The 54906-nt window shown below is 44.2% G+C and overlaps 1 protein-coding gene across 1 annotated transcript; it reads left to right on the top strand.

The window, feature by feature from the left end:
- Positions 1-2207: 2207 nt before the first annotated feature.
- On the top strand, positions 2208-46257 carry LOC306764748 (fibrinogen C domain-containing protein 1-like; the record flags this gene model as incomplete). The annotated part of the gene is made up of 8 exons (XM_079251982.1): positions 2208-2285; positions 2633-2748; positions 4663-5023; positions 5129-5261; positions 24838-24974; positions 25372-25468; positions 26308-26487; positions 45998-46257. 8 exons carry the CDS (start codon positions 2208-2210, stop codon positions 46255-46257), a joined length of 1362 nt encoding a protein of 453 aa, XP_079108108.1.
- Positions 46258-54906: the final 8649 nt, after the last annotated feature.

The raw sequence follows: 54906 nt of genomic DNA, 5'->3' as shown, positions 1-54906 counted from the left end.
CAAACGCCACTGACATGCTGAGCTTTCTACAAAGTGTTTGACTTTATCCGCTGAGCTTCAGCTTTTTACTTCCTTTTAGTCATTTACACCTATTTATACGTTTTATTCATGTTTTTATTCACCCATGCAAAACGGTGAGCTGTCCTCTATTCTATTCTATTCTATTCTATTCTATTCTATTCTATTCTATTCTAGTATAGTCTAGTATATTATAGTCTAGTATGGTCTAGTTTATTCTACTCTGTTCTATTTTTCTATTCTATTCTAGTATAGTCTAGTATATTATAGTCTAGTATGGTCTAGTTTATTCTACTCTGTTCTATTTTTCTATTCTATTCTATTCTATTCTAGTATAGTCTAGTATATTATAGTCTAGTATGGTCTAGTTTATTCTACTCTGTTCTATTTTTCTATTCTATTCTATTCTATTCTAGTATAGTCTAGTATATTATAGTCTAGTATGGTCTAGTTTATTCTACTCTGTTCTATTTTTCTATTCTATTCTATTCTATTCTACTCTATTCTATTCTAGTATAGTCTAGTATATTATAGTCTAGTATATTATAGTCTAGTATGGTCTAGTTTATTCTACTCTGTTCAATTTTTCTATTCTATTCTATTCTAGTCTATTCTAGTCTATTCTATTCTATTCTATTCTAGTATAGTCTAGTATATTATAGTCTAGTATGGTCTAGTTTATTCTACTCTGTTCTATTTTTCTATTCTATTCTATTCTATTCTAGTATAGTATAGTCTAGTATATTATAGTCTAGTATGGTCTAGTTTATTCTACTCTGTTCTATTTTTCTATTCTATTCTATTCTATTCTAGTATAGTCTAGTATATTATAGTCTAGTATGGTCTAGTTTATTCTACTCTGTTCTATTTTTCTGTTCTATTCTATTCTAGAATAGTATAGTATAGTATAGTATAGTATAGTATAGTATAGTATAGTATAGTATAGTATAGTATGGTCTAGTTTATTCTATGTTATTCTATTCTATTTTATTCTATTCTAGTCTAGTCTAGTATATTATAGTATAGTATGGTCTATTCTATTCTAGTCTAGTCTAATCTAGTATAGTATAGTATAGTTTAGTATAGTATAGTATAGTTTAGTATAGTATAGTATAGTATAGTATGGTCTAGTTTATTCTATTCTATTCTATTCTATTCTATTCTACTCTAGTATAGTATAGTATAGTATAGTATAGAATAGTTTATTCTATTTTATTCTAGTCTATTCTAGTCTAGTCTAGTATAGTATGGTCGAGTTTATTCTACTCTGTTCTATTTTTCGATTCTATTCTATTCTATTCTATTCTAGTTTAGTCTAGTCTAGTCTAGTCTAGTCTAGTATAGTGTAGTATTTACTAGTTTATTCTACTCTGTTCTATTTTTCTATTCTATTCTATTCTATTATAGTATAGTATGGTCTATTTTATCCTATTCTATTCTAGTATAGTATAGTATGGTATGGTCTAGTCTAGCCTAGTATAGTATAGTATAGTATAGTATAGTACAGTATAGTATAGTATAGTATAGTATAGTATAGTATAGTATAGTATAGTACAGTATAGTATAGTATAGTATAGTATAGTATGGTCTATTCTATTCTATTCTAGTATAGTATAGTATAGTATAGTATAGTATAGTATAGTATAGTATAGTACAGTATAGTATAGTATAGTATAGTATGGTCTATTCTATTCTATTCTATTCTAGTATAGTATAGTATAGTATAGTATAGTATAGTATAGTATAGTATAGTACAGTATAGTATAGTATAGTATAGTATGGTCTATTCTATTCTATTCTAGTATAGTATAGTATAGTATAGTATAGTATAGTATAGTATAGTATAGTATGGTCTATTCTATTCTATTCTAGTATAGTATAGTATAGTATAGTATGGTCTAGTTTATTCTACTCTGTTCTATTTTTCTATTCTATTCTATTCTATGTGAAAGTTATTCCTGATGTAGATATGATAGGATTTAGAGGTAAAATCAGTCAGGAAAGTCAGAGACCGGTGAAATAAAAACTGGACCGTCTAAATGCTGCAGAGTTGTTTGATGGCTGAAGTTGTGAGGGAGTGACAGCAACGTTCAGGAAGCAGGAGGTCTGGTCAGCAGAGATTTCCGGGAGGCCGGAGATGTTTCAGGGCACAGGGAGCAGAACTGACCAGCTGTTTTTTGTGTTTCAGGATGATGCTGAATGATCAGTGGACCATCATGAACAACAGCAGCTCAGAGCTGGACAGCAAGCAGACCAGCAAGTCCAAGGTAACACAGACATCCACCAGCCTGTCAGATCAGTGCAGATCTCCGAGGAGTTAATTCCCGCTAATCTGGAGTTTAACTATTAGATCAAAGTGTGTCTAATCTGCAGCAGATGTCCCCCTGACCTATCTGCTGAGGATCTACAGATTAAATCAGACAGCAACATACAGACTGGTTGTAATGGTGGATGTCACATCTCTTTTAGCGTCTTGTTCTGGGAACACATGCCAACAGACACTTCACTGGTTTCACTGCCTGAATAACGGACACCTCTGTTTGACGGCTTCCCTTGCAGCAGGGGGAAGCCACATGTCCTCCAGTTCCTCACCATCTGTGTGTGTGTGTTTCAGAGGTGCTGCACCTTCCTCCTATGGTTCGTCATCACTCTCGTCGTCATAGCAGGCACCATCACAGCAACAGTCACCATCCTCTACCTGAACCACTATCCTCTGCCCTTCTTCAGCAGGTAGCACACCTCCACTTCCAGCGCCACAGTAAACATGCATGTTTGTTCTCACAGAGTGGGAGGGGCACACAGACGACGCCTTCACTCTGTTCAGGGACGTTTGTGGATTTTAGTTTCCACTCTGTCTATTTTTGGTTGATGTAATGTTGTGTGTTCATGCTGGAGCTGAGAGGATGGAAACCAGGAGGAGTTTGAGACGAACAAGCAGCTGCACAGAGCTGTGTGTGTGTGTGTGTGTGTGTGTGAGCGAGTTCTGTAGGACAACATGCAGAAAGACACTAACAGTAACACCAGCAAAAACTGGAGCTATTGGTGATTAACCCTGCAGGACAAACTGGGGCGGGGGGGGGGGGGGTAATAATAAGTAGGTATTGATCAAGCGGCAGCCTCCGGCGGTAAAAACTGAAGCCCATGTAGAAGTGCATAAAGCTGCAGTTCCCCCTTCATCCACTAGGGGCTGCAAAACAGAGCGAATCCCCATAGACTCCCATGTTAAAAAGACCAACTTCACAGCAGAAATAAACATGTTTACAGCAGGAATAAACACGTTTACAGCAGAAATAAACACATTTACAGCAGGAATAAACACGTTTACGGCAGAAATAAACACGTTTACAGCAGGAATAAACACGTTTACGGCAGAAATAAACATGTTTACAGCAGAAATAAACACGTTTACAGCAGGAATAAACACGTTTACGGCAGAAATAAACATGTTTACAGCAGAAATAAACATGTTTGCAGCAGGAATAAACATGTTTACAGCAGGAATAAACACGTTTACGGCAGAAATAAACATGTTTACAGCAGAAATAAACACGTTTACAGCAGGAATAAACACGTTTACGGCAGAAATAAACATGTTTACAACAGAAATAAACACGTTTACAGCAGGAATAAACACGTTTACGGCAGAAATAAACATGTTTACAGCAGAAATAAACACGTTTACAGCAGGAATAAACACGTTTACAGCAGGAATAAATACGTTTACAGCAGGAATAAACATGTTTACAGCAGAAATAAACATGTTTACAGCAGAAATAAACATGTTTACAGCAGAAATAAACACATTTACAGCAGGAATAAACACGTTTACAGCAGGAATAAACACGTTTACAGCAGAAATAAACATGTTTACAGCCTGGTTCAAAAATCCATTTTCGGTTTATAGGTCAGGTTTACCGTCATGACAACTTCATGACAGAAGTTTTTTTCTAACTCGCCTGTTTAAAAGTAATTTAATCTCAAAATTTGGCATATTTAGGGGCGTGTCCTTTTGATTGATCGGTACCTGATCTCCCGCTTCAAGTTAGAAGAAAGTAGAACAACCGCGGATTTTAGCCGGTTAACAACGTGACTTAGCTTTAGCCCACTTACCACCTTTAGCTGGTTAGCTCCTGTTATCTCCGGGTTAGCTTTTAGCTACAGAAAGCTCGGAGTTCGCTCGATGTCAATCATCCATCATCACAGCCCCCCTCTCAGCTCCACCTCTTTGCCCATATTTGTGAGACGACATGCATGCTCCTGCCAAGATGGTGATGGTAGGAACCGTCACGGAGGCTCCGCCCATCTTTTTATACAGTCTATGGTATTGATACATAAAATATGTAATGATAAATAATTTAAGTTCTTTTCTTTAATATAGAAAAGTTTTACTAAAGAATTATTGAACATATCAATAATGTGACTGATCAGTTATGAATTTCTATCATGCGGATGCATGAAGTGTCTGCCTGCCTTTCTGTCTGTCTGTCTGTCTGTCTGTCTGTCTGTCTGCAACATTGGACTCCAGCTACGCAGCCTGGGACTTGAGTGTTTTGCTATTTGGACGAATGCAGATTTTTTACAATATGTAACATGAGATCTTGTTTGCTTATAGCTGCATACTAATCTAGGTTGTCATGGTAACAGGACTGGTGTCTCCTCACCTACCATTTCAACCAATCCTAAGGATTCTGGCGCCCTGGTGACAATTTCGCAAGTAGTTGATGGGCAACCAATCAGCATCTTCCTGGAACCAAACTGCCCAGACTTCAGTGAGCACTTCGTGCGTTGGGAGGCACTTCAGAGCTCGCTAATGCGAGCTCTGTCCAATAACAATGGAGATGACTGGCAGGAAAGGGGAATGGTCCAGAAGATGGGCGACGAACTAAAAGTCTTGTCAGGCCACACACACAACCTGAGGCTAGAAGCTGATTTGCTAAAAAGAGGTCAAGGTACATTGGACCAACAGATAGACCGACTGCAGACTGAACAGAACCGAGTCATCCAGGTATGAGGAACCCATGAATCTGATTTTTTTAAAAAAACAAAAAATAAAAACACCACACTTGTTTAAGAATGATGTCGACAAATCGGTGCTTTATTTTCTGGGCAGGCATTAAACGACAATCATTCAGGTGTGCTGAAATTGGCTGAAGGCTTCCGTGACTCTTTGCTCAGCCTTCAGAGGGAAGTGGAGAGCCTGAAGGGGCTGAAAGCCGAGATCAGCCACCAGAGCACAAACACAGGTAACACACAGGTAACACACAGATAACAAACAGGTAACACACAGATAACAAACAGGTAACACACAGCTAATGCACAGGTAACACACAGGAAACACAGGAAATGCACAGGTAATGCACAGGTAACACACAGGTGACACACAAGTAACACATGTAACACACAGGTAACAAACAGATGAGACACAGGTAACGCAAAGGTAACACAGGTAACACACAGGAAACACAGGAAATGCACAGGTAATGCACAAGTAACACACAGGTGACACACAAGTAACACATGTAACACACAGGTAACAAACAGATGAGACACAGGTAACGCAAAGGTATTACAGGTAACACACATGTAACCCACAGATGACGCACAGGCAACAAAAGTGACACACAAGTAACACACAGGTAACACAAAGGAAACACACAGGTAATGCACAGGTAACACACCGGCAACGCGCAGGTAACGCACATGTATCACACAGACGACACATGTAACAAGTAACACATGTGACACACAAGTAACACAGGTGACACACATGTAATACACAGGTAACACACAGATAACACTGGTAACACAGATGACACGGGTAACACAGATGACACGGTTAACACAGATGACACAGGTAACACAGATGACACAGGTAACACACAGGTCACACACAGGCAACACAGGTGACACACATGTAATACACAGGTAACACACAGATAACACTGGTAACACAGATGACACGGGTAACACAGATGACACGGGTAACACACAGGTAACATACAGGTGACACACAGGTAACACAGGTGACACACAGGAAACAGTGGTAACACACAGGTAACACACAGGTGACACACAAGTAACACACAGGTAACACACAGGTAATATACAGGTGACACACAGGTAACACACACTTAACACACAGGGAACACACAGGTGACACACAGGTAACATACAGGTAACACACAGATAACAAACAGGTAACATACATGTAACATACAGGTGACACACAAGTGACACACAGGTAACATACAGGTGACACACAGATAACAAAAAGGTAACATACATGTAACAAACAGGTGACACACAGGTGACACACAGATAACAAACAGGTAACATACATGTAACATACAGGTGACACACAGGTGACATACAGGTGACACACAGGTGAAACACAGATAACATACAGGTAACATACATGTAACAAACAGGTGACACACAGGTGACACACAGATAACAAACAGGTAACATACATGTAACAAACAGGTGACACACAGGTGACACACAGATAACAAACAGGTAACATACATGTAACATACATGTAACACACAGGTAACACACAGGTAATATACAGGTGACACACAGGTAACACACACTTAACACACAGGGAACACACAGGTGACACACAGGTAACATACAGGTAACACACAGATAACAAACAGGTAACATACATGTAACATACAGGTGACGCACAAGTGACACACAGGTAACATACAGGTGACACACAGATAACAAACAGGTAACATACATGTAACAAACAGGTGACACACAGATAACAAACAGGTAACATACATGTAACATACAGGTGACACACAGGTGACATACAGGTGACACACAGGTGAAACACAGATAACATACAGGTAACATACATGTAACAAACAGGTGACACACAGGTGACACACAGATAACAAACAGGTAACATACATGTAACAAACAGGTGACACACAGGTGACACACAGATAACAAACAGGTAACATACATGTAACATACAGGTGACACACAGGTGACACACAGATAACAAACAGGTGACATACAGGTAACATAAAGGTGACACACATGTAACACACAGGTAACAAACAGGTAACATACAGGTGACGCACAGGTAACATACAGGTGACACACAGGTGAAACACAGATAACATACAGGTAACATACATGTAACATACAGGTGACACACAGGTGACATACAGGTGACACACAGGTGACACACAGGTGAAACACAGATAACATACAGGTAACATACATGTAACAAACAGGTGAAACACAGGTGACACACAGATAACAAACAGGTAACATACATGTAACAAACAGGTGACACACAGGTGACACACAGATAACAAACAGGTAACATACATGTAACATACAGGTGACACACAGGTGACATACAGGTGACACACAGGTGAAACACAGATAACATACAGGTAACACACAGGTAATATACAGGTGACACACAGGTAACACACACTTAACACACAGGGAACACACAGGTGACACACAGGTAACATAAAGGTGACACACAGGTAACACACAGGTAACAAACAGGTAACATACAGGTGACACACAGGTAACATACAGGTGACACACAAGTAACACACAGGTAACACACAGGTAATATACAGGTGACACACAGGTAACACACACTTAACACACAGGGAACACACAGGTGACACACAGGTAACATACAGGTAACACACAGATAACAAACAGGTAACATACATGTAACATACAGGTGACACACAAGTGACACACAGGTAACATACAGGTGACACACAGATAACAAACAGGTAACATACATGTAACAAACAGGTGACACACAGGTGACACACAGATAACAAACAGGTAACATACATGTAACATACAGGTGACACACAGGTGACATACAGGTGACACACAGGTGAAACACAGATAACATACAGGTAACATACAGGTGACACACAGGTGACATACAGGTGACACACAGGTGAAACACAGATAACATACAGGTAACATACATGTAACAAACAGGTGACACACAGGTGACACACAGATAACAAACAGGTAACATACATGTAACAAACAGGTGACATACAGGTAACATAAAGGTGACACACAGGTAACACACAGGTAACAAACAGGTAACATACAGGTGACGCACAGGTAACATACAGGTGACACACAGGTGAAACACAGATAACAAACAGGTAACATACATGTAACATACAGGTGACACACAGGTGACACACAGATAACAAACAGGTGACATACAGGTAACATAAAGGTGACACACTGGTAACACACAGGTAACAAATAGGTAACATACAGGTGACGCACAGGTAACATACAGGTGACACACAGGTGAAACACAGATAACATACAGGTAACATACATGTAACAAACAGGTGACATACAGGTAACATAAAGGTGACACACAGGTAACACACAGGTAACAAACAGGTGACATACAGGTAACATAAAGGTGACACACAGGTAACACACAGGTAACAAACAGGTAACATACAGGTGACGCACAGGTAACATACAGGTGACACACAGGTGAAACACAGATAACATACAGGTAACATAAATGTAACATACAGGTGACACACAGGTGACATACAGGTGACACACAGGTGACACACAGGTGAAACACAGATAACATACAGGTAACATACATGTAACATACAGGTGACACACAGGTGACACAAAGATAACAAACAGGTGACATACAGGTAACATAAAGGTGACACACAGGTAACACACAGGTAACAAACAGGTAACATACAGGTGACGCACAGGTAACATACAGGTGACACACAGGTGAAACACAGATAACATACAGGTAACATACATGTAACATACAGGTGAAACACAGGTGACATACAGGTGACACACAGGTGACACACAGGTGAAACACAGATAACATACAGGTAACATACATGTAACAAACAGGTGACACACAGGTGTCACACAGATAAACAGGTAACATACATGTAACAAACAGGTGACACACAGGTGACACACAGATAACAAACAGGTAACATACATGTAACATACAGGTGACACACAGGTGACATACAGGTGACACACAGGTGAAACACAGATAACATACAGGTAACACACAGGTAATATACAGGTGACACACAGGTAACACACACTTAACACACAGGGAACACACAGTTGACACACAGGTAACATAAAGGTGACACACAGGTAACACACAGGTAACAAACAGGTAACATACAGGTGACACACAGGTAACATACAGGTGACACACAAGTAACACACAGGTAACACACAGGTAATATACAGGTGACACACAGGTAACACACACTTAACACACAGGGAACACACAGGTGACACACAGGTAACATACAGGTAACACACAGATAACAAACAGGTAACATACATGTAACATACAGGTGACACACAAGTGACACACAGGTAACATACAGGTGACACACAGATAACAAACAGGTAACATACATGTAACATACAGGTGACACACAGGTGACATACAGGTGACACACAGGTGAAACACAGATAACATACAGGTAACATACAGGTGACACACAGGTGACATACAGGTGACACACAGGTGAAACACAGATAACATACAGGTAACATACATGTAACAAACAGGTGACACACAGGTGACACACAGATAACAAACAGGTAACATACATGTAACAAACAGGTGACATACAGGTAACATAAAGGTGACACACAGGTAACACACAGGTAACAAACAGGTAACATACAGGTGACGCACAGGTAACATACAGGTGACACACAGGTGAAACACAGATAACAAACAGGTAACATACATGTAACATACAGGTGACACACAGGTGACACACAGATAACAAACAGGTGACATACAGGTAACATAAAGGTGACACACTGGTAACACACAGGTAACAAATAGGTAACATACAGGTGACGCACAGGTAACATACAGGTGACACACAGGTGAAACACAGATAACATACAGGTAACATACATGTAACAAACAGGTGACATACAGGTAACATAAAGGTGACACACAGGTAACACACAGGTAACAAACAGGTAACATACAGGTGACACACAGGTAACATACAGGTGACACACAGGTGACACACAGATAACAAACAGGTAACATACATGTAACAAACAGGTGACACACAGGTGACACACAGATAACAAACAGGTAACATACATGTAACATACAGGTGACACACAGGTGACATACAGGTGACACACAGGTGAAACACAGATAACATACAGGTAACATACAGGTGACACACAGGTGACATACAGGTGACACACAGGTGAAACACAGATAACATACAGGTAACATACATGTAACAAACAGGTGACACACAGGTGACACACAGATAACAAACAGGTAACATACATGTAACAAACAGGTGACATACAGGTAACATAAAGGTGACGCACAGGTAACATACAGGTGACACACAGGTGAAACACAGATAACAAACAGGTAACATACATGTAACATACAGGTGACACACAGGTGACACACAGATAACAAACAGGTGACATACAGGTAACATAAAGGTGACACACTGGTAACACACAGGTAACAAATAGGTAACATACAGGTGACGCACAGGTAACATACAGGTGACACACAGGTGAAACACAGATAACATACAGGTAACATACAGGTGACACACAGGTAACATACAGGTGACACACAGGTGAAACACAGATAACATACAGGTAACATACATGTAACATACAGGTGACACACAGGTGACATACAGGTGACACACAGGTGACACACAGGTGAAACACAGATAACATACAGGTAACATACATGTAACAAACAGGTGACACACAGATAACAAACAGGTAACATACATGTAACAAACAGGTGACACACAGGTGACACACAGATAACAAACAGGTAACATACATATAACATACAGGTGACACACAGGTGACATACAGGTGACACACAGGTGAAACACAGATAACATACAGGTAACACACAGGTAATATACAGGTGACACACAGGTAACACACACTTAACACACAGGGAACACACAGGTGACACACAGGTAACATAAAGGTGACACACAGGTAACACACAGGTAACAAACAGGTAACATACAGGTTACACACAGGTAACATACAGGTGACACACAAGTAACACACAGGTAACACACAGGTAATATACAGGTGACACACATGTAACACACACTTAACACACAGGGAACACACAGGTGACACACAGTTAACATACAGGTAACACACAGATAACAAACAGGTAACATACATGTAACATACAGGTGACACACAAGTGACACACAGGTAACATACAGGTGACACACAGATAACAAACAGGTAACATACATGTAACAAACAGGTGACACACAGGTGACACACAGATAACAAACAGGTAACATACATGTAACATACAGGTGACACACAGGTGACATACAGGTGACACACAGGTGAAACACAGATAACATACAGGTAACATACATGTAACAAACAGGTGACACACAGATAACAAACAGGTAACATACATGTAACAAACAGGTGACACACAGGTGACACACAGATAACAAACAGGTAACATACATGTAACAAACAGGTGACACACAGGTGACACACAGATAACAAACAGGTAACATACATGTAACATACAGGTGACACACAGGTGACATACAGGTGACACACAGGTGAAACACAGATAACATACAGGTAACATACAGGTGACACACAGGTGACATACAGGTGACACACAGGTGAAACACAGATAACATACAGGTAACATACATGTAACAAACAGGTGACACACAGGTGACACACAGATAACAAACAGGTAACATACATGTAATAAACAGGTGACATACAGGTAACATAAAGGTGACACACAGGTAACACACAGGTAACAAACAGGTAACATACAGGTGACGCACAGGTAACATACAGGTGACACACAGGTGAAACACAGATAACAAACAGGTAACATACATGTAACATACAGGTGACACACAGGTGACACACAGATAACAAACAGGTGACATACAGGTAACATAAAGGTGACACACTGGTAACACACAGGTAACAAATAGGTAACATACAGGTGACGCACAGGTAACATACAGGTGACACACAGGTGAAACACAGATAACATACAGGTAACATACATGTAACAAACAGGTGACATACAGGTAACATAAAGGTGACACACAGGTAACACACAGGTAACAAACAGGTAACATACAGGTGACGCACAGGTAACATACAGGTGACACACAGGTGAAACACAGATAACATACAGGTAACATACATGTAACATACAGGTGACACACAGGTGACATACAGGTGACACACAGGTGACACACAGGTGAAACACAGATAACATACAGGTAACATACATGTAACAAACAGGTGACACACAGATAACAAACAGGTAACATACATGTAACAAACAGGTGACACACAGGTGACACACAGATAACAAACAGGTAACATACATATAACATACAGGTGACACACAGGTGACATACAGGTGACACACAGGTGAAACACAGATAACATACAGGTAACACACAGGTAATATACAGGTGACACACAGGTAACACACACTTAACACACAGGCAACACACAGGTGACACACAGGTAACATAAAGGTGACACACAGGTAACACACAGGTAACAAACAGGTAACATACAGGTTACACATAGGTAACATACAGGTGACACACAAGTAACACACAGGTAACATACATGTAACATACAGGTGACACACAGGTGACATACAGGTGACACACAGGTGACACACAGGTGAAACACAGATAACATACAGGTAACATACATGTAACAAACAGGTGACACACAGGTGACACACAGATAACAAACAGGTAACATACATGTAACAAACAGGTGACACACAGGTGACACACAGATAACAAACAGGTAACATACATGTAACATACAGGTGACACACAAGTGACACACAGGTAACATACAGGTGACACACAGATAACAAACAGGTAACATACATGTAACAAACAGGTGACACACAGGTGACACACAGATAACAAACAGGTAACATACATGTAACATACAGGTGACACACAGGTGACATACAGGTGACACACAGGTGAAACACAGATAACATACAGGTAACATACATGTAACAAACAGGTGACACACAGATAACAAACAGGTAACATACATGTAACAAACAGGTGACACACAGGTGACACACAGATAACAAACAGGTAACATACATGTAACAAACAGGTGACACACAGGTGACACACAGATAACAGACAGGTAACATACATGTAACATACAGGTGACACACAGGTGACATACAGGTGACACACAGGTGAAACACAGATAACATACAGGTAACATACAGGTGACACACAGGTGACATACAGGTGACACACAGGTGAAACACAGATAACATACAGGTAACATACATGTAACAAACTGGTGACACACAGGTGACACACAGATAACAAACAGGTAACATACATGTAATAAACAGGTGACATACAGGTAACATAAAGGTGACACACAGGTAACACACAGGTAACAAACAGGTAACATACAGGTGACGCACAGGTAACATACAGGTGACACACAGGTGAAACACAGATAACAAACAGGTAACATACATGTAACATACAGGTGACACACAGGTGACACACAGATAACAAACAGGTGACATACAGGTAACAAAGGTGACACACTGGTAACACACAGGTAACAAATAGGTAACATACAGGTGACGCACAGGTAACATACAGGTGACACACAGGTGAAACACAGATAACATACAGGTAACATACATGTAACAAACAGGTGACATACAGGTAACATAAAGGTGACACACAGGTAACACACAGGTAACAAACAGGTAACATACAGGTGACGCACAGGTAACATACAGGTGACACACAGGTGAAACACAGATAACATACAGGTAACATACATGTAACATACAGGTGACACACAGGTGACATACAGGTGACACACAGGTGACACACAGGTGAAACACAGATAACATACAGGTAACATACATGTAACAAACAGGTGACACACAGATAACAAACAGGTAACATACATGTAACAAACAGGTGACACACAGGTGACACACAGATAACAAACAGGTAACATACATATAACATACAGGTGACACACAGGTGACATACAGGTGACACACAGGTGAAACACAGATAACATACAGGTAACACACAGGTAATATACAGGTGACACACAGGTAACACACACTTAACACACAGGCAACACACAGGTGACACACAGGTAACATAAAGGTGACACACAGGTAACACACAGGTAACAAACAGGTAACATACAGGTTACACATAGGTAACATACAGGTGACACACAAGTAACACACAGGTAACATACATGTAACATACAGGTGACACACAGGTGACATACAGGTGACACACAGGTGACACACAGGTGAAACACAGATAACATACAGGTAACATACATGTAACAAACAGGTGACACACAGGTGACACACAGATAACAAACAGGTAACATACATGTAACAAACAGGTGACACACAGGTGACACACAGATAACAAACAGGTAACATACATATAACATACAGGTGACACACAGGTGACATACAGGTGACACACAGGTGAAACACAGATAACATACAGGTAACACACAGGTAATATACAGGTGACACACAGGTAACACACACTTAACACACAGGGAACACACAGGTGACACACAGGTAACATAAAGGTGACACACAGGTAACACACAGGTAACAAACAGGTAACATACAGGTTACACACAGGTAACATACAGGTGACACACAAGTAACACACAGGTAACACACAGGTAATATACAGGTGACACACAGGTAACACACAGGTAACACACAGATAACAAACAGGTAACATACATGTAACATACAGGTGACACACAAGTGACACACAGGTAACATACAGGTGACACACAGATAACAAACAGGTAACATACATGTAACAAACAGGTGACACACAGGTGACACACAGATAACAAACAGGTAACATACATGTAACATACAGGTGACACACAGGTGACATACAGGTGACACACAGGTGAAACACAGATAACATACAGGTAACATACATGTAACAAACAGGTGACACACAGATAACAAACAGGTAACATACATGTAACAAACAGGTGACACACAGGTGACACACAGATAACAAACAGGTAACATACATGTAACAAACAGGTGACACACAGGTGACACACAGATAACAAACAGGTAACATACATGTAACATACAGGTGACACACAGGTGACATACAGGTGACACACAGGTGAAACACAGATAACATACAGGTAACATACAGGTGACACACAGGTGACATACAGGTGACACACAGGTGAAACACAGATAACATACAGGTAACATACATGTAACAAACAGGTGACACACAGGTGACACACAGATAACAAACAGGTAACATACATGTAATAAACAGGTGACATACAGGTAACATAAAGGTGACACACAGGTAACACACAGGTAACAAACAGGTAACATACAGGTGACGCACAGGTAACATACAGGTGACACACAGGTGAAACACAGATAACAAACAGGTAACATACATGTAACATACAGGTGACACACAGGTGACACACAGATAACAAACAGGTGACATACAGGTAACATAAAGGTGACACACTGGTAACACACAGGTAACAAATAGGTAACATACAGGTGACGCACAGGTAACATACAGGTGACACACAGGTGAAACACAGATAACATACAGGTAACATACATGTAACAAACAGGTGACATACAGGTAACATAAAGGTGACACACAGGTAACACACAGGTAACAAACAGGTGACACACAGATAACAAACAGGTAACATACATATAACATACAGGTGACACACAGGTGACATACAGGTGACACACAGGTGAAACACAGATAACATACAGGTAACACACAGGTAATATACAGGTGACACACAGGTAACACACACTTAACACACAGGCAACACACAGGTGACACACAGGTAACATAAAGGTGACACACAGGTAACACACAGGTAACAAACAGGTAACATACAGGTTACACATAGGTAACATACAGGTGACACACAAGTAACACACAGGTAACATACATGTAACATACAGGTGACACACAAGTGACACACAGGTAACATACAGGTGACACACAGATAACAAACAGGTAACATACATGTAACAAACAGGTGACACACAGGTGACACACAGATAACAAACAGGTAACATACATGTAACATACAGGTGACACACAGGTGACATACAGGTGACACACAGGTGAAACACAGATAACATACAGGTAACATACATGTAACAAACAGGTGACACACAGATAACAAACAGGTAACATACATGTAACAAACAGGTGACACACAGGTGACACACAGATAACAAACAGGTAACATACATGTAACATACAGGTGACACACAGGTGACATACAGGTGACACACAGGTGAAACACAGATAACATACAGGTAACATACAGGTGACACACAGGTGACATACAGGTGACACACAGGTGACACACAGATAACAAACAGGTAACATACATGTAACAAACAGGTGACATACAGGTAACATAAAGGTGACACACAGGTAACACACAGGTAACAAACAGGTAACATACAGGTGACGCACAGGTAACATACAGGTGACACACAGGTGAAACACAGATAACAAACAGGTAACATACATGTAACATACAGGTGACACACAGGTGACACACAGATAACAAACAGGTGACATACAGGTAACATAAAGGTGACACACAGGTAACACACAGGTAATAAACAGGTAACATACAGGTGACGCACAGGTAACATACAGGTGACACACAGGTGAAACACAGATAACATACAGGTAACATACATGTAACATACAGGTGACACACAGGTGACATACAGGTGACACACAGGTGACACACAGGTGAAACACAGATAACATACAGGTAACATACATGTAACAAACAGGTGACACACAGGTGACACACAGATAACAAACAGGTAACATACATGTAACAAACAGGTGACATACAGGTAACATAAAGGTGACACACAGGTAACACACAGGTAACAAACAGGTAACATACAGGTGACGCACAGGTAACATACAGGTGACACACATGTAATACACAGGTAACACACAGATAACACTGGTAACACAGATGACACGGGTAACACAGATGACACGGTTAACACAGATGACACAGGTAATACAGATGACACAGGTAACACACAGGTCACACACAGGCAACACAGGTGACACACATGTAATACACAGGTAACACACAGATAACACTGGTAACACAGATGACACGGGTAACACAGATGACACGGGTAACACACAGGTAACATACAGGTGACACACAGGTAACACAGGTGACACACAGGAAACAGTGGTAACACACAGGTAACACACAGGTGACACACAAGTAACACACAGGTAACACACAGGTAATATACAGGTGACACACAGGTAACACACACTTAACACACAGGGAACACACAGGTGACACACAGGTAACATACAGGAAACACACAGATAACAAACAGGTAACATACATGTAAAAAACAGGTGACACACAGATAACAAACAGGTAACATACATGTAACATACAGGTGACACACAGATAACAAACAGGTAACATACATGTAACAAACAGGTGACACACAGGTGACACACAGATAACAAACAGGTAACATACATGTAACATACAGGTGACACACAGGTGACATACAGGTGACACACAGGTGAAACACAGATAACATACAGGTAACATACATGTAACAAACAGGTGACACACAGGTGACACACAGATAACAAACAGGTAACATACATGTAACATACAGGTGACACACAGGTGACATACAGGTGACACACAGGTGAAACACAGATAACATACAGGTAACATACAGGTGACACACAGGTGACATACAGGTGACACACAGGTGAAACACAGATAACATACAGGTAACATACAGGTGACACACAGGTGAAACCCAGATAACATACAGGTAACATACATGTAACAAACAGGTGACACACAGGTGACACACAGATAACATACAGGTAACATACATGTAACAAACAGGTGACATACAGGTAACATAAAGGTGACACACAGGTAACACACAGGTAACAAACAGGTAACATACAGGTGACGCACAGGTAACATACAGGTGACACACAGGTGAAACACAGATAACAAACAGGTAACATACATGTAACATACAGGTGACACACAGGTGACACACAGATAACAAACAGGTAACATAAAGGTGACACACAGGTAACACACAGGTAACAAACAGGTAACATACAGGTGACGCACAGGTAACATACAGGTGACACACAAGTAACACACAGGTAACACACAGGTAATATACAGGTGACACACAGGTAACACACACTTAACACACAGGGAACACACAGGTGACACACAGGTAACATACAGGTAACACACAGATAACAAACAGGTAACATACATGTAACATAAAGGTGACACACAAGTGACACACAGGTAACATACAGGTGACACACAGATAACAAACAGGTAACATACATGTAACAAACAGGTGACACACAGATAACAAACAGGTAACATACATGTAACATACAGGTGACACACAGGTGACATACAGGTGACACACAGGTGAAACACAGATAACATACAGGTAACATACATGTAACAAACAGGTGACACACAGGTGACACACAGATAACAAACAGGTAACATACATGTAACAAACAGGTGACACACAGGTGACACACAGATAACAAACAGGTAACATACATGTAACATACAGGTGACACACAGGTGACATACAGGTGACACACAGGTGAAACACAGATAACATACAGGTGACACACAGGTGACATACAGGTGACACACAGGTGAAACACAGATAACATACAGGTAACATACATGTAACAAACAGGTGACACACAGGTGACACACAGATAACAAACAGGTAACATACATGTAACAAACAGGTGACACACAGGTGACACACAGATAACAAACAGGTAACATACATGTAACATACAGGTGACACACAGGTGACATACAGGTGACACACAGGTGAAACACAGATAACATACAGGTAACATACAGGTGACACACAGGTGACATACAGGTGACACACGGGTGAAACACAGATAACATACAGGTAACATACAGGTGACACACAGGTGAAACACAGATAACATACAGGTAACATACATGTAACAAACAGGTGACACACAGGTGACACACAGATAACATACAGGTAACATACATGTAACAAACAGGTGACATACAGGTAACATAAAGGTGACACACAGGTAACACACAGGTAACAAACAGGTAACATACAGGTGACGCACAGGTAACATACAGGTGACACACAGGTGAAACACAGATAACAAACAGGTAACATACATGTAACATACAGGTGACACACAGGTGACACACAGATAACAAACAGGTGACATACAGGTAACATAAAGGTGACACACAGGTAACACACAGGTAACAAACAGGTAACATACAGGTGACGCACAGGTAACATACAGGTGACACACAGGTGAAACACAGATAACATACAGGTAACATACATGTAACAAACAGGTGACATACAGGTAACATACAGGTAACACACAGATAACAAACAGGTAACATACATGTAACATACAGGTGACACACAAGTGACACACAGGTAACATACAGGTGACACACAGATAACAAACAGGTAACATACATGTAACAAACAGGTGACACACAGGTGACACACAGATAACAAACAGGTAACATACATGTAACATACAGGTGACACACAGGTGACATACAGGTGACACACAGGTGAAACACAGATAACATACAGGTAACATACATGTAACAAACAGGTGACACACAGGTGACACACAGATAACAAACAGGTAACATACATGTAACATACAGGTGACACACAGGTGACATACAGGTGACACACAGGTTAAACACAGATAACATACAGGTGACACACAGGTGACATACAGGTGACACACAGGTGAAACACAGATAACATACAGGTAACATACATGTAACAAACAGGTGACACACAGGTGAAACACAGATAACAAACAGGTAACATACATGTAACAAACAGGTGACACACAGGTGACACACAGATAACAAACAGGTAACATACATGTAACATACAGGTGACACACAGGTGACATACAGGTGACACACAGGTGAAACACAGATAACATACAGGTAACATACAGGTGACACACAGGTGACATACAGGTGACACACAGGTGAAACACAGATAACATACAGGTAACATACAGGTGACACACAGGTGAAACACAGATAACATACAGGTAACATACATGTAACAAACAGGTGACACACAGGTGACACACAGATAACATACAGGTAACATACATGTAACAAACAGGTGACATACAGGTAACATAAAGGTGACACACAGGTAACACACAGGTAACAAACAGGTAACATACAGGTGACGCACAGGTAACATACAGGTGACACACAGGTGAAACACAGATAACAAACATGTAACATACATGTAACATACAGGTGACACACAGGTGACACACAGATAACAAACAGGTGACATACAGGTAACATAAAGGTGACACACAGGTAACACACAGGTAACAAACAGGTAACATACAGGTGACGCACAGGTAACATACAGGTGACACGCAGGTGAAACACAGATAACATACAGGTAACATACATGTAACATACAGGTGACACACAGGTGACACACAGATAACATACAGGTAACATACATGTAACAAACAGGTGACACACAGGTGACACACAGATAACAAACAGGTAACATACATGTAACAAACAGGTGACACACAGATAACAAACAGGTAACATACATGTAACATACAGGTGACACACAGGTGACATACAGGTGACACACAGGTGAAACACAGATAACATACAGGTAACATACATGTAACAAACACGTGACACACAGATAACAAACAGGTAACATACATGTAACAAACAGGTGACACACAGGTGACACACAGATAACAAACAGGTAACATACATGTAACATACAGGTAACACACAGGTGACACACAAGTAACACACAGGTAACACACAGGTAATATACAGGTGACACACAGGTAACACACACTTAACACACAGGGAACACACAGGTGACACACAGGTAACATACAGGTAACACACAGATAACAGACAGGTAACATACATGTAACATACAGGTGACACACAAGTGACACACAGGTAACATACAGGTGACACACAGATAAACAGGTAACATACATGTAACAAACAGGTGACACACAGGTGACACACAGATAACAAACAGGTAACATACATGTAACATACAGGTGACACACAGGTGACATACAGGTGACACACAGGTGAAACACAGATAACATACAGGTAACATACATGTAACAAACAGGTGACACACAGGTGACACACAGATAACAAACAGGTAACATACATGTAACAAACAGGTGACACACAGGTGACACACAGATAACAAACAGGTAACATACATGTAACATACAGGTGACACACAGGTGACATACAGGTGACACACAGGTGAAACACAGATAACATACAGGTAACATACAGGTGACACACAGGTGACATACAGGTGACACACAGGTGAAACACAGATAACATACAGGTAACATACAGGTGACACACAGGTGAAACACAGATAACATACAGGTAACATACATGTAACAAACAGGTAACATACAGGTAACATACATGTAACAAACAGGTGACACACAGATAACAAACAGGTAACATACATGTAACAAACAGGTGACATACAGGTAACATAAAGGTGACACACAGGTAACACACAGGTAACAAACAGGTAACATACAGGTGATGCACAGGTAACATACAGGTGACACACAGGTGAAACACAGATAACAAACAGGTAACATACATGTAACATACAGGTGACACACAGGTGACATACAGGTGACACACAGGTGACACACAGGTGAAACACAGATAACATACAGGTAACATACATGTAACAAACACGTGACACACAGGTGACACACAGATAACAAACAGGTAACATACATGTAACAAACAGGTGACACACAGGTGACACACAGATAACAAACAGGTAACATACATGTAACATACAGGTAACACACAGGTGACACACAAGTAACACACAGGTAACACACAGGTAATATACAGGTGACACACAGGTAACACACACTTAACACACAGGGAACACACAGGTGACACACAGGTAACATACAGGTAAAACACAGATAACAAACAGGTAACATACATGTAACATACAGGTGACACACAAGTGACACACAGGTAACATACAGGTGACACACAGATAAACAGGTAACATACATGTAACAAACAGGTGACACACAGGTGACACACAGATAACAAACAGGTAACATACATGTAACATACAGGTGACACACAGGTGACATACAGGTGACACACAGGTGAAACACAGATAACATACAGGTAACATACATGTAACAAACAGGTGACACACAGGTGACACACAGATAACAAACAGGTAACATACATGTAACAAACAGGTGACACACAGGTGACACACAGATAACAAACAGGTAACATACATGTAACATACAGGTGACACACAGGTGACATACAGGTGACACACAGGTGAAACACAGATAACATACAGGTAACATACAGGTGACACACAGGTGACATACAGGTGACACACAGGTGAAACACAGATAACATACAGGTAACATACAGGTGACACACAGGTGAAACACAGATAACATACAGGTAACATACATGTAACAAACAGGTAACATACAGGTAACATACATGTAACAAACAGGTGACACACAGGTGACACACAGATAACAAACAGGTAACATACATGTAACAAACAGGTGACATACAGGTAACATAAAGGTGACACACAGGTAACACACAGGTAACAAACAGGTAACATACAGGTGATGCACAGGTAACATACAGGTGACACACAGGTGAAACACAGATAACAAACAGGTAACATACATGTAACATACAGGTGACACACAGGTGACATACAGGTGACACACAGGTGACACACAGGTGAAACACAGATAACATACAGGTAACATACATGTAACAAACAGGTGACACACAGGTGACACACAGATAACAAACAGGTAACATACATGTAACAAACAGGTGACATACAGGTAACATAAAGGTGACACACAGGTAACACACAGGTAACAAACAGGTAACATACAGGTGACGCACAGGTAACATACAGGTGACACACAGGTGAAACACAGATAACAAACAGGTAACATACATGTAACATACAGGTGACACACAGGTGACATACAGGTGACACACAGGTGACACACAGGTGAAACACAGATAACATACAGGTAACATACATGTAACAAACAGGTGACATACAGGTAACATAAAGGTGACACACAGGTAACACACAGGTAACAAACAGGTAACATACAGGTGACGCACAGGTAACATACAGGTGACAGGTGAAACACAGATAACATACAGGTAACATACATGTAACATACAGGTGACACACAGGTGACATACAGGTGACACACAGGTGACACACAGGTGAAACACAGATAACATACAGGTAACATACATGTAACAAACAGGTGACACACAGGTGACACACAGATAACAAACAGGTAACATACATGTAACAAACAGGTGACATACAGGTAACATAAAGGTGACACACAGGTAACACACAGGTAACATAAAGGTGACACACAGGTAACACACAGGTAACAAACAGGTAACATACAGGTGACGCACAGGTAACATACAGGTGACACACAGGTGAAACACAGATAACATACAGGTAACATACATGTAACATACAGGTGACACACAGGTGACATACAGGTGACACACAGGTGACACACAGGTGAAACACAGATAACATACAGGTAACATACATGTAACAAACAGGTGACACACAGGTGACACACAGATAACAAACAGGTAACATACATGTAACAAACAGGTGACATACAGGTAACATAAAGGTGACACACAGGTAACAAACAGGTAACATACAGGTGACGCACAGGTAACATACAGGTGACACACAGGTGAAACACAGATAACATACAGGTAACATACATGTAACATACAGGTGACACACAGGTGACATACAGGTGACACACAGGTGAAACACAGATAACATACAGGTAACATACATGTAACATACAGGTGACACACAGGTGACATACAGGTGACACACAGGTGAAACACAGATAACATACAGGTAACATACATGTAACATACAGGTGACACACAGGTGACATACAGGTGACACACAGGTGAAACACAGATAACATACAGGTAACATACATGTAACACAGTGGAAATATGCAGGGTACACATGCACAGGTGAGGAATAAAAAGGTTTAAAATGAACGACAGGTTATTTCCAACCAAATTTATGTTATTTCTCCCTTCAAAATATTTAATTTACATTTACACATCACGTTTTCTAACAGAATCCATTTTTATATCAATTAATTGAACATAATTTGTAATAACTTTAGAATGTTTAAAATGTGAAATCATAAAACACTTTGCTTTTTGTATGAACTCTTGAATTTAAATTTATATATTGAGCAATTTATATTTTTATTTCACAATAATGACTTAATCAAAGAGCGTCCTGGTCCTCCACGTACCTGCCTCCCCAGGCAGTTGAGGAACACCTGGATATGACGATACCCCCCCCCCCCTCCCTGTGTCCCACAGCTGCCCGGCCCAGACACTGCGCTGACGTCCTGGACTCAGGTGTCTCCCAGGACGGCGTTTATTCTGTGTTCCCGACTCACAACCCCGACGGCTTCATGGTTTACTGCGACATGAGCACTGATGGAGGAGGCTGGACGGTACACACACTCACACACTCTTTTCGGTGTGCATCAGCTGGATGTCAGAGGAGCCTGCTAACAGTTTCCAGCCTGAGCCGTCAGACGGCTGCTCGTCAACCAGCAGAGGAAGCCCTGCGTCTACCTCTTCACAAACGTCTGGTCTTTCTCTGGAGACGCTACGGTTTGTGCACTCAGGATGGTTCAACAGGCGGCCAGCTGGAGGACAGGCTGGAAATATCACCACCCGACGGTTTAGAACGGGCGAAACGATGGGATGTTTTCTGTCCGTTCCACAGGCGTGTGTGTTTAAACAACTGTCTCTGCAGTTGGAGGCTCCTGGAAACATGCCTTACCTTGAAATGATCCAAACAACATCTCTACAAGTCAAAAAGGTGTGACTGTGTGTGTGTTGCAGGTAATCCAGAGGAGGGAGGACGGCTCGGTGAATTTCTTCAGGGGCTGGGAGGCCTACAGGGATGGTTTTGGTACGACGACAGGGGAGCACTGGCTAGGTGTGTCTTTGGGAAGAGCATGAAGCCCAGCAGCGTGTTTCATGTCTGTTACACACAGTCTCATCAATTTGTTTCATTAACTCATATTTTCATTCATTGCATTTCACATCATCTGTTTATTAAAGTTCAATCTGACTTCCTACCTTGTGCTTTATTTTACACCTATTTTAGTTTTTGTGGTAAAGACCCTTTGACTGAAACTGGTGTGTTGACTCTCTGACACATCCGCCACACTCGTCAGTTCAGCATATCTCCATCTTTATTTTATGGAAAATAGCCCAGTTTTTTGGTTTTTAATTATTAAAATCTCTTTCAGTGTTTTTGAGCAGGGCTGAAGCTGTATCAGTGTTTTAAATAAAAATGAAAGAAAAATAATTACAATTTTTAAAGCAGTTTGTTAAAAGTAGACCGATTTTCAGTGAATGACGACAGAGGGTAGTAAGTTAAACTCCTCAGGGATAAATCCACACAAGCAATGTGCAAACCGTTGAACACTGTAGCATTGAGTCGTCCTCTAGAGATGAACTCCATTAGTTACTGGACAGCTTGAAACGATCTACATTGTTGATTAATGATGTTTTTGCATTGAAACAACTCTGATATTTCTATCTTTGCTGTAAGGACATTTCTCTCTTGCATGTTTTAAAACGTTTTAAATGGGCTACTGGTGAGAAACCTGGAAATGTAGACGGTATTTTTCTTTCCTTTTATTCACTTAAGCACTTTTTTATTCTTAACACAAATATCTGTTAAGTGCTCTCAGTAAAACCATGTATTCACCTTTTCTATGGCTCGCTACTTGAATTAAATACCTTTGTGTCTGCTTGTGTGTCTCCCAGGTCTGCAGAGGGTCTACTCCCTCACCAGGTCAGGTGGTTTCGAGTTACGCATCGACATGGCTGACTTCGACAATGCCACAGCTTTTGCTTGTTACTCAGACTTTTCTGTGGGAAGAGACTCGGTGAACGCTGAAGAAGATGGATACCCACTGATTGTGGATGGCTACTCTGGGAATGCAGGTACGACAAAGGTTCAGCTGGTACTGATGACAGAGCCTGAGGCCTGTTCCATCCTCCACGAGAGGCCAGAACTTTTTTCTTCTTCTCAAGGCCCCGAGAAGAAAAGGTGTAATTTTTCAGACAGATTTTCCGAGAAGTATCGCGTGATTGGCTGGACATTTGAGGTGGGCGTGGTTAACACAAACAAGCAGGAAGTGGAAAGATTTTGCTGATGGAAGAAAAGTGAATCATTTTGATAAACAGCTGATTGGGGGGGTGAGAAAGTTTGGCCATTCTCAAAAATCTTAGCATTTAGGCTGAACATCTACTCAAAATGACGCCAACTCGGTGTTTTCTTTGTTTGAACCCTTTTACTTTTATCAGTAATGTCACCTACTTCTATATTTATATGTTTCATGGCGCACGCACAAGATTAAACATCGGACACAACATTATGCATGATTCACACATACACACAGTTCAGTATGAGGAAAGCACACATAGAGACACTTAACGCGCAGATCCAGGTACCGCACACAGCTGACAGGCGCACAAGCAGCGGGTTACACACAGACACACGCTGTGGTAATATGCACATAACCTCCATCTCTGCTGGTTTATGGATACACTGAGGTTTGTAATATGCAGATAGTCTTCGTTTTTGTTGGTTTATGGATGCACTGAGGTTTGTCTCTTGGAATGTGCGTGGAGCTGGTACAAGAGAGAAGAGGTTAAAAACTCTTAATCAGATGCGTGAAATGAAGGCAGACATCGTTCTCCTGCAGGAGACTCATTTATCTAATTCAACAATAAATCTTTCAACGGACCAGTTTCCACATGTTTACTCAGCTTGCTATAATTCCAGACAAAGAGGAGTAGCCACTCTTATTAATAAAAGTTTAAAATTTGACATTGATCAAACAATCACAGATCCAGAAGGCAGATTTTTAATAGTTACATTATCTATTCAAAATGTTAAGTTAACTATTGCAAATGTTTATGGCCCAAATGTTGATGACTCCTCCTTTTTTCACTCCCTCTTTACTTCGCTCTATGATCACTTAGATAACACAATCATTGTAGCAGGGGACTTAAATGTTATTCTAGACAAATACAGTTCATCAGGGAAGCATCGAGGTTGGAAATCAGCTGAAACGGTTAAACAGTACATGAAGGATTTTGGTCTTTGCGATGCATGGCGTTCTCATCACCCGACACTGAGAGAATACACTTTCTTCTTTTCAGTTCACCATACCTATTCTAGACTAGAGTACTTCCTAATCAGCACTTCACTCATGAGTGACATATCAGAGATAAAGATCCATCCCATAATCATCAGTGATCATGCACCTGTATCATTAACCCTTAGAAGTAAAAACTGTAAGCCAGCCACTAGAAACTGGAGGTTTAATACATCATTACTTACAGATTCTGAGTTTATCAGTTACTTTAAAAGAGAATGGTCCTCATATCTAGAAAACAATAACAGACCAGAAACTTCAGCGTGTGTTCTGTGGGAAGCAGGAAAAGCAGTAATGAGAGGGAAAATAATATCCTTCTCTTCCCATAAGAAAAAGAAGGAAACTTTGAGAACATCAGAATTAGAACTCAGAATTAAATCACTAGAGGAAGCTTACCATGTCTCCCCAGAAGAACACACACTGAATGGTATTAGAAAAGCCAAATTAGAACTTAATGAAATAATAGATAAAAGAACACAATTCATGGTGCAAAGACTTCGATTGGACAATTTTGAACATGGTAACAAATCTGGAAAGTTCCTGGCTAACCAACTAAAGGCAAATAAGGAGAAAACAACAATTTCCTCTATAAAAGATTCAGAAGGAAATATCAGCCATGATCCTGACATGATGAACAATACTTTCAAAGAATTTTACAAAGCATTATATTCATCACAAATAAATCCAACAGATGAGAATATTAACCAATTTCTTAGCAGCATCAATCTTCCTAAAATAAATCAGGAAAACAAAATGGCTCTAGATTCACCTATTTCAGTTCATGAGCTCCATGAAGCTCTCCACCGTATGCCAAATAATAAAGCACCGGGTCCAGATGGTTATCCAGCTGAATTCTACAAAGAATTCTGGACCACACTGGCTCCAACCTTTTACAGCATGGTATTAGAAATAAAGGAAAAGCAAAAAATACCCTCCAATATGAACTTGGCGAATATTTCAGTCCTATTAAAACCAGGAAAGGACCCTACACTCCCATCCAGTTATCGTCCAATTTCATTAATAAACGTAGATCTCCAAATAATCAGCAAAGCTCTAGCCAGAAGGATAGAGAAAATAACCCCTTCCATTATTCACGCTGATCAAACAGGCTTTATAAAAGGTAGACATTCCTACACTAACATGCGCAGATTAATTAACATAATAGATTATTCAACTCTACACAATCTGAAGTCCACAGTTATTTCTTCAGATGCAGAAAAAGCATTTGACCGTGTAAACTGGAAACTTTTATTTGCAACTTTAAAAGAATTTGGGTTTGGGTCATCATTTATATTATACATATACAAATATTATACAACAACCCGAATGCATGTGTGAAGACTAATGACAAAACTTCTCCAAACTTCTGCTTACAGAGAGGCACCAGACAGGGCTGCCCACTTTCTCCATCACTCTTTGCCATTTTTATTGAACCTCTGGCAGCTGCCATAAGACAAAACCCAGAAATCAAAGGAATTCAAGCTAAACATATTGAACATAAAATTAGTCTTTACGCAGATGACATTTTACTTTTCCTTAACAACTCACAAACAACACTTTCTCAAACAATCACACTAATTAATAAATTCTCTTCAATATCAGACTATTCTATTAACTGGTTAAAGACTACAGCAATGCCCATTAACTGTGACTTTAAAAACATATCTAACACCACTATACAGTCAGGAAATATTAGTTATTTAGGTATAATAATCTCTCCCAGACTAACCGAACTAATAAAGTTAAATCATGATCAGCTAATAAAAACAGTAGAGGATGACCTCTCAAGGTGGAACCGCTTGCCCATATCACTTATGGGGAGGGTTTCCACTGTTAAAATGATGGTTTTACCAAAAGTTAATTACCTTTTCTCAATGGTTCCCATCAGACCATCCTCCACTTGGTTTAAATCACTAGACTCCCACATATCCAGATTTCTCTGGAAAAACAAGCCATCCCGCATTAGTCTAAAAACTTTACAACAGACCAAAGACAGAGGTGGGTTGGACCTGCCAAATTTTAATCAATATTTCTTATGTAATAGGCTGCAGTGCATCTCCAAGTGGCTTAATCCAAGTTCTTTGGATGAGCCATGACTGGATGTTGAGCAAGCATTGTGTGAGGATTTAGTCATCTCTGATTTACCATTCATCAGCTCAACTGTCAAGTCATATAAGTGTTTTAAAAGCATTAACATCAGCTCCAGTTTAACGGCTTGGTGGGAATTCCTGAAAGTAACCAAGTCTGCGCTTATTCCATGTAAGCTCACACCCATCTGGAACAATCCTGACTTCCTGCAAAACAGAAAGATGATAAACTTCCCTCGGTGGAAGAATAAAGGAGTAAAGCAGTTAGAACATATAGTAGAAAATGGAAACTTTCTGCCATTTGATGCGATTTCTTCACGGTATGAATTCAGCAGCACCAAATTCTTAGAATACCACCAACTTAAATCTATCATAAGTAAGAAATACACCACTGATCAACTAAACTTACAGTTACCTATCAGGGTTGCAGAATTCCTAAATCTTAAGGCCCCGAAGCTACTATCCAAAATATACAGATTACTATTGAAGCTAGAAGATTCCATCTCTCTCCCAACTTCTAAATGGGAAGCAGACTTATCCAGCAACTTCAATCAAAATGAATGGTCACAAATCTGCTTAAACACATTCAAAATGACTAAGAATTCAAGCATGCAATTAATACAATTCAAAATTCTACACAGAACTCATTATACGGGACACAGGATGTTCAAGATGGGTCTGTTACACTCACATATCTGTTCACACTGTACTGACAACATGATTGACAGCTACTACCATGCCTTATGGTCTTGTCCACCTGTCCAGAGATTCTGGCTCCAGGTATGTAAAGATCTGTCAGACTGGTTTAAATGTAATATCCCTGCAAACCCCAAACTGGGCCTCTTGAGTCACTTAGGTGAAAATAACAGGGTTTAATTTAGCAAAAGCAATCCTCAGCAGCCTGTGCATTGCAAAGAAAACTATCCTTGTGAACTGGAAAAGCAAACAGAATCTGTGTATCCAGCAGTTTAGAAATCTGTTATTAGATTACATCAGCATGGAAATGATGTCTGCCTCCTCAAAGGATCAGTCAGCTGGATTTCACTCTCTCTGGTCTCCTGTGATCAGCTCCATCACTTAGTGTAGGGGGGGGGGGGGTGTGACCTCATCCTGCTCGGGGCTAGGGAGTGGCTGGGTGGCTCAGGTGGCTGTGGGTCTGGGGTGGACCCCTGGACGGGGATCTTGGCTGCTTCATTACTGGGGGGGCTAGGTTTCCAGACCTGGCGGGAGGCCTTGGGTTGATCAATGGTTGGAGTTGCCTTTTGGCGGTGGGGCGAGGTCGCTGGCGGGGGCTGGATCGGTGGGTATTGGCTCCGTGACGGGTGGCCGTGCCGCTGTGGGGTGGGCGGGGTGCGGGTCCTGGGCTCCGGTGCCCGGGGCTGTCCCCTGCTTCTCGGGGATGGGGGTCGGCCCTGCCGTGGGGGGGTTGGGCTGACCTGGACCTGCCGCTGCAGTGGGGGTGGGTCCGTGCCCTGGTGCCCGGCAGAGGGACCCGGGCCCAAGATAGTTGAGGATGGGGGGGGTGCCTGTGTATATATGGGGTGTGTATGGAGGAGTGTAGTGGTACATGAATGTATGGGGGGTAGGGGTGCGTGTATGTGGGAGTGTGTTGAGGCATGTATGTGTGGGGGTGTATGTATGAGGGAGTGCGGGGGTGTATATGCGGGGTGTGTATAGAGGATTGTAGCGGTACATGAAGGTATAGGGGGTGAGGGGTGTGTGTATGCGGGAGTGTGTGAGGGGTGTTGGGGTGGAGGTTTAGGGGACTGTGATAGTACATGAGTGTGTGGGGTGTAGGAGGTGTGTGGTGGTTTATATGTGGGGGGTTTATGGGGAGTGTAGTGGAGCATGAGTTTGTGGGGGGTAGGGTTGTGTGTAAGGGGGAGTGTGTTAGGGCATGTAGGTGTGGGGGTGGAGGTTTTGGGGCGTGTGATAGTACATGATTGTGTGGGGGGTTGGGGTTGTGAATGAGGGAGTGGGTGGTGTGTGTGTGTGTGTGTGTGTGTGTGTGTGTGTGTGTGTGTGTGTGTGTGTGTGTGTATGGGAAGGGGTAAGGGCTTGTGTGTGGATAATCTGGTGTTAAATGCATGGGAGATAGGGGTGTGTATATAGAGGAGTATTGAGATGCATGTGTATGGGGGGTAGTGGCCCGTGTGTAGGGGGGAGTGGGGGGGTGCATGTGTATGTAGGTGTATAGGGGGGTGAAGGGTCATGATTAGGAAGGGGGGAGGACTTCAGTGAGAGAAGTGGGGAGTTGTGGTGGTTTGTTCTAGGGTAGGTAGAATGAGAAGGGGTGTTGTGATGGGCAGGGGGGGGGGTGGGATGTAGGGTTTTGGAGGTGGACTAAACTTTTGGCCGTGTATCTGTTAGAATGGGTGTGTATGTGTATAGATGTATGTGTGGGTCTGTAGGTGTGTGTGTGTGTGTGTGTAGATGTGTATACCAGGCTGATGGTGAGGGGGTGTGAATGTGTTGGTGTGTAAAGGAGGAGGGAATGCAACGTGTCTCTGGGTGGGGGCGTCTCCTAGGGGTGTGGGGGCGGTGGGCCCTTGGTCTGTCTCTCCTTCTCCCGCCCCTCCTCTTCTTTGCCCCCCCCCCCACTTTTGCATGTGGTTCGTTGGTGCCTTCTGGGGCCGGTGGCGGCTCCTTTGTTGGTGTTGCTGAGGGCCCAGGTTGTTGGGGCAGCTGCCCTTGGCCTGTCCTGGCCTTCGGGGGCCCCGGGAATGGGGGACATGCCTCGTGCCGCAGGTGGCTCATCTTCTTGAGGGAGGCGCGCTTCCCTCGGGACCTAAATCCCCGGACCCCCCTCCTTCCCTTCTTCCACCACACACAGGCAGGGCGTTGGGAGGTGGACACGTTGATCTGGATGGTGAGAGAGGCCATCAAGGTGGTCTCCATCGCTGCACCCAGCATCGGTTCACCTCCCAGTTTTAATTACACTTAGTCAACATAACACAAAACACACACTGACAACACATGGACATGTTTTGGGGGGCGGGCCATGCAGTGTGCGGTGGGCGGGGCTGCTTTGGTGGTCCCGCTCCCAACATGATGTGGTTACTTCTTCCCAATTTTAATTGCAAACAACACACACTTCACAATCATTCATAAGCTGGGAGGGAGGGGGTGACAATGGGGTCCTGCCACGCCCCTATTTCTGGGGCTGTGCCGGGGGGGTTTGGGCGGGGGAGTGGTGCTGTTCAGGGGGCCTGGGTCTGGGCTGGCCTGGCGGGGGTGGGACTGCTGCTGGCCCTGGGTGGTGCTGGATCGGCTGCATGTGTGGAGTGGTGGGGGGGCGTTGACAGGGGTGGGGGGTAGTTGTGGGGCCCTGATCGGGGCCCTCCTATCCCCTGCTCCCCCGGGGGTGTCTCACAGGGGACACGTTGGGAAAGAAAGGTGAGGGCGTGCAGGAGCCAATGGATGAAGTGGTGACTGAATGTTAGGGTAGAGGGGGGGGGGGGGGGGGGGGGGGATCAGGGTGAAAGAATTTAGGAAAGTGGATGGCCGCTGGGATAGGAGGAGGGGGGGGTGTATGCAGATGGGTGGGGGTGCGTATGTGGGGTTATGTTGGTGGTACAGGGAAGTGATGGGGTGGGTGTACAATGAGGACTGTGAATGTGGATAGAGGGGTGTAGGGAGGTGTGTGTGTGTGTAGAGTGGGGTATGCGTGTATGGAAGAATGGATGATTATAGAGGGAGCAGGGATGTGTGTGTGAGGGGGTGTGTGTGTATAAAGAACGGGGGTAGGAGAGTGTGAGTTTGAGCGTGTGTAAGAGAATGGGTGGATAGGGTGTGTTTAAGGAGGAAGTGTGGATGCGTGTGGGTGTGGGTGGGGGTGTGTGTGTGTGTGTGTGTGTGTGTGCGTGGGTGCGTATGTGTGTGTTTGTGTCCGTGGGTGCGTGTGTGTGTGTGTGTGTGTGTGTGTGTGTGTGTGTGTGTGTGTGTGTGTGTGCGTGCGTGTGTGTGTGTGTGCACATGTGTGTGCGTGTGTGTGTGTGTGTGTGGGTGCGTGGAGGGTCTTGGTGCTCGGGGAGCGCTGCTGGTGCACTGGGGTGCGGCCTGGCTGCCGCTCGGTGGCGGTCTGGGGATCCCGGCCCTCCGTCGGTGTGGGCTGGGCCCTCTGCCTGCGGGGGTGGGGGGTTGCTTCTGGGCTCTTGGGGCCGTGGGGCCCGCGCTCTGTCTGCCCTGGGGGGCCGGTGCCCGGCGGGGCCGGTCCTCGCTGGTCCGGGCCTGCTGGGGCCTGTTCCCCCTGACTGCGGGGGACTCTGGCTGGGACCCCCCTCTGCCGCCTCCTGGGTCGGTGCATGGCTGGCTCCGGGGTGGGGCGGTTGGGGTCTGTGCCTGGGGGTGGCTGCCGATGGCCCTGGTCTCGGGGGTCCTCCTGGCGTGCCTCTTGCCTTTGTGTGGGAGGGGTCACACTGGCATGATCACCTTTTCCGGAACACGTTCCACTCTGCATGTTCTGCATGTGACGCAGTCACCGAGTCGTCTGCAGGTTTATTCACTAACAGCAGCTGGTTTTCTCATTTCTGTTTGTTTCTCATTTATATTTAACTTTTTACATTCATAGTTTAGTTACTATGATCTAAAGTTGGCTTGTATGTGTATGTATATGTGTTAATACTGGCAAGTGCGTATATGTTTGTACGTATGTATGTGTGTGTATGTGTGTGCATAGAGGTGTGTGTGTATATGTATGTATGTGTATATGTATATGTGTACATATGTATATATTTGTGTATATATATATATATATTATGTGTGTATACGTGTGTGTATATGTATGTGTATGTATGCGTGTGTATGTGTGTGTATATGTATGTGTGTGCCTGTATGTGTGTATGTATACATCTGTAGGTTGTTTTCTTTCTTTTTGTTTTTGGGTTATTTTTTAGTTGTTGTTTTTTTCTCTCCCTTTTCTCTCCCTTTATCTCTTTCCCTTTTCTTATGAGGTGTTTCTTCTCCTTTCTCTTTCTGTCTTTAGTCTGTCCTCTCTGGTCCAGCAGTACAAACTCTACAATTCAAACAACAATACAAAATAAACATAGAAATAAAATAAAAATTCAGAAAGTCAAGGGGATCATTATATCTATAAAGCTTCCCTTGGCAGAGAAAATTTGCTCAGCAGAACATCCAGACCATCATTCTGCTGCCTAAATGCTGGACAAGACAAAAAAAAAAAAAAAAAAAAAAAAAAATTCCATGCATAGATATTGTCTGAGGATGACCTGCAGATCATGTGTATGAAGTTGGATCTGACAAGTCAAGCAAGAGCGTCTGCGTGGGCATAAGGCTACTTTGAGACGCAACAGAAGTACAGGGTTGCCAGTGGCAACAGGACTGCAGCGTCCCAGACACCGCATACTGGTGCATGCTGATGATGCAGCTTGCACATAGAAATTATCTGATTTTTCTGTCTGATCCGCATCTGCGCTGGAGGCCTCTAGTCCAATCAAAGGGCTGGATTTAAACTCGTACAAAACACTAAACATCTCAAAAAGTATAAAAGTTAGAAATGCCAAAAGTCTTAGGATCCTTCTCCTGAATGTGCTAAAGCATGAAGCATGGCACAAATGGTTAAGGAGGAGTTAAGTGCCTACATTTGGCAAAAAAATAAAGACAACTAGAAAAGCACTCTTTCTTGCACAATGGAATAACTGTAATGGTGCATTGGGATTTGAACCCACGAACATCTGAATAACAGCCCATTTCTTTAACCACTACACCGCGTTTTATACACAGTGCTCTACTGACCTTTGGCAGAATCATCAAAACTTTTTATCATTGGAATTGGAATGTTTTTTCTTTTACACTTCCTGCAGTGTGGAATCAGTAAAAGAGCTCAAGATTTAATGCAGAAAACTATTTAGAACTGCTTGTGTAATCAGTTAGAGACTTTATTCTTCAACGTGAGCAATGTTGTTTCATTTGAAGCATTTTAACAACAAAACTCTCATATTTTATTGTCATTTCTGAAGTTTTTTCTTACAAATGTCTGTTTACAGTTCTTACATATGTCACAGTTTAAGATCATTCAGATCTTTTCCCAATTGATAAAAATATAAATGCTTTTTCCAAGAATGTAGTGAGCAAGTCAGTGTGCATTAAGGGCAGGCAGCTGTAGCTCAGGAGGAAGAGCAGTTGTCCTTCAACTGGAAAGTTAAGGGATCGATTCCAGGGATCTACTGGAAAAAAATAAAAATGCAAGACACTGAACCCCAAGCTGCCTATCGGGGTGTGAGTGTGTTGGAGGAGTGTGTGCATGTATGGGTGAATGTGTAGTGTAAAGCACTGTCAGTGGTCTGCATGACTGGAAAAGTGCTATAGAAGTACAAGTCATTCAGCACATGCTACAATTTTTTATTTTATTTTAAATCTTTGTCATTTTTCAGATATTGTGATTGGATGAAAGTCCTTCAAACCCAATCCAGATTCAGCTCGGTGATTGGCCAGTTTTCGCACAATGAGCTGAAAACAGCTTCAACGGGGCTCGGAGCTCTGCACCAGTTTGCAGTGTCTGGTTCATCTTGGTCCCGGTCTCCATTGTCTTTTCTTGCAAAATCTTCGAAATGTTACTCCTCCTACACCGTTTGTCTCACTTCAACCATTCAAGCATCAAACTCTTCAGCCCATTCAGGAGATATGTTCTACCACTTTTGGTCTTTGTGACATTTAAACTTTTTAAGTTATTCAAGTTTTTGTCAATGTATTGAAATCTGTTCCTGTGATTGGACGAAATGGAATTTAGCTCAGCGATTGGTCCATTTTCTGCACCAGTACACAGGTACACATACAAGGCACGGGTTCAAATGCAGCATTTAACAAACAGCTCCATTGTTCATAGTTGGCTGTTGCTTGTGTGATGGCGTTCTGCAGGCTGTTCAATGTAAGCTATTGGTCTCAGCTGTGCACTTCAAGGAGCAAAGGAATTTTTTTGCAAGTTTCATAGTTAAATATCAAGGATTTGTTCTGACAATGCTCCCTGCAACATTTCAAGACTTAGTTTTTCACTTTGAACAGTAAAGTCTGTCACATCTTTACTGGAGTGTAGTTCAACCTTGCACATTTTTTTGCAATCCTGCTAATTCCACCCTGCTGGACATGAAAAAACAAAGGCAGTCTCGTCCCAAAGAAATGTGAACACTTTTTCTGAGCTGTGAGAAAGCATGCTGGTGGTAGTGACTAAGTCAGTGGGCTTCAATGCAGCAGTTTGAGGGTTCAAACTCTGGTGATAGCCAGCTAGTAAAACTGTCAGTTGTGTTTTTTTTTTTCAATTTCTTATAATTTTTTTTCAATCATTCAGCATAGTTCAATAAATGGGCATTCACATTTGCTATTGTTTCAATAATAGCTGGTTCTAGTATTAAAACAGAATTTGGGAACAATAACACAAAAAATAGAAAAAATAACTTGCATGAGAATTGAAAGGTTTCAGTCCTTTAGAAGACAGAACCAGTAAAACAAAGCAATGGCATTGAAATTAAAATACTGTGGCTACAAGTATCACTGTTTTTTCCCTTTTTCAACTTCCTCGGTCAATTAATTTAATTAACATGGTTATTTTAATGGAAATGCGTTACTTTATTTAGCTCATTCTCATTGTTCAACAGGTTTGTGTTTGGAAACGATACATGAAACATAATATGGAAAACTGGACAAATAAACAGGATTATCTTCGTAAAATATTGTAGGGTAATAAAATTTCTTTTTCATTCATTCATTCATTCATTCATTTTCCGAACCGCTTAATCCAATTCAGGGTCGCGGGGCTTTGGGCGACAGGCAGGGTACACCCTGGACAGCTCGCCAGTCCATCACAGCCTTAATGGTTTTATGAAAGCTTAAATCTGGGTTAAACCTTAAATCTATAAAAGTGTTTATTTCTGCTGTAAACATGTTTATTCCTGCTGTAAACATGTTTATTTCTGCTGTAAACATGTTTATTCCTACTGTAAACATGTTTCTTTCTGCTGTAAACATGTTTATTTCTGCTGTAAACATGTTTATTTCTGCTGTAAACATGTTTATTCCTGCTGTAAACATGTTTATTTCTGCTGTAAACATGTTTATTCCTGCTGTAAACATGTTTATTTCTGCTGTAAACATGTTTATTCCTGCTGTAAACATGTTTATTTCTGCTGTAAACATGTTTATTCCTGCTGTAAACATGTTTATTTCTGCTGTAAACATGTTTATTTCTGCTGTAAACATGTTTATTCCTGCTGTAAACATGTTTATTCCTGCTGTAAACATATTTATTTCTGCTGTAAACATGTTTATTTCTGCTATAAACATTTTTATTTCTACTATAAAAGTGTTTATTCCTGCTGTAAACATGTTTATTTCTGCTGTAAACGTGTTTATTTCTGCTGTAAACATGTTTATTTCTGCTATAAACATTTTTATTTCTGCTATAAAAGTGTTTATTCCTGCTGTAAACATGTTTATTTCTGCTGTAAACATGTTTATTCCTGCTGTAAACATGTTTATTTCTGCTGTAAACGTGTTTATTTCTGCTGTAAACATGTTTATTTCTGCTGTAAACGTGTTTATTTCTGCTATAAAAGTGTTTATTCCTGCTGTAAACATGTTTATTTCTGCTGTAAACATGTTTATTTCTGCTGTAAACATGTTTATTCCTGCTGTAAACATGTTTATTCCTGCTGTAAACATGTTTATTTCTGCTGTAAACATGTTTATTCCTGCTGTAAACATGTTTATTTCTGCTGTAAACATGTTTATTCCTGCTGTAAACATGTTTATTCCTGCTGTAAACATGTTTATTTCTGCTGTAAACATGTTTATTTCTGCTATAAACATTTTTATTTCTACTATAAAAGTGTTTATTCCTGCTGTAAACATGTTTATTTCTGCTGTAAACGTGTTTATTTCTGCTGTAAACATGTTTATTTCTGCTATAAACATTTTTATTTCTGCTATAAAAGTGTTTATTCCTGCTGTAAACATGTTTATTTCTGCTGTAAACATGTTTATTCCTGCTGTAAACATGTTTATTTCTGCTGTAAACGTGTTTGTTTCTGCTGTAAACATGTTTATTTCTGCTATAAACATTTTTATTTCTGCTATAAAAGTGTTTATTCCTGCTGTAAACATGTTTATTTCTGCTGTAAACATGTTTATTTCTGCTATAAACATTTTTATTTCTGCTATAAAAGTGTTTATTCCTGCTGTAAACATGTTTATTTCTGCTGTAAACATGTTTATTCCTGCTGTAAACAAGTTTATTTCTCCTGTGAAGTTGGTCTTTTTAACATGGGAGTCTATGGAGATTTGCTCTGTTTTTATGCCCCTAGTGGATGAAGGGGGAACTGCAGGTTTTGGGACTTCCACATGGTCTTTACCTTTGATCTCTAGAGTTTGCCAATTGAAATGCATACAGTGGATTAATTTCTGGTATCAGAGGGCCATCTAGTAACAATTTACGTAAACAGTTTTCCTTTTATGCACTGCTTATACAGCATCAATGCAACTTATTGAAACGGCGATGTAGAACTGGAATTAAAAACGATAATTAAAATGCTTGATACTTAAAACCTGCAAAGGTTTGCCATGACAAAAGCCATAGCATAATTCTGAATGTGCTGAAGAATTTAATATTTGAATGGCTGAAGAGGCATCAACCGGTAAAGAGGAGTTAAGTGCAGAAATTTAGCTGAATTATCATAATAATGATAAGTAGAAAATTTACTGTTATTACATAAATACAAGTGTGAATGCAGTTATGTGTTGTAAACTGAAGCATGATGTAGAGAAGTGGACAATGTCAATGAAGTCAGTGAAAAACTTTACATTTTAAAGTGGAAAAGAAAGAAGTTCTGTGATCGACAGCGATCACTGCGGATTCCAGCAGCTAGCAGACATGCACCATTTGTGTGGTGAGAGTTGTTCTGTGCAGACATGTTAGGGAAAACACCGCGCTGGGATCCCAAGCCATGATCCTCCAGAGACGTACCCACCAAATCTTCACAAACACATCGTAGGGTGATTAAACCGCCTCATACATTACGTATACATGCAGCATTCTTTCCAATCTAAAAACATATTGAAGAAATCCTCATATAAAAAATAAATATTGAAGTGATGAAAACTGTGCGAAAGAGGCATAATTCCTTAAAGATTACAGAGTCAGGAAGTGGGAGGTTGTACTGTGCGACATATTATGTAGAATACCAGTAGTGGGATTTAATGTCTTGGTCTGCCCTGCATCAGAAACTCCTCCCACATGTATACCCGCGTAACACACCAAGCTGCAGTCAACAATGGTGCAAGTGGTGGCAAAATATTCAATCCGGCACACTGCCTCGTCCGTGCAGACTCTCCCCTGGTCCGTGCAGACTCTCCCCTGGTCCGTGCAGACTCTCCCCTGGTCCGTGCAGACTCTCCCCTGGTCCGTGCAGACTCTCCCCTGGTCCGTGCAGACTCTCCCCTGGTCCGTGCAGACTCTCCCCTGGTCCGTGCAGACTCTCCCCTCGTCCGTGCAGACTCTCCCCTCGTCCGTGCAGACTCTCCCCTCGTCCGTGCAGACTCTCCCCTGGTCCGTGCAGACTCTCCCATCGTCCGTGCAGACTCTCCCCTGGTCCGTGCAGACTCTCCCCTGGTCCGTGCAGACTCTCCCCTGGTCCGTGCAGACTCTCCCCTCGTCCGTGCAGACTCTCCCCTCGTCCGTGCAGACTCTCCCCTCGTCCGTGCAGACTCTCCCCTCGTCCGTGCAGACTCTCCCATCGTCCGTGCAGACTCTCCCCTGGTCCGTGCAGACTCTCCCCTGGTCCGTGCAGACTCTCCCATCGTCCGTGCAGACTCTCCCCTGGTCCGTGCAGACTCTCCCCTGGTCCGTGCAGACTCTCCCCTGGTCCGTGCAGACTCTCCCCTGGTCCGTGCAGACTCTCCCCTGGTCCGTGCAGACTCTCCCCTGGTCCGTGCAGACTCTCCCCTGGTCCGTGCAGACTCTCCCCTGGTCCGTGCAGACTCTCCCCTGGTCCGTGCAGACTCTCCCCTGGTCCGTGCAGACTCTCCCCTCGTCCGTGCAGACTCTCCCATCGTCCGTGCAGACTCTCCCCTGGTCCGTGCAGACTCTCCCATCGTCCGTGCAGACTCTCCCCTGGTCCGTGCAGACTCTCCCATCGTCCGTGCAGACTCTCCCCTGGTCCGTGCAGACTCTCCCCTCGTCCGTGCAGACTCTCCCATCGTCCGTGCAGACTCTCCCCTGGTCCGTGCAGACTCTCCCCTCGTCCGTGCAGACTCTCCCCTGGTCCGTGCAGACTCTCCCCTGGTCCGTGCAGACTCTCCCCTCGTCCGTGCAGACTCTCCCCTCGTCCGTGCAGACTCTCCCCTCGTCCGTGCAGACTCTCCCATCGTCCGTGCAGACTCTCCCCTGGTCCGTGCAGACTCTCCCCTGGTCCGTGCAGACTCTCCCCTCGTCCGTGCAGACTCTCCCCTGGTCCGTGCAGACTCTCCCCTGGTCCGTGCAGACTCTCCCCTGGTCCGTGCAGACTCTCCCCTGGTCCGTGCAGACTCTCCCCTCGTCCGTGCAGACTCTCCCCTGGTCCGTGCAGACTCTCCCCTCGTCCGTGCAGACTCTCCCCTGGTCCGTGCAGACTCTCCCATCGTCCGTGCAGACTCTCCCCTGGTCCGTGCAGACTCTCCCCTGGTCCGTGCAGACTCTCCCATCGTCCGTGCAGACTCTCCCCTGGTCCGTGCAGACTCTCCCATCGTCCGTGCAGACTCTCCCCTGGTCCGTGCAGACTCTCCCCTCGTCCGTGCAGACTCTCCCATCGTCCGTGCAGACTCTCCCCTGGTCCGTGCAGACTCTCCCATCGTCCGTGCAGACTCTCCCCTGGTCCGTGCAGACTCTCCCCTGGTCCGTGCAGACTCTCCCCTCGTCCGTGCAGACTCTCCCCTGGTCCGTGCAGACTCTCCCATCGTCCGTGCAGACTCTCCCCTGGTCCGTGCAGACTCTCCCATCGTCCGTGCAGACTCTCCCCTGGTCCGTGCAGACTCTCCCCTGGTCCGTGCAGACTCTCCCCTGGTCCGTGCAGACTCTCCCCTGGTCCGTGCAGACTCTCCCCTGGTCCGTGCAGACTCTCCCCTGGTCCGTGCAGACTCTCCCATCGTCCGTGCAGACTCTCCCCTGGTCCGTGCAGACTCTCCCATCGTCCGTGCAGACTCTCCCCTCGTCCGTGCAGACTCTCCCCTGGTCCGTGCAGACTCTCCCCTGGTCCGTGCAGACTCTCCCATCGTCCGTGCAGACTCTCCCCTGGTCCGTGCAGACTCTCCCCTGGTCCGTGCAGACTCTCCCCTGGTCCGTGCAGACTCTCCCCTGGTCCGTGCAGACTCTCCCCTGGTCCGTGCAGACTCTCCCCTGGTCCGTGCAGACTCTCCCCTGGTCCGTGCAGACTCTCCCCTGGTCCGTGCAGACTCTCCCCTGGTCCGTGCAGACTCTCCCCTGGTCCGTGCAGACTCTCCCCTGGTCCGTGCAGACTCTCCCCTGGTCCGTGCAGACTCTCCCCTGGTCCGTGCAGACTCTCCCATCGTCCGTGCAGACTCTCCCATCGTCCGTGCAGACTCTCCCCTCGTCCGTGCAGACTCTCCCCTGGTCCGTGCAGACTCTCCCCTGGTCCGTGCAGACTCTCCCCTCGTCCGTGCAGACTCTCCCCTGGTCCGTGCAGACTCTCCCCTGGTCCGTGCAGACTCTCCCCTGGTCCGTGCAGACTCTCCCCTGGTCCGTGCAGACTCTCCCCTGGTCCGTGCAGACTCTCCCATCGTCCGTGCAGACTCTCCCCTGGTCCGTGCAGACTCTCCCATCGTCCGTGCAGACTCTCCCATCGTCCGTGCAGACTCTCCCCTGGTCCGTGCAGACTCTCCCCTCGTCCGTGCAGACTCTCCCATCGTCCGTGCAGACTCTCCCCTGGTCCGTGCAGACTCTCCCCTGGTCCGTGCAGACTCTCCCCTGGTCCGTGCAGACTCTCCCCTCGTCCGTGCAGACTCTCCCCTGGTCCGTGCAGACTCTCCCCTGGTCCGTGCAGACTCTCCCCTGGTCCGTGCAGACTCTCCCCTCGTCCGTGCAGACTCTCCCCTGGTCCGTGCAGACTCTCCCCTGGTCCGTGCAGACTCTCCCCTGGTCCGTGCAGACTCTCCCCTCGTCCGTGCAGACTCTCCCCTGGTCCGTGCAGACTCTCCCATCGTCCGTGCAGACTCTCCCCTGGTCCGTGCAGACTCTCCCCTGGTCCGTGCAGACTCTCCCCTGGTCCGTGCAGACTCTCCCATCGTCCGTGCAGACTCTCCCCTGGTCCGTGCAGACTCTCCCCTGGTCCGTGCAGACTCTCCCCTGGTCCGTGCAGACTCTCCCCTGGTCCGTGCAGACTCTCCCCTGGTCCGTGCAGACTCTCCCCTGGTCCGTGCAGACTCTCCCCTGGTCCGTGCAGACTCTCCCCTCGTCCGTGCAGACTCTCCCCTGGTCCGTGCAGACTCTCCCCTCGTCCGTGCAGACTCTCCCATCGTCCGTGCAGACTCTCCCCTGGTCCGTGCAGACTCTCCCATCGTCCGTGCAGACTCTCCCCTGGTCCGTGCAGACTCTCCCCTGGTCCGTGCAGACTCTCCCCTGGTCCGTGCAGACTCTCCCATCGTCCGTGCAGACTCTCCCCTCGTCCGTGCAGACTCTCCCCTGGTCCGTGCAGACTCTCCCCTGGTCCGTGCAGACTCTCCCCTGGTCCGTGCAGACTCTCCCCTCGTCCGTGCAGACTCTCCCATCGTCCGTGCAGACTCTCCCCTGGTCCGTGCAGACTCTCCCATCGTCCGTGCAGACTCTCCCCTGGTCCGTGCAGACTCTCCCCTGGTCCGTGCAGACTCTCCCCTGGTCCGTGCAGACTCTCCCATCGTCCGTGCAGACTCTCCCCTGGTCCGTGCAGACTCTCCCCTGGTCCGTGCAGACTCTCCCCTGGTCCGTGCAGACTCTCCCCTGGTCCGTGCAGACTCTCCCCTGGTCCGTGCAGACTCTCCCCTGGTCCGTGCAGACTCTCCCCTGGTCCGTGCAGACTCTCCCATCGTCCGTGCAGACTCTCCCCTGGTCCGTGCAGACTCTCCCCTGGTCCGTGCAGACTCTCCCATCGTCCGTGCAGACTCTCCCCTGGTCCGTGCAGACTCTCCCCTGGTCCGTGCAGACTCTCCCCTGGTCCGTGCAGACTCTCCCCTCGTCCGTGCAGACTCTCCCCTCGTCCGTGCAGACTCTCCCCTGGTCCGTGCAGACTCTCCCCTGGTCCGTGCAGACTCTCCCCTGGTCCGTGCAGACTCTCCCCTGGTCCGTGCAGACTCTCCCCTGGTCCGTGCAGACTCTCCCCTGGTCCGTGCAGACTCTCCCCTGGTCCGTGCAGACTCTCCCCTGGTCCGTGCAGACTCTCCCCTGGTCCGTGCAGACTCTCCCCTCGTCCGTGCAGACTCTCCCCTGGTCCGTGCAGACTCTCCCCTCGTCCGTGCAGACTCTCCCCTGGTCCGTGCAGACTCTCCCCTGGTCCGTGCAGACTCTCCCCTGGTCCGTGCAGACTCTCCCATCGTCCGTGCAGACTCTCCCCTGGTCCGTGCAGACTCTCCCCTGGTCCGTGCAGACTCTCCCCTGGTCCGTGCAGACTCTCCCCTGGTCCGTGCAGACTCTCCCCTCGTCCGTGCAGACTCTCCCCTGGTCCGTGCAGACTCTCCCCTGGTCCGTGCAGACTCTCCCCTGGTCCGTGCAGACTCTCCCCTCGTCCGTGCAGACTCTCCCCTGGTCCGTGCAGACTCTCCCCTGGTCCGTGCAGACTCTCCCCTCGTCCGTGCAGACTCTCCCATCGTCCGTGCAGACTCTCCCCTGGTCCGTGCAGACTCTCCCCTGGTCCGTGCAGACTCTCCCCTGGTCCGTGCAGACTCTCCCATCGTCCGTGCAGACTCTCCCCTCGTCCGTGCAGACTCTCCCCTGGTCCGTGCAGACTCTCCCCTGGTCCGTGCAGACTCTCCCCTGGTCCGTGCAGACTCTCCCCTGGTCCGTGCAGACTCTCCCCTGGTCCGTGCAGACTCTCCCCTGGTCCGTGCAGACTCTCCCCTCGTCCGTGCAGACTCTCCCCTGGTCCGTGCAGACTCTCCCCTGGTCCGTGCAGACTCTCCCCTGGTCCGTGCAGACTCTCCCATCGTCCGTGCAGACTCTCCCCTGGTCCGTGCAGACTCTCCCATCGTCCGTGCAGACTCTCCCCTGGTCCGTGCAGACTCTCCCCTGGTCCGTGCAGACTCTCCCCTGGTCCGTGCAGACTCTCCCCTGGTCCGTGCAGACTCTCCCCTGGTCCGTGCAGACTCTCCCCTGGTCCGTGCAGACTCTCCCTGTGTTTGGCCAGCAGACTTTCGCAGACTTTGCTCATTGCAGAACACAGCTGGAGGCAGTTAGATGAAGCATTTTCAGGACTGAAGGAGAAGCAACAAGTGACTTCCCATAACCAAGCTCCATGTTAGGTGTTGGACATGAACCTTGCACAAAATGGACCAACCACATGTGAAGACTTTCTGAGGAAGAACAAGATAAAGTCCATCCCAACATGAGAGTGGCAGCTGAGAAGAGGGGTCCTGCAGGGCTTCTGTGTGCACATGCGGTGTTTCCAGAGTCACTGAACTCTGACCTTTTCACAGTGTTCATATAAGATGAGGACATAGGAGAGAAATCATAACATGGGAGGAAATGAGCTGCTTGGCAAAGGTCTGGGTGCTTTTCAGGTACATAGTCATGTTACTCAGATGTTGCAAATTATGCAAAATAGTTAACAATGCAACTTGCTGCACGGTGGCATAGTGGTTAGCACTGTGGACTCACAGCAAGAAGGTCACTGGTTCAATCCTCAGCTGGCAAAAGGTTTGGTCAGCAGCCTTTCTTTGTGGAGTTCTCCAGCTTCCTCCCACCATCCAAGGTCATGCATGTTAGGTTCATTGGTTACTCTAAATTGCCCCTAGGAGTGAGTGTGAGTGGTTGTTTGTCTCTGTGTGGCCCTGCGATGGACTGGTGAGCTGTCCAGGGTGTACCCTGCCTTTCTCCTAAAAGCCAGCTGGGATAGGCTCCAGCTTCCCTGCGACCCTGAATCGGATTAAACGGTTTAGAAAATGAATTAATGTAATTTGGTTGTCATGTCATTGTGCAGCACACATTTCCACTACCTGCTTCTCTTTCTCCTCCAGGTGACTCCCTCCTGAAGCACTCTGGGATGCGTTTCACGACCAAAGACAGGGACCAGGACCAGTCTGAGAACAACTGTGCAGCGTATTACCAGGGGGCTTGGTGGTACCGGAACTGCCACACCTCCAACCTGAATGGGCAGTACCTGAGAGGAGGCCACGCCTCCTACGCTGATGGTGTGGAGTGGTCGAGTTGGACCGGCTGGCAGTACTCACTGCGCTTCACCGAAATGAAGATTCGACCCAGAAAATCAGAGTCCTAATGTCAGATCCTGAAGATTCACATCTGTTTTCTGACAAGTGTCAATCAGTCTGCTGTATTTTGTTGTGCTGCCTGTGTTATAACCCATACTGTATGATGTTGACTGTTGACCAGTGGTTGCAGTACCGAAAATTTCAGTATTAAAATGTTTTGATTTAAGCTTTTGTAATTTATTTAGGAGAGTTTGGATTTAAAAGATGCTATAAATAGTTACAAATATTAAGTTTTAAAAAGAAGATAATAATGAAATAGCCTCCAACTGCACAGATTAAAGACACTTAAAACATCCGTTAGTCAAACACTCGTCACTAAAAAGTAAAAAAAAATTAACACCACACTCCCAACCAGCAATCAATCAGCAATCCCAATCAGCAGGACAGGCACACCCCTCATGAGAAGGAAAATCACAGTCAGTCTCGGGACGCTCGAGAACCTAAACTAAACAAGGAAAAATCCATGTCAGATATACGAAAACCCAGCGCACGTCCTGAGGCGATGCACAAAATCCTGGCTAAATCCAGGCAGAGCAACAGCTCAGGAAACACTCTCACCTAGAGACAAGGAACCCACAAAACAGGCAGAAACTCAACAAAGCTTCAGTCAGCATCAGAAGAGCCGTCCTGGCATTCATCACGGCGCTGGCAGTCTTAGACACTCGGCCTTCCATTGGACCAGCTGGACCTCGTCCCCTCCAGGACCACGTCCCCTCCAGGACCACATCCCCTCCAGTTCCTCGTCCCCTCCAGGACCCTGGAACTGTCCACGGTCTCTGGACCCATTCTGGCCCGACATGGTGGACTCTATGCTTCCTGCTTCCAGTCTGTCACACGGCCCACCAGACCTCCAGCGTCTCTTGCATACCTGTGGACCTCAGAGACACTTGGAGCAATCTCCCAACAGACTAAACGTTTTCTCAGGTCTTCAGTGATGTCCGGTTTGAGACCTTAGACCACGGTGTCGGTGGACAGCTTCTCCAAGGGGGCAGGAGGTTGGTTTCCCCAACCGGTCAGCCTATCCCTCAAACTTAGTGACGGTCTCACACACCTGGTGGACATAATCATCCCAGGTCTCACCTGGTCACTGTTTGCAGGTGGAGTATGAGTCATGTTGGGACAGGAAAGCACGACGGACCCAGTCCTTGATGGCAGCTTTGTAAGCAACATGTCCTCTGTCCTGGCTCGGTTCGACTTCTGACCCAAATAAAATAGAGTCTGGCTGCAGGAGGCGACAGTCTCCAGTGGTCCCAGTTTTCCTCTGAGACGTCTCGGCCTCTCGCCAGGCGACACCATTCCCCTGCCGGTGGGAGTCTTGTTGGATCGGAGGGCCCAGGTGGAAAGCAGTGGAGAGTTGGCGTCACTGGAGGCCCCCAGCAGCGTAAATTGTCAGGCCTGCCTGAAATATAATTGAACTAAATTGCTATACTAAAAACTTTTTGCTTAAAAGATGAGTTGGAGGCAACGCAGGGTGAAGCGTTGGCTCCGGAGGCTCTGCTTAAGGAGGACAGAAAGCTGGAATTCCTTTGGAAGCACAACACATGTCATCATCCTTGAGGGTCAGGTTGTAATGTCTCACAGATCTTGGCCTGATGCACTTTATTCGGACTGATTTATGCACTTCATTTGGACTACCCACAGAAACTGACTGGGTTTTTGGGTTTATACAAGTTGTCCTCCTAATAGCTTCTTGTCGATGCATGTTGGATCAAGCACTGCAGAAATGCTTTCAGTTCAAGTTTTATACCATTCTGCTTTTACAGAATGTTTAATTTCTATTTCCAATACCACATGAAAAGATTTCCCATTTTGTATTTGTTTTTTTCCCCAGTTGATTTATCATTGTCAGTATTGGTAAAACTTAGTTCACTTTATTCTGACACAAATTTAAAGAGACAATTAAGTTGTTGTTTTTTTTTTGTTGTTTTTTTTACCAAAATGTCATATTTGGTTATTCTTCAAGTCTGTTTGACAGCATTATTGCATTCTTTAGTTAAATTACAGAAAAGAATAATATAGTATTTCATTTTTTCTGGGACAGAGGCCTCAAAAAAGGGCTCCTGCTCATAGCATCCACCACAACTGAATTGAACAACTAAATATTGAATTTCCCTTTGGGGAGTAATAAAGTATTTTTCATTTCATTTCATTTCACAACATTCATCTTACATACTTGATATCAAAAGAGTATGGTGCAAGCTTGGAGACCCACCGATGCTCACAGACATCGAGCTTAGGTTTAGTCTAGGATATATGTGAGGGGATTGTTGTCAGTCTATACAGTAAAGTTGCGGCCTTTAAGCCAAAGACTGAACTTATCACATCCAGCCCACTTAAGAGCCAAAAACTCAAGCCTGTGTGCAGGTTACTTGGACTGGCTTCGACTAAGAGACTTGCTTGCAAAGGATTGTAGCGTTTTATCATTAACGTTAACCTGTGATCCAATGTTGGAGCAACAGTGGGTGTTTTTATTATTAATTCGCTGTGTCCTTAGACAAGCGGACGATCTCGGGGCACCATCCAGCCCTAAATTTGTTATACGGTCAGGCAGGGAATACCGTAATATGACAATGATATTTGTCTAATAACAGATAATCATCAGTCTCAAAATACGCTAACTGTAAGTTCTCGTCAGAGGGAACAAATCACTTCTCAAAGATCGATCACGCTACCACGACTTCTTAAAATATAACACACTTTATTATAAACCACACCGGTTAAAATCATCAGGCACAAATGAAATTAATAACATGTAAACCAGAAATAGTGTCAGCAAGCATCAAATATTGAATTAGCCATGAGAGAGAGAGAGAGAGAGAGAGAGAGAGAGAGAGAGAGAGAGGGGGAGAGAGTATGGAAGCTCGAGCCGAGCCAACAACAAAAATGTAAAATAAAACTATTAAAGGTAAAGTTATGTAAGCAGCTTACATAACTTACACAACTAGGAAGGTTGGAAAGATGGCAAGTCTAATGAAGTTAACTAAATATGTCAGGGTAGACTATCAGGTGGATACCGGGGGAATGGATTTAAAAAGGGCAGCTTCTGCTTACTAAGATACCAGCTGGTGATCGGAGACAGTGGGTCTATCTTAATCAACGTTGTTGGTCGAGAACCCGAACCTTGGGTCCAGCGGGTAAGGATTCAGTGGTCGTCCTGATACTTGTCCAAAGGGGGCCTCCGCTGAAGTCAGGAGCTCACCTGGAACCGCCTGGTTCAACGTCTGAAACTGGATCAACTCCGAGTAGAATCCACGGGTCGCGGGTGCCAGCAAAGTCCTGGGATCGTTGGACAAGTAACGTGCGGGTCATCCGTACGTTATCGATCACAGTCTTGGGGAGGCCGGAGTGTGACTTGATGATGTCAGAAGCTAGAATTGTTCAGCTAGAATTGGATGAGTTTTCTGGTGTTAAGCAGTCAAGCGAGCTTACTGTAATAAAAAACGAACACGGCGCCAGACGGACAAAAACACGACTAAAGCAAACATAAAAAAAAAAACGTGAAGACCCGCAGTTAAATTTGCCAGCGCTCTGGGGCGGACTTTAGATTATCCAATCAGAGCGCATGGGTCAGGACATGGGGTCTGAAGGTTTGGTCAAAATACTAAGTTCTTGGGGAATTAAACTTAGCATTTTTCCAACCTCACAACATGTCTATAAAATCCATTTATAGATGAGAAGAAGTATGAATGATCCTTATAAACATGAACCTTAAAACAGTTTTGCTGCTGTCAAAAGGAGAAATAGTTTGTAAACAGGTACAAGACATTTCATCAAGAAATTTTAATACACTTCATCGATGATTTTCACTTTCCACGGACCTGGTGGGTCAATAAATCATTTCCACACAACAAGTTCTTACTTTGAGTCAGAGTCGTTAATAACAACAGCATATAATGTTAATCACTGTGTATTTAATCAGCCTGAAATGCATATCTCAACCTGTTTGAGGGTGTCTGCTAGATGGCGCCATTGCTCCATCCAAGGAATCAGAAATTAACTAACTTGCTAACTTCTGTGGATTTCACATCTGAAAAATGGTTAAAGTCTTGGATTAATTGAGAAAGGAAGGACAGTCCATTTATCCAGGTGTGCTGAGGATACATCCAGTATTTTATACAGTTTTAGAGTTCAGGTTTAAAGGTTCTGCTCTGGAATTTGGTCTTTGTGTGCTGTGGATACAAAGGGACCTCCTGGCATGATGGACAACAGGCTCTTACCAGGGTCCAACTTCAGAAGGGCACCACAGTCTGACTGTGTAGACATTTCCTACCAGGAACAAGATAAAACCAGCAGGGCTCCTGGTTTAAAGTGGAGGTCTGTCTAACAGGATTAAGATGGAACATAATTTTATGGATGGCTGCACAGTGGCACAGTGGTTAGCACTGTGGCCTCACAGCAAGAGGGTCACTGGTTCAATCCTTGGCTGGGGAGGGGTTTGTGACCTTTCTGTGTGGAGTTTGCATGTTCTCCCTGTGTATGTGTGGGTTCTTTCCAGCTTCCTCCCACCATCCAAAGACATGCATGTTAGGTTAATTGGTTACTCTAAATTGCCCCTAGGAGTGAGTGTGAGTGGTTGTCTGTGAGGCCCTGCGATGGACTGGCAAGCTGTCCAGGGTGTACCCTGCCTGTCAACCAAAGCCAGCTGGGATAGGCTCTGTGACCCTGAATTGGATTAAGCGGTTCAATGAATGAATAAATTTTATGGCTTTCATTGAGCTCTGATTCCGAGACATGTTGATGGACTTCCTTTGAAGTCTTTATCTGATTCGGGGGTTAGTTCAGCCTTGAGAGATTGCTACAGGATACAGGTTGTGCTCTCTCATTGTTGGAAGAACAACAGGCATTGGTGGAGAGAAAAAAGGGCTTCTCAAAATCTGGATGAACCAACACCACACAATCGAGGAGTGCAGCCTTCAGTTTCTCAAATGCACACTTGCAAGCCGGAGTCCAATCCTGGGGGGGTCAACACTTGGTAAGTTCCTGCTCTACCACCAGCTCTCTCCTTAGCCCAGGCTCCTTCCCCACCAGAGAAGTGATGTTCCACGTCCCTAGAGCCAGCTTCTGCAGCCGGGGATCGGACTGCCAGGGTCCCCGCCCCTTGCTGTCGCCCAGCTCACATTGCACCCGACCCCTACGGCTCCTCCCGCAGATGGTGAGCCCACGGGAGGTGGGGCCCATGTAACCCTTTCAGGCTGAGCCGGGCCCCATGGGCGAAGGCCCGGCCACCCCCATGCCTGGCTCCAAAGGGGGGCCCCGGGGACCGGCATCCAGGCAAGGGAACATTTCCGTCCATGGTCGGCGGGACTTTTAAATGTCATGATTTCAGCTCTGCCCTTAATGAGCTGCATTCTTCCTCTGCCTGTTTGCAGATTATCTTCGCCTGTGCTGCTCATTATTTAAAAACCTGCTCAGTGCCAGATCGTCAGTCTTTGTGCAACTTTCAAGCCTTGTGTCATGTGCCCCGTTTCTAGATTACCTGGTTTTGACCCTGCCTGTCCCCAACTCCTGCCTCTGCTTTTTCCTTCTGGTATGAAGCAACCTTGCCGAACCTTGCCTGACCCTGACCCTGCCTCTAGTCTCTGCTCTTTGGATCCCTTCCCTCTCCTGAAACCCGTGTACGACCCTGGACTGCCTTTGGAACCTGAGTATTTGGATTGTGGAGATCATTTTCCCTGCTCTGGATGATCACTCTGGGGCTTCCTATTCACCCAAGCTCCTGCTAAACATTTGTTTTGGCCTCTTATCATTCCACCACTGTTTTTGGCTCGCCTGTTTTTGTATTCCAGACCTCCTGATGACCAGACTAGCAAAACCACCTTTAACACCATCATTTTTTTCAATAAATCTGTTTTACAGCCACTGTTGGCTGAGTTTTGGGTTCTGGCTTCATAACCCTTACATTAATGGAGTTTTAATGATATATCACTTTAGAGATCAGATCACAGCTTTACAGCCTTTTTATACATAAAACTTCTTTCAACTCAGTAACTATATTCCTTTATGTAAACAGATCAATTCACCAGCTTTATAAGATATCTGCTTAGCATTGCATTGTCACAAAACTATAATTTTCTTTTTCTTTACACTGTGTCTATCGATTACGGATTGTCAGGTATATTTTCCCTGAGTTTGTGTCTTTATGACTAAAGGCATTAATACCTAATGTTAAAAGTTTAGATGTCCGTTGTTGGATCAGGTCCGCGTTCCACCCCTCTGCAATGCAACATTTTAATTTAGTTTAATCTTCGCCAACAGTTTTTTTCTGAGCAGTGTTTTGTGACATAGTTTCGAGCTCCTTCCTTTTTCGGTAGAACTGGTCTGGTTTGTCCGTCCAAAACTTAGTCTGCTGCTCCACGGCCTCCACCCTTTACATGCTCAGATTAAAATAAACGTCAGGGGTCACCAATTTATTATTTAACATTTATTCATTGATAGAGGAACAACCCCTTGAGATGAACCATCTCATTTTCAAGGGGTCCTCTAAATAAAAGTAACAACACAAAACAAGAGCAGCAGCGTCTACTGCTGGAAGAATGTTACCATTCCTCTCAGTCTGGAAGGTGCGTAAGAATGTCCGGAGGGAGGCTCTGCTCCATGAACAAACCTTGTAAGGCAGGAGGGTCCCGTCACATTCATTCATGAAAACTCTTGAACGATATGAAGAGGACAATCTGATGTAATAAAGATTGGTGTGATATTGTGTTTGTCAAACTTGACAAACTCGATCAGTGTTTATCCACAACAACATCAAATAACATACCTTTATCCTTTGCCTGTTTTTCTTCTTCAGTTTTCTTTTTCTTCCATTTTTCTGCACCTCTGGGAAACCTCCTTTTTGATGCCATTATGGTGTTAGTGTTTTTAATCGTCCTGCTAATGGGAATGAATGGTAGCTATTAATCATACTGTTACTATTGCAGTTTCTTTTATTTAAACCAATGTTTATTCTTAAGCCTAATAGGGGAGTCATAACCACATGAGATACCTACAGATGAAAGTGTACATTTTAATTTTCTTCAGAAGGGGGCTCCTTTGGGGGCCCCTGGTGGCTGGGGGCCCTAGGCATCTGCCTCGTTCTCCTATAGGAAGAAATGGCTCTTCCACCTGGATACTATATGAAATGAAATGAAAAATACTTTATTAATCCCCAAAGGGAAGTCCAATATTGTAGTATATAATAATAACTAGAGGAGGTCTTGTTCCGGAGGCTGATGGCTGCTGGCAGGAATGATCTTCTGTATCTTTCAGTCTTACATCGGACCTGAAGAAGCCTCTCACTGAACACACTTTGTTGTTTCATCACTGTGTTGTGGAGAGGGTGTGAAGAATCCTCCATCATCTTCATCAGCTTGTGCAGCATTCTTCTTTGGACAATCAGCTCCAGCGGCTCCAGAGTTACTCCAAGCACAGAAGCAGCTTTCTGGATCAGTTTGTTGATTCTCTTCAAGTCTCTGGTTCTGATGCTACTACCCCAGCAGATGCTGCAAAGCTGACTGCACTCTCCACAACAGACTTATAGAAGATATGCAACATCTTGGTGCAGACGTTAAACCATCTCAGCTTCCTTAAGAAGTACAGTCTGCTCTGACCTTTCTTGTAGATGTAGTCAGTGTTGCATTTCCAGTCCAGTTTGTTGTCCAGCTGAACTCCAAGATACTTGTATTCCTCCACCACCTCCACCTCCTCTCCCAGGATGGAAACAGTGCTTTGTTTATTCTTCTTCCTCCTGAAGTCAACAATCATCTCTTTTGTTTTGCTGCTATTTAATATGAGATGATTGTCACCGCACCATTTAACAAACTGGCTGACCAGTTCTCTGTACTCTGCTTCTTGTCCATCCCTGATACACCCCACAACTGCAGAGTCATCAGAGTATTTCTGCAGATGACAGGACTCAGAGTTGTACTGGAAGTCTGAGGTGTACAGAGTGAAGAGGAATGGCCAGAGTACAGTTCCTTGTGGTGCACCAGTGCTGCTGACCTCCATCTCAGACACACAACCTTTCAGTCTCACAAACTGGGGTCTGTTTGTGAGGTAGTCATAGATCCAGGTGGTTGTGGAGGTATCCACCTGGAATTTATGGAGCTTCTCACATAACAAAGCAGCTGAATGGTATTAAAAGCACTGAGAAATGAAAGAACATGACCCTCAGAGTGCTGCCTGAATGGTCCAGATGAGAGTGTGCTCTCTGGAGCAGGTATATGATGGCATCTTCAACCCCAAGTCCATTACGATATGCAAACTGGAATGGGTCCTGAAAGGTGTTTACTTGCTTGTTGAGGTGAGCCAGTAAGAGTCTCTCCAGGACTTTCATGATGTGAGATGTCAGGGCAACTGGTCTGTAGTCACTTGGTTCAGCTGGTTGTGTTTTTTTAGGCACTGGAACAAGGCAGGAGGTTTTCCACAGCACTGGGACTCTATTTTGTCTCAGACTGGTGTTGAAAAGGTGCTGGAGAATCGGACATAGTTGTTCTGAGCAGGTCTTGAGAACTCTGGGACTGACACCATCTGGACCTGCAGCCTTGTTCTGGTTCAGTTTCTCAAGTTGCTTCTTAACCTGATTGCAGGAGACAAACAAGGTGGAGGTCTCAGGATGTCCTGATGTGGAGGGAGATGAAGCTGTGTTCTGGTCCATGACTGAGCTGCAGGGTGACAGA

Source organism: Telmatherina bonti, assembly GCF_933228915.1.
Source record: "Telmatherina bonti genome assembly, chromosome: 13".
Taxonomy (NCBI): domain Eukaryota; kingdom Metazoa; phylum Chordata; class Actinopteri; order Atheriniformes; family Telmatherinidae; genus Telmatherina; species Telmatherina bonti.
The sequence above is the reverse complement of the archived record's forward strand: the minus strand, read 5'-3'. Positions and strand labels throughout refer to the sequence as shown.